Source organism: Schistocerca serialis, chromosome 12, assembly GCF_023864345.2.
Source record: "Schistocerca serialis cubense isolate TAMUIC-IGC-003099 chromosome 12, iqSchSeri2.2, whole genome shotgun sequence".
In the NCBI taxonomy this organism is placed as follows: domain Eukaryota; kingdom Metazoa; phylum Arthropoda; class Insecta; order Orthoptera; family Acrididae; genus Schistocerca; species Schistocerca serialis.
This window is the reverse complement of record NC_064649.1, coordinates 161,377,108-161,449,196: the sequence shown is the minus strand read 5'-3', so window position 1 is coordinate 161,449,196 and position 72,089 is coordinate 161,377,108. Positions and strand designations below refer to the sequence as shown.

General features: G+C 42.8%; 1 protein-coding gene across 1 annotated transcript; it reads left to right on the top strand.

Annotated features, from left to right (window-relative positions):
• The first annotated feature begins 23,711 nt into the window (after positions 1-23,711).
• LOC126428276 (LDLR chaperone boca) lies at positions 23,712-70,784 on the top strand. The gene is made up of 5 exons (XM_050090188.1): positions 23,712-23,936; positions 24,346-24,420; positions 39,592-39,752; positions 52,387-52,531; positions 69,842-70,784. The coding sequence occupies exons 1-5, from the start codon at positions 23,781-23,783 to the stop codon at positions 69,890-69,892; spliced, it is 588 nt and encodes a 195-aa protein (XP_049946145.1). The 5' UTR covers positions 23,712-23,780; the 3' UTR covers positions 69,893-70,784.
• The last annotated feature ends 1,305 nt before the right edge of the window (positions 70,785-72,089 follow it).

Genomic DNA, 72,089 nt, shown 5'->3' with positions numbered 1-72,089 from the left:
TTAGGATTACCTACTGGTACATCTTTGTTTTTAATATGTGAATTGAGGTCCTTTTTAGCAGAGTTAGATGCTTCCTCTTTGATGATGTTCCAGGCTGCTTTGCTCTTGTTTTCTGCTTGAAGTAATATTTTGTTGTTTGAAATTTTTTTTGCCTCTAGCAGCACCTTTCTGTATATTTTCCTGTACTTTTTGTAGAACTGCAGAACTTATGGGTTAGATTGATTATTTTTTATGGAGTTGAGATATCTAAGAGTTTCTGAGGATTTTTTGATACCTGTAGTCACCGATTGATTTCTCTTTGTAGTTTTAATTTGATAAAGAGTTTTGGGAAACAGCTCTTGAAATCTGAGTTTAAAAATTGACATGAACTTGATAAAGTTCTGATTTGCATTAGTTTCCGCATAGACTTCCCCCCAATCTTCATATTCTAGCTGGGATTTAAACTCAAACAAGGCTGATTTGGAAAACATTCTTTTGTATGTACACAGTTTAGGAGGAGTTTCTACATGAATGTTAGTTTTTAAGATCTGGCAGAAGTGGTCTGATAGGCCCAGGTTTTGGACAACAATATGACATTTTTTACTATCAATATCTGTAGCTACATGATCTATAGATGAGGATGATCCTTTCATTATTCTAGTTGGACAATTAACAAGGGAGGATATTCCATAACAGTTTAGAATATTCACATATATCAGGCTTCATCATATTAATGTTTAAGTCACACAGATAATTACATTTGCTTTTGATGCAGAAACCTTGTCTAAGCTTTGATTCAGTTTTGAGAAGAATATATCAATGTCTCCAATGGGAGAGCGGTTCACACAAAATATGACAAATTTTTTTGCTATGCCAGGTCCTATTATTTCAACAGTGGAAAGTTCAAAATGTTTGTCCTCACCTAGCTCTAAAAGATCATATCTAATTTTAAATGACATACCTTTTTTTACATAGATACATGAACCTCCACCATTCATTGAGATTCTGCTATATTGGCAGTGTGATGCTTAGAGGGAGCGCTAAAGGTCACACGATCACTGTGAGTCCCGATCAAAGCACTGTTAACCTTTTGCAACTGATGTAATGACTGAATACTTATGCAACTGGAGGACACTGGCCTCAACAGTACATTATTATTTCATAAGATTTCTCTATTTATGGACTGACTGACCTGTCCCAGAGTATTGCATATTCGGATAATTCATCATCAGAGTTTATACGTTTGATTCCGAGATGCTATTACCTGTCCTGGAGCACGTTGAAGATGTGCTCACGGATACTTAAGTAGAGGGCCACGCAACCCTTTTAGGTTGCATTTTACTGATGCACGTAGGCAGTTCAAGGTACAGTGTTGGTTCAGATCCAGAAAGTTATTTTCCCTCTATGTGAAGATATGTATTTTGTGTCTGTTAGCACACAGTCTGTTAGCGACCATACTACAGTCATGAACTACTGCTGTTCAAGTGGCTGCAGCAAACTGCAAATGTGACAAACATAGCACTGTGGGCATCCAAATAGCTGTTGATGGCATTCATCTGTGGCCACTGGCATCAGTGAACCAGCCTCAAAAGCATTGTAGCTGTACAGACAGGCACGTGAGACTGGTGTGTTTCATAGTGAATGAATAGGCAGAAGTCACTTAATACTGTGGATGGCATTAAGGTGCTATGCAGAAGTCTATGTCTAATTTAGAAAGAAGATAGTGTCCATGCATTTGAGTGGACTATGTGACAGAGGTATCAGTGATATAGGCATCACAATGCAATAGAACTGTGACAGCTTGACGTGTGTTGATGTTGACACTGAAGAAAGGAGCAGTGGGAGTGAGGAAACAGCACACCGGTATGGGAGTTCCAACATCTCCAAAATTTTATATCCTGCAACAAAATGAACTACATGTCATTCGAATTTTTGAAGTATATTGGTGGGTAGGTCATCACAGAGCAGCACCTTATGCCTGTTGTTACCCTCGGCCAGGTCCTGGCAATAGAAACTCACATCGGCCACCTCCTTGCTCCTGCTTACACACCGGTCAATGACCTGGCGATAGACACACGCATCGGCAACCACGCGACCTCCTTGTCCCTGCTGCCACCCTGGCGAATTTCCTGGAAGTAAATGCTGACTACGGCCACCGTGCCACCTCTTCACACCTGCTGCCACCACGGCCCGGGACCTGGCGACAGACGCTCACATCGGCACCTGCTACACTTCCTCACATCTACTGCTACCCTGGCCCACGTCCTGGCAATAAATGCTCACACTGACCACAGTCCACCTCCCACGCCCAGGCCGTGGCAATTGTCGCTCACATCTGCCATCGTGCCACCTCCCCACACCGGCTGCCATCCTGGCCCAGGTCGTGGCAATAAACACTAACATCGACCACCGCTCCACCTCGTTGCCAATGTTGCCACATTGGCCCAGGTCCTGGCAATAGACACTCACATCGGGCACCGTGCCACTTCCAAACAACTTGAAACATACCCTTTGAAATACTAATGAATTATTCGATTTTCAAACAGACAAGTAGAACTGAACATACTCAGTCATTACTCTCTTTACTTATTCTGATCAACACTAAACTGACACACAATATTATTAGCGCAACACAATCTCACTTTCAAAAATCCCTACGGAAGAATGGCCCTGACTAAAAATAACCCATACCTTTCATCAATCACTTACCTCACAAAAATCTTCGTTACTCGAACTACTGCAATACAACGAGCGCCACTGCTGCCAGCTAAATAAAACGTTCTAGCTACTGAAGGCACTAACTACTGATAGGCATAGTCAGAAAAAGAAATATTTTAACAGAGAACAATCAATGTATTTACCTAAATAATGTTCAAAAGTAATTTTATATATATATATATATATATATATATATATATATATATATATATATATATATATATATATATATATATATATATATATATATATCACTTCATGATATCCAGTACTACAAATTTACTCATTCTGGCGGACACACGTCCAGATCATCCGCTCTTAAAATTCTGCCATCTCTCTCCTCACATCCACCACTGCTGGCGGCTCACCTCCACCTGTGCAATGCTATGCACTATTCACATTCTGCTGCCGAACATTACAATAGCAAATATTCCAATAATACAAACCAGCCACAGGCTGCACGCAGCACAATCAATGATTTTCATACAGAGTGCTACATGGCATTACCAACAAAAAAACCTAAACAGCCTATTTACATAGCCCCCATGCTCACCACAAAAAATTTCACAAAATGTTTTGGGCAGTGGCGAATAATGATTGGATAAAATTTTTCATAATTACCATAACAAAGATATCAAATGCATACACTTATTGATGCAATGTTGGTCAAAAGCAAAAATTGTTCTCATAAAGACAGTCCTGATCAATCATCACAATAGTCATTACAGTTTTTTTTTTTTTCTCAAAGTCTGAGCAGTAAAAGGAAATGCACATGGAAGTAGTGGATTTCCATGCAGTCTTGAAGAAGTAGTGTTGTCCTTCCAATGGAAAGACAGTGCTGACTCTTGACATGCAGACAGGTAATGGGCCACAACAGGGCAAACCCGCAACAGAGTCATTCCAAATTTTGAAGAATATTGGTAGGTAGGTCATCACAGAGCAGACCTGCTGTTGTGACTTGGCAAGACAGCCAAGCCACTACGAGGTGAAGCCGAAAGGCACACGTTTAAGCTCACACAGGCTGGCGTGAGGTCTGGAACAGGTAAAGTAATTGAGACTAGCAAATAAAGTACGAAGCTGCTGGAATACTTAACTTTAATCCATAAGTGGTGAACATTGGTCTGATGGTACATGCATCACAAGATAAATAGCAAATGATAATGGTGCCTTGCTAGGTCGTAGCAAATGACGTAGCTGAAGGCTATGCTAACTATCGTCTCGGCAAATGAGAGCGTAATTTGTCAGTGAACCATCGCTAGCAAAGTTGGCTGTACAACTGGGGCAAGAGCTAGGACGTCTCTCTAGACCTGCCGTGTGGCGGCGCTCGGTCTGCAATCACTGACAGTGGCGACACGCGGGTCCGACGTATACTACCCGACCGCGGCCGATTTAAAGGCTACCACCTAGCAAGTGTGGTGTCTGGCGGTGACACCACACCCGCTGTAGTCCTGGTAGAGAGTATGGTATTGGTGGGCCATCAAAGGTGCAGACCCACTGCCCTCCTTGTAGAGATGACCAGCAGCCATCTGTGCAGCTGGACAGGTACACAATCACCATCGGAGAGTCTTGTAGACAATATAGCAAGTCCATAAACCACTACTTACGCACTCACAAATGATTTGGAATTGTCCTTAGAACCAGCAATGCTGTTAACCAGTCCCTAGCTGAATTATTAACACATGTGCCAACACTAACAGACCCAACTTCTCACATAATGTGCATATACTATGACCAACAGAAATGTGTGCACTGAAATGAATGCTCACAAGTTACTTAATTTTATGAACTGGAGTCAATTACAATTTTATAACATGAGAATACAATTACAAAGGTACAGAAAATATCATTAAAAACATAATAATACATATAACTTTTGTAGTAATACAGGCTTTACAGAAGAATAGAAATAAACAAAAACATCAGTGTTACAGGAATTATGACATACATAAAAGATCAGAATAGCTTTTGAAAACAATGTCTAACCATCTTTACAAAGTAAACAACACATTATTAATGCAAATTATATTTGAGGATAACAGTATTCCTCATCACAGTGAATGTAGCTTAGTATTAGAACAATTCTACAACATAAATCTTGTTAGCTAAACACAAAAAGACAGGAAAAACACAAATACACAAGGGTACACAGACACATATCAGAATACCACAAAAGGAAAGTACAGGGTTTGTTTTCAGTGTAACATTTGGTACTGCAGTCCAAACCAAAACTTCATTACATAGATCTTTCCCCTTATTTCAACACTTGTTCACACACAAAAAATCCTCTTAAAGCCTGCTTTCTGTATTTATACAGGGTGTTACAAAAAGGTATGGCAAAACTTTCAGGAAACATTTCTCACACACAAATAAAGAAAAGATGTTATGTGGACATGTGTCCGGAAATGCTTAATTTCCATGTTAGAGCTCATTTTAGTTTCGTCCACCTACGCTCAATGGAGCACGTTATCATGATTTCATACGGGATACTCTGCCTGTGCTGCTAGAACATGTGCCTTTACAAGTACGACACAACATGTGGTTCATGCACGATGGAGCTCCTGCACATTTCAGTCGAAGTGTTCGTACGCTTCTCAACAACAGATTCGGTGACTGATGGATTGGTAGAGGCGGACCAATTCCGTGGCCTCCACACTTTCCTGACCTCAACCCTCTTGACTTTCATTTATGGGAGCATTTGAAAGCTCTCGTCTACGCAACCCCGGTACCAAATGTAGAGACTCTTCGTGCTCGTATTGTGGACGGCTGTGATACAATACGCCATTCTCCAGGGCTGCATCGGCGTATCAGGGATTCCATGCGATGGAGGGTGGATGCACGTATCCTCGCTAACGGAGGACATTTTGAACATTTCCTGTAACAAAGTGTTTGAAGTCACGCTGGTACGTTTTGTTGCTGTGTGTTTCCATTCCATGATTAATGTGATTTGAAGAGAAGTAATAAAATGAGCTCTAACATGGAAAGTAAGTGTTTTTGGACACATGTCCACATAACATAGTTTCTTTCTTTGTGAGTGAGGAATGTTTCCTGAAAGTTTGGCTGCACCTTTTTGCAACACCGTGTATATTCACATATTTCTTACTTCATATTTTATATTCCATTATCTTACCTCATAATTTATTTCCAAGATCGCAAGGTCCTGGGCCTCCTGCCACCCTGTCCCACGTCCAGGAGATAATCAATATCATCAGCCACCGCTCCACCTCCCCACACCTGCTTCCACACAGACCCAGGTCCAGGCAATAGACACTCACATCAGACACTGTTACACCTCCATGCACCTGTTGCTACCCTGGCCTCTAGTCCTGGCAATAGAGGTTTACATCGATCTCCACTCAACCTCCTTGAGCCTGCTGACTGCCTGGCTGTAGACTCTCACATCAGCCACTGCTCAACATCCTTGTGCCTGCTGCCAAACTGGCACCGAGTCCTAGCAATAGACGCTGACGTTGGCCCTGCTACACCTCCCCACAACTGCTGCCAAACTGGCCAGGCCCTGGCAACTGACGCTCACATCAGCCACATCACTACCTCCACACACGTGCTTCCACCCAGGCCCAGGTCCTGGCTATAGAATCTCACATCGGCCACAGATCCACCGCGTCGCCCCTGCTGCCACACTATTGCAGGGCCTGGCAATAGATGCCCAAATCGGTCTCCACAATACGTTCTTTCACTTGTCACCCCGGCCTAGATCCTGGCAATTGGCACTCACATCAGCCACCGCTCCAGCACCTCGCGCCTGTTGCTACCCTGGACCAGGTGTTCGCAATAGATGCTCACATTGGCCACTGCTCCACCTCCCCACAACAGTTGGCACCCTGGATCAGGCCCAGCCAATAGAAGCTCACAAATTACACCAAGCAACCACCCCACACCTGCTGCCTCCCTCGCCCAGGTCTGGGCAATAGGTGCTCACATTGGCCAACACAAAACCTACTTGGGCCTGTTGCCACCCTGGCACAGGTCCTGGGAATAGAGGCTCACATCAGCCACCATTCCATCTAATCACGACTGCTACCACCCTGGCCCAGGTAATGGCAAGAGTGGGCGACTTCTGACACAGGGCCACCTCACACATGCTGTCGCCATAGCCCAGGTCTTGGCAGTAGACACCTCCTCTCACCTGGTGATGCCCTCCCCCTCATCCTGGCAATAGACGCTCAAACTGGCCTTCACTCCAATTCTTCGTGCCTGCTTCCACTGTGGCCCAGATCCTCACAATAGATGTTCACATCATCCACTGCTCAACCTCTTTGAGCCTGCTGCTACCGTGGCCAAGGTTCTGGCAATAGACGATCAAATCAGCTACCGTGCCATCGGCTCGCAAATGTTGCCACCCTGGCCCGTGCCCTGGCAATCGACACTCACATCTGCACATCACCACCTCCACACACGTGCTTCCACCCAGTCCCAGGTCCTGACAGTGAACACTTACATAGGCAACCACGCAACCTCCTCGCGCCTGCTGCCACCCTGGCCCAGGTCCTGGTAATAAATGCTCACATCGGACACCGCGCCACCTCTTCACACCTACTGCCAACCTGGCAATAGACACTCTCATCAGCCACTGCTACACCTCCCCACACCTGCCGCCACCTTGGCCAGCTCCTGGAAATAATCACTCACATCGGCCACCGCTCCAATGTGTCGCCCCTACTTCCGCACTGGCCCAGGTCCTGGTAACAGATACTCACATCACCCTCCACTCTACCTCCTCGCGCCTGCTGCCGCCCTGTTCCATATCCTGGCAGTAGAGGCTCACATCAGCCACCACTCTATCTTGTTGTGCCTGCTGCCGTCTTGGCCCCGAGTCCTCACAATAGATGCTCACTTCGGAGACTGTGCAACCTCCACACAACTTGAAACATACCATTTGAAAAATTAATGAATTACTGTGCTGCTAAACCCGTTACGTTATTTGATTTTCAAACAACTGAGCAAAACTGAACGTACTCAGACATTTCTCTCCTTACTTATTCTGATTAACACTAAACTGACACACAATGTTTTATCACAACTCAATCTGACTTTCTAAATCCCTACAAGGAATGGCCCTGACTAACTATAACCTATACCTTTCATGATTTACTTACATCCAAAAATCTTCGTTACTCGAACTACTGCAATACTATTGCCAGCTAAATAAAAGTTTTTGACACAAAATTCTAGCTTTCGCAACAAACGGTTGCTTCGTCAGGAAAGAGGGAAGGAGAGGGAAAGACGAAAGGAACTGGGTTTTAAGGGAGAGGGTAAGGAGTCATTCCAATTCCGGGAGCAGAAAGACTTACCTTAGGGGGAAAAAAGGACGGGTATACACTCGCACACACACACACACACACACACACACTCACACACATATCCATCCACACATTTACACACACAAGCAGACATATTTAAAGACCATATGTCATCTTTGTTTTTAGATATATTTTTCCCACGTGGAATGTTTCCCTCTATTATATATATATATATATACACTCCTGGAAATGGAAAAAAGAACACATTGACACCGGTGTGTCAGACCCACCATACTTGCTCCGGACACTGCGAGAGGGCTGTACAAGCAATGATCACACGCACGGCACAGCGGACACACCAGGAACCGCGGTGTTGGCCGTCGAATGGCGCTAGCTGCGCAGCATTTGTGCACCGCCGCCGTCAGTGTCAGCCAGTTTGCCGTGGCATACGGAGCTCCATCGCAGTCTTTAACTCTGGTAGCATGCCGCGACAGCGTGGACGTGAACCGTATGTGCAGTTGACGGACTTTGAGCGAGGGCGTATAGTGGGCATGCGGGAGGCCGGGTGGACGTACCGCCGAATTGCTCAACACGTGGGGCGTGAGGTCTCCACAGTACATCGATGTTGTCGCCAGTGGTCGGCGGAAGGTGCACGTGCCCGTCGACCTGGGAGCGGACCGCAGCGACGCACGGATGCACGCCAAGACCGTAGGATTCTACGCAGTGCCGTACGGGACCGCACCGCCACTTCCCAGCAAATTAGGGACACTGTTGCTCCTGGGGTATTGGCGAGGACCATTCGCAACCGTCTCCATGAAGCTGGGCTACGGTCCCGCACACCGTTAGGCCGTCTTCCGCTCACGCCCCAACATCGTGCAGCCCGCCTCCAGTGGTGTCGCGACAGGCGTGAATGGAGGGACGAATGGAGACGTGTCGTCTTCAGCGATGAGAGTCGCTTCTGCCTTGGTGCCAATGATGGTCGTATGCGTGTTTGGCGCCGTGCAGGTGAGCGCCACAATCAGGACTGCATACGACCGAGGCACACAGGGCCAACACCCGGCATCATGGTGTGGGGAGCGATCTCCTACACTGGCCGTACACCACTGGTGATCGTCGAGGGGACACTGAATAGTGCACGGTACATCCAAACCGTCATCGAACCCATCGTTCTACCATTCCTAGACCGGCAGGGAACTTGCTGTTCCAACAGGACAATGCACGTCCGCATGTATCCCGTGCCACCCAACGTGCTCTAGAAGGTGTAAGTCAACTACCCTGGCCTGCAAGATCTCCGGATCTGTCCCCCATTGAGCATGTTTGGGACTGGATGAAGCGTCGTCTCACGCGGTCTGCACGTCAAGCACGAACGCTGGTCCAACTGAGGCGCCAGGTGGAAATGGCATGGCAAGCCGTTCCACAGGACTACATCCAGCATCTCTACGATCGTCTCCATGGGAGAATAGCAGCCTGCATTGCTGCGAAAGGTGGATATACACTGTACTAGTGCCGACATTGTGCATGCTCTGTTGCCTGTGTCTATGTGCCTGTGGTTCTGTCAGTATGATCATGTGATGTATCTGACCCCAGGAATGTGTCAATAAAGTTTCCCCTTCCTGGGACAATGTATTCACGGTGTTCTTATTTCAATTTCCAGGAGTGTATATATATATATATATATATATATATATATATATATATATATATATATATATATATATATATATATATATATACACTCCTGGAAATGAAAAAAAGAACACATTGACACCGGTGTGTCAGACTCACCATACTTGCTCCGGACACTGCGAGAGGGCTGTACAAGCAATGATCACACGCACGGCACAGCGGACACACCAGGAACCGCGGTGTTGGCCGTCGAATGGCGCTAGCTGCGCAGCATTTGTGCACCGCCGCCGTCAGTGTCAGCCAGTTTGCCGTGGCATACGGAGCTCCATCGCAGTCTTTAACACTGGTAGCATGCCGCGACAGCGTGGACGTGAACCGTGTGTGCAGTTGACGGACTTTGAGCGAGGGCGTATAGTGGGCATGCGGGAGGCCGGGTGGACGTACCGCCGAATTGCTCAACACGTGGGGCGTGAGGTCTCCACAGTACATCGATGTTGTCGCCAGTGGTCGGCGGAAGGTGCACGTGCCCGTCGACCTGGGACCGGACCGCAGTGACGCACGGATGCACGCCAAGACCGTAGGATCCTACGCAGTGCCGTAGGGGACCGCACCGCCACTTCCCAGCAAATTAGGGACACTGTTGCTCCTGGGGTATCGGCGAGGACCATTCGCAACCGTCTCCATGAAGCTGGGCTACATCCAGCATCTCTACGATCGTCTCCATGGGAGAATAGCAGCCTGCATTGCTGCGAAAGGTGGATATACACTGTACTAGTGCCGACATTGTGCATGCTCTGTTGCCTGTGTCTATGTGCCTGTGGTTCTGTCAGTGTGATCATGTGATGTATCTGACCCCAGGAATGTGTCAATAAAGTTTCCCCTTCCTGGGACAATGAATTCACGGTGTTCTTATTTCAATTTCCAGGAGTGTATATATATATATATATATATATATATATATATATATATATATATATATTACTTCATGATATCCAGTAATACAAATTTACTATTTCTGGTGAATACACGTCCGATCGTCGTCTCTTAAAATTCTGCCATCTCTCTCCCCACATAACCACTGCTGGTGAATCATCTCCAACTGCCGACTTTTGTCCAGGGGGAGTAATGCCTCAAACAGTCTGTGCTTTGAACCTTTCCTGGGAGTCCAGTAGTAGATTCCGGTGCACCACTGCAGGTTTACTGTAACCCTTGTACCATCACATTGACGATGAAACACAGAAATTCTATCGGGATTAAATACAAACAGCACAATGCCGACTTCTGTCCAGTCGGACTAACGGTCCAAACAATCTGTGCTTTGAACCTTTCCTTGGTGTCCCGTAGTAGATACCAATGCACCACTGCAGGTTTACTGTAAACCTTGGACGTTCACATTGACGATGAAACACACAAACTGCATCGGGCTTGAATACAAGAGACACAATGCCGACTTCTGTCCAGGGGGAGTAACGCATCAGACTGTCTGTGCTTTGAACCTTTCCTGGGAGACCTGTATTAAATTCGGATGCACCACGGCAGGTTTACTGTAACCCTTTGACCTTCACATTGACCATGAAACACAGAAATTGTATCGGGATTGAATACAAAATGCACAATGCCGACTTCTGTCCAGGGGGAGTAATGCATCAGACTGTCTGTGCTTTGAACCTTTCCTGGGAGACCCGTATTAAATTCCGATACACCACGGCAGGTTTACTGTAACCCTTGGACCATCACATTGAGATTAAACGCAGAAATTGCATCGGGATTGAATACAAAAGGCACAATGCCCACTTCCGTCCAGAGGGAGTAACGCATCAAACAGTCTGTGCTTTGAACTTTTCCTGGGAAACCAGTATTAGATTCCGATGCACCACTGCAGGTTTACTGTATCCCTTGGACTTTCACATTGAGATTAAACACAGAAATTGCATCGCAATTGAATACAAAAGGCACAATGCCGACTTCAGCCCAGGGAGAGTAACACTTCAAACAGTTTGTGCTTTGTACCTTTCCTGGGAGTCCAGTAGTAGATTCCGATGCTACAATGCAGCTTTACTGTAACCCTTGGACCTTCACATTGACGATGTAGCACAGAAATTACTTTAGAATTGAATGCAAAGGTCACAAAGCCGACTTCTGTCCAGGGGGAGTAACGCTTCAAACACTCTGTGCTTTGTAGCATTCCTGGGAGTCATATAATAGATGCCGATGCACCACTGCAGGTTTACTGTATCCATTGGACTTTCACATTGAGATTAAACACAGAAATTGCATCGCGATTGAATACAAAAGGCACAATGCCGACTTCAGCCCAGGGAAAGTAACACTTCAAACAGTTTGTGCTTTGTACCTTTCCTGGGAGTCCAGTAGTAGATTCCGATGCACCAATGGAGGTTTACTGTAACTATAAGGTCCTTCTCATTGACGATGAAACATAGATATTGCATCCAGACTGAATACAACAGCACAATGCCGATTTCTGTCCAGGGGGAGTAACGCTTCAAACAGTCTGTGCTTTGAACTTTTCCAGGGATTCCAGTAGTAGATTCCAATACACCACTGCAGGTTTAATGTAACCCTTGGATCTTCACGTCTACGATGAAACACAGAAATTGCATCGGGGTTGAATACAGATGACACAATGCCGACTTCTGTCCAGGGTAGAAACGCTTCAAACAGTCTCTGCTTTGAACATTACCTGGGAGACTTTATTTGTGTTTTTTTGTTGTAATGTAAGCTCTGAATATTTCGCCTGAAGGGCGGAAACTTGTCCAGTCAGTCTATGATTTGTTTCCTCAACATGGCTACACAAAGTGTCGTTAGACGTTTTAAGTGCAGCTAACTCTAATTTAATTTCATCTTGTCGTGTTTTCATCTCGTCATGAGCTGTTTTCAAAGTGGCGCGTATAGGCGCCATGTGTTGGTCGATACGTGCATCAATGTCTTGTTTATGTTGTGTCGTTTGATTCTGAATGGATTCCATCTGATGTTTGTTGACAGTCATCATGTGGTTTTGTTCGTCAATCTGTTTCATAATAGCATCGAACATACTGGGAATACAAGTGATGTGCAACAGTTCCGCCCCCACCACGTCGTTAGACATGGCGTCAGACACAAAAATGGGTTCAGAACTAGATTTAGGCATATTACTGGTAGACGGTCTATTTTCTAAATTTACGTCACCAGAATAGTCAATAATATATCGCTCTTTAGTATTCAAGTCAACCGTAGCGTCGCTTTCATTATTTAATGGCATGTCAGAGTCGGATTGCGTCAGTGTTTGCAGTCTCTGGTTATCGACCTTTGCTAATTATTTTCTGATCAGTACGACGCTACAAGTAATGTATGATACAATAAAAATTTAAATTCGTATGTGTAGTCAGAATAAATGTATAAATTAATCTCGCTGTGCGACAATGTCTGAACAAAAAATAATTGTCATCAGTAATGGTGGAATTTTGAACACTCACGCCATATTACGTCGCACAGAACTAAAGTCGGTCATACAGTGAACAAATAAAACTGTATTGTCGCACTGTGTGAATAATGAAAATAATTTTGGAATCCGCGATGTAGCTTAAAATCACTGCTACAGAAACGTAAAACTGTGGTAGATCTACCAAGCAAGCTACGATAATACAAAGCACTTGCGCAAGATTACAGATGTAAAGATGTGGTGCCTTACCTTGTATCCACGACTGTAATGTCGACATACAATTCGTCTTACTTCAATGTATTCCAATAGGGTCTCGTATCTACTTTGTACTATCCAAAAACATGTAACAAAAGGAATACAATATAGTACATATGACAATGCGTCCAGACACGAAGTCATCAATTTAATTTTAAGCTTGTTCGTATCTGGATCGAGACAATACAGTGAATTATAGTAATGAATACTAAATAAAATACAAACTCTCGCCGCTTGAGCATGGCTTTTTGTTAAAGGTCCATTCATGTATGTTAACTGTGATTCTTCCCTCTGTGTTTTCATTAAAATCGGACTTCGTAATAAGACAGCACCCGAAGACGACGGTAGATCGAGCTGGATGACTTTTTGCTTAGAAGTACGGAACCTTTTGCCATGCTAAGTCATCCAACAATCTTACAGCGACTAAAGATACAAAATAAAACGTACATAGGTTAGTAGTAACACTATATTCTGAAATAAAATAATTACATTGCGACACTTACATTGAGAGGAACCAGGTTTTAAATTGTGAGACATTTCCAGGGGCAGATGTGGTCCCTGACCACAATCTATTGGTTATGAACTGTAGATTAAAACTGAAGAAACTGCAAAAAGGTGGGAATTTAAGGAGATGGGAACTAGATAAACTGAAAGAACCAGAAGTTGTAGAGTGTTTCAGAGAGATCATTGGGGAACGATTGACAAGAACGGGTGAAAGAAATATAGTAGGAGAAGAATAGGTAGCTTTGAGAGATGAAGTAGTGAAGGCAGAAGAGGATCAAGTAGGTAAAAAGACGAGGGCTAGTAGAAATTCTTGGGTTACAGAAGAAATATTGAATTTAATTGATGAAAGGAGAAAATATAAAAATGCAGTAAATGAAGCAGGCAAAAAGGAATACAAATATCTCATAAATGAAATAAACAGGAAGTGCAAAATGGCTAAGCAGTGATGGCTAGAGAACAAATGTAACGATGTAGGGGTAAGATAGATACTGCCTACAGGAAAATTATACATCTTTGGAAAAAAGACAACCACTTGTATGAATATCAACAGCTCAGATGGAAACCCAGTTCTAACCAAAGAAGGGAAAGCTGATATGTGGAAGGAGTATATAGAGTGTCTATACAAGGGCGATGTACTTGAGGACAATATTATGGAAATGGAAGAGAATGGAGATGAAGATGAAATGGGGGATATGATACTGCATGATGAGTTTGACAGAGCACTGTAAGACCTAAGTCGAAACAAGGCCCCGGGAGTAGACAACATTCCATTAGCGATACTGATAGCCTTGGGATAGCCAGCCCCGAGAAAACTCTACCATCTGGTGAGCAAGATGTATGAGAAAGGCGAAATACTCTCAGAATTCAAGAAGAACATAAAATTCCAATCCCAAAGCAAGCAAATTTTGACAGATGTGAAAGTTACCGAACTATCAGGTTAATAAGTCACAGCTCCAAAATACTAACACGAATTTTTTACAGACGAATGCAAAAGCTGGTAGAAGCCGACCTCAGGGAAGATCAGTTCGGATTCTGTAGAAACGTTGTAACACATGAGGCAATACTGACCCTACGACTTATCTTAGAAGATAGATTAAGGAAAGCAAACCTACGTTTCTAGCATTTGTAGACTTGGAGAAAGCTTTTGACAATGACTGGAATACTCTCTCTCAAATGCTGAAGGTTGCAGGGGTCAAATACGAGGAGCAAAAGGCTATTTGTACAGTCGTGGGGCATTAAAGGGAAGCAGTAGTTGGGAAGGGAGTGAGACAGAGTTGTAGCCTATCCCCGATGTTATTCAATCTGTATATTGAGCAAACAGTAAAGGAATCAAAAGAAAAATTTGGAGTAGGAATTAAAATCCATGGAGAAGAAATAAAAACTTTGAGGTTTGCCGATGACATTGTAGTTCTGTCAGAGACAGCAAAGGACTTGGAAGAGCAGTTGAACGGAATAGACAGTGTCTTGAAAGGAGGATATAACATGAACATCAACAAAAGCAAAACGAGGATAATGGAACGTAGTCGAATTAAATCGGGTGATGCTGAGGGAAATACATTAGGAAATGAGATACTTAAAGTAGTAGATGAGTTTTGCTATTTGGGGAGCAAAATAACTGATGCTGGTAGAAGTAGAGAGGATATAAAATGTAGAGTGGCAATGGCAAGGAAAACGTTTCTGAGGAAGAGAAATTTGTTAACATCGAGTATAGATTTAAGTGTCAGGAAGTCGTTTCTGAAAGTATTTGTATGGCGTGTTGCCATGTCTGGAAGTGAAACATGTACGATAAATAGTTTAGACAAGAAGAGAATAGAAGCTTTTGAAATGTGATGGTACAGAAAAATGCTGAAAATTAGATGGGTAGATCATATAACTAATGAGAAGGCACTGAATAGAACTGGGGAGAAGAGAAATTTGTGGCAAAACTTGACTACAAGAAGGGATTGGTTAGTAGGCATCAAGGGCTCACCAATTTAGTATCGGAGCGCAGGGAAAAAATGATAGAGGGAGACCAAGAGATGAATTTACTAAGCAGATTCAGAAAGATGTAGGTTGCAGTAGGTACTGTGAGATGGAAAGCTTGCACAGGATAGAGTAGTAGCATGGAGAGCTGCATCAAACCTATCTCTGGACTGAAGACCACAACAACAACAACAACTTTTAGACTTGCATTATGCAATTACGAGTGCCGTTTGGCTGCAAATCGCGAACGTATTACTAAAGTAATGTAGTATTAATGGCAGTGTGCCAGAACATGCCCAATCTGGACAAGACCTACAAAACAAAAGGTGCCTCTTGTTGTTTGTTGTGGTCTTCAGTCCTGAGACTGGTTTGATGCAGCTCTCCATGCTACTCTATCCTGTGCATGCTTTTTCATCTCCCAGTACCTACTGCAACCTACATCCTTCTGAATCTGCTTAGTGTATTCATCTCTTGGTCTCCCTCTACGATTTTTACCCTCCACGCTGCCCTCCAATACTAAATTGGTGATCCCTTGATGCCTCAGAACATGTCCTACCAACCGATCCCTTCTTCTGGTCAAGTTGTGCCACAAACTTCTCTCCTCCCCAATCCTATTCAATACCTCCTCATTAGTTATGTGATCTACCCATCTAATCTTCAGCATTCTTCTGTAGCACCACATTTCGAAAGCTTCTATTCCCTTCTTGTCCAAACTATTTATCGTCCATGTTTCACTTCCATACATGGCTACACTCCATACGAATACTTTCAGAAATGACTTCCTGACACTTAAATCAATACTGGATGTTAACAAATTTCTCTTCTTCAGAAACGCTTTCCTTGCCATTGCCAGCCTACATTTTATATCCTCTCTACTTCGACCATCATCAGTTATTTTGCTCCCCAAATAGCAAAACTCCTTTACTACTTTAAGTGCCTCATTTCCTAATCTAATTCCCTCAGCATCACCCGACTTAATTAGACTACATTCCATTATCCTTGTTTTGCTTTTGTTGATGTTCATCTTATATCCTCCTTTCAAGACACTGTCCATTCCATTCAACTGCTCTTCCAAGTCCTTTGCTGTCTCTGACAGAATTACAATGTCATCGGCGAACCTCAAAGTTTTTATTTCTTCTCCATGAATTTTAATACCTACTCCGAATTTTTCTTTTGTTTCCTTTACTGCTTGCTCAATATACAGATTGAACAACATCGGGGAGAGGCTACAACCCTGTCTTACTCCCTTCCCAACCACTGCTTCCCTTTCATGTCCCTCGACTCTTATAACTGCCATCTGGTTTCTGTACAAATTGTAAATAGCCTTTCGCTCCCTGTATTTTACACCTGCCACCTTTAGAATTTGAAAGAGAGTATTCCAGTCAACATTGTCAAAAGCTTTCTCTAAATCTACAAATGCTAGAAACGTAGGTTTGCCTTTCCTTAATCTTTCTTCTAAGATAAGTCGTAAGGTCAGTATTGCCTCACGTGTTCCAGTGTTTCTACGGAATCCAAACTGATCTTCCCCGAGGTTGGCTTCTACTAGTTTTTCCATTCGTGTGTAAAGAATTCGTGTTAGTATTTTGCAGCTGTGACTTATTAAGCTGATAGTTCGGTAATTTTCACATCTGTCAACACCTGCTTTCTTTGGGATTGGAATTATTATATTCTTCTTGAAGTCTGAGGGTATTTCACCTGTTTCATACATCTTGCTCACCAGATGGTAGAGTTTTGTCAGGACTGGCTCTCCCACGGCCGTCAGTAGTTCCAATGGAATATTGTCTACTCCGGGGGCCTTGTTTCGACTCAGGTCTTTCAGTGCTCTGTCAAACTCTTCACGCAGTATCGTATCTCCCATTTCATCTTCATCTACATCCTCTTCCATTTCCATAATATTGTCCTCAAGTACATCGCCCTTGTATAGGCCCTCTATATACTCCTTCCACCTTTCTGCTTTCCCTTCTTTGCTTAGAACTGGGTTTCCATCTGAGCTCTTGATATTTATACAAGTCGTTCTCTTATCTCCAAAGGTCTCTTTAATTTTCCTGTAGGCGGTATCTATCTTACCCCTAGTGAGATAGGCCTCTACATCCTTACATTTGTCCTCTAGCCATCCCTGCTTAGCCATTTTGCACTTCCTGTCGATCTCATTTTTGAGACGTTTGTATTCCTTTTTGCCTGTTTCACTTACTGCATTTTTATATTTTCTCCTTTCATCAATTAAATTCAATATTTCTTCTGTTACCCAAGGATTTCTACTAGCCCTCGTCTTTTTACCTACTTGATCCTCTGCTGCCTTCACTACTTCATCCCTCAAAGCTACCCATTCTTCTTCTACTGTATTTATTTCCCTCATTCCTGTCAATTGCTCCCTTATGCTCTCCCTGAATCTCTGTACAACCTCTGGTTCTTTTAGTTTATCCAGGTCCCATCTCCTTAAATTCCCACCTTTTTGCAGTTTCTTCAGTTTTAATCTACAGGTCATAACCAATAGATTGTGGTCAGAATCCACATCTGCCCCTGGAAATGTCTTACAATTTAAAACCTGGCTCCTAAATCTCTGTCTTACCATTATATAATCTATCTGATACCTTTTAGTATCTCCAGGGTTCTTCCATGTATACAACCTTCTTTCATGATTCTTAAACCAAGTGTTAGTTATGATTATGTTGTGCTCTGTGCAAAATTCTACCAGGCGGCTTCCTCTTTCATTTCTGTCCCCCAATCCATATTCACCTACTATGTTTCCTTCTCTCCCTTTTCCTACACTCGAATTCCAGTCACCCATGACTATTAAATTTTCGTCTCCCTTCACAATCTGAATAATTTCTTTTATTTCATCATACATTTCTTCAATTTCTTCGTCATCTGCAGAGCTAGTTGGCATATAAACTTGTACTACTGTAGTAGGTGTGGGCTTCGTGTCTATCTTGGCCACAATAATGCGTTCACTATGCTGTTTGTAGTAGCTTACCCGCATTCCTATTTTCCTATTCATTATTAAACCTACTCCTGCATTACCCCTATTTGATTTTGTGTTTATAACCCTGTAGTCACCTGACCAAAAGTCTTGTTCCTCCTGCCACCGAACTTCACTAATTCCCACTATATCTAACTTCAACCTATCCATTTCCCTTTTTAAATTTTCTAACCTACCTGCCCGATTAAGGGATCTGACATTCCACGCTCCGATCCGTAGAACGCCAGTTTTCTTTCTCCTGATAACGACATCCTCTTGAGTAGTCCCCGCCCGGAGATCCGAATGGGGGACTATTTTACCTCCAGAATATTTTACCCGAGAGGACGCCATCATCATGTAATCATACAGTAAAGCTGCATGCCCTCGGGAAAAATTACGGCTGTAGTTTCCCCTTGCTTTCAGCCGTTCGCAGTACCAGCACAGCAAGGCCGTTTTGGTTATTGTTACAAGGCCAGATCAGTCAATCATCCAGACTGTTGCCGTTGCAACTACTGAAAAGGCTGCTGCCCCTCTTCAGGAACCACACGTTTGTCTGGCCTCTCAACAGATACCCCTCCGTTGTGGTTGCACCTACGGTACGGCTATCTGTATCGCTCAGGCACGCAAGCCTCCCCACCAACGGCAAGGTCCATGGTTCATGGGGGGGGGGGGAGGTGCCTCTTATTCCACCAATAATCTGACATCAAAAATCTTCAAATATTTCCATCGGCTGCATACAACATTTATACAGCTTCGGACTATATCTATGGTTCAAATTATTTCTTTACTTCATTAGTTACAATTAAGTTTTCGCTTTAAAGGCTCAGCGTTCAAATGTGATTTTAAAGTATCTTGCTGGGTAGCGTTCCTCATACAACTGTCGAGCTTCATATACATTACTGTCGGCTAGCCCATAAACAAAATCCACATATCGTTGTTCTTCAAACGAATACTGCTTACTGTATGACTAAATGGCAGGTGACGCATCTGTGTTCTGAAGCATACATGTGAATGACTGATGTGAGGTGGAGACAAACAGCAAGATCTATTCGACACGAATGCATATCATGGTGGAGCAGTGACGAGCCAAAGGACGTTTGTATGTGTGAACCATCAACCATAGTGCTGTCCATCAAGAGACGAATGGAAACAGGGCAATCCCACCGCCAATCGGAGTGCGTGGTGCCAAGTTTCTATAGTTTAAAAATGGTGCGTTGTTGACCTACACAACATTAGTAATTTTTTTTCCTAGCCTCAGCTATCCAGCGTTAAAATTTGTGGCACAATTTCTCTCCACCCTGTATAGTTTTACAGTTCACGTGATAATATCCTTTCAGTATCAAACTCGTTGTCATTAATTGAGTTGCACCACAGAATGAGTGCAGTGCACGACATAAAATGGATACAACTTTATGCACTATAGGTTAACGAACAATTTCACATTTTTGTTTTGTTTTAATAGATAGATAATTAACTCTAAACATGAAATAACATTTCAAAACAATGACATTTATTTGCTAGCCGAAATGTACACATTTAAACATGCCACACAATATTCATAAGGTAATATATAGAGTCTGTTCACTACATCCATCATGTTTTTTCTCCTACATAACAAACAGTCTCACAAATAACTGTTTTTGTCTCCTTCAGTACAGCTGAGTTTTTCATTTAATATAAGGTTATTTGATGAAAACTGTTCATCAATTTACATTCTTATTCATATACTGGGTAGGCATCAACTCTATTCAGTCATTGTAAACATTTTTCGCTTTCGGATATCTGTCTCCTCTTATGGAAGAATACGCGATAAAAAATATCCAAGTCGTCATGGTATATTTGCAATTTGTCACGAAAACAAAGCAAAATAATAAAATAAAGACTAACAAGATGTAAAAGCTGGACGTTCACTACTATGGCATGAGCTGGCATGGAGAAAATCTTCAGAGGTTAGCAGACAACGACACCGTATCCGATATATCCAGTAACCTTGTAAAAGTGATCTACGCATGAGTAAAAGAACAACTGCTACTGCTGTTACCAATGTCGGCTCAAAAACTATGCTTCAGAAAAACCTTCCTGGTGATGTCCCACACTGTTCCATTCATCCTGTTGATGGACTGTGCGAATTCTGCTTCCTGAATTGCATTGTAGAATGTTTTGACGTGACGTTCTGTCAAGTGTGAATTAGCTTTAATATGAGTCACAGTAATGTTAGTAGACGATGACACCATCACCTTTTCCATAACATTAATGTCAAGACTATATCCTTAGTAAACCTTGACGTTTGTGTCATGTTTCGTTTCACTGACGACTTGTGTGAATGGCGCCATTCAAAATGAATTGTGGAATGTCTTTAACTTTGTGCTACGTCAACTGAACACGACTGCAGATTGCACTGACCGGCTGCAGTTGGCACCACTGGTTCCCATAGTTTGCAACGTGAGGCGTGCAGCATCATCTGCCGCTGTGCACCTGCTTCAGCGACAGACCACACAGCCAGTCAGGAACCAGTGGTGCTGCTGTCATCGAACCACCTTAACGATTGGAGACTGCTTTTACTGAACAGACATATCAAATTAAATGAAAATTAGTTTCTCAGTCTCCGATGAGAAAAGTTAATTAACAGTGGGAGGAAATTGTCTGTAATTTATGATGCAGGACATGAAGAATACAGAAATATTTTAGTGAAAGATAACGTCTGGAAAGATGTAGCACAGGAGTTAAAAAAAACATGTAAGTACATTCAGTTAACTATTTATTAACAAATGGATCAGTGTAGGCACTAACAATTATATGAGTATATTAAAAATGCAAAAGTATATATTTTTAATCTTATATAAATTGTTTATTCACAACCCATTGTTTACAGCTACCTCTTGTCACTCCACAGAACTGTATTCGCTGCAGGAAAAATCTTTAAGCTTGTCTCTAATTTCAAAACCACTGCTGTTCAAAAATCCTCCAAAACGGGAGAAGCTATGCATGTTGTTTTGGCTAGTTGCTTCGTTAACATTATAGCTATAAAATAGAATACCATTTTCTTCAAGTTAACCATCTCATAGAAAACTGTGTAAACAACATGCCAATAAAACGAGGTCGTCAGCCATGTCAGGCGCCACAGCAATAAAACTATAAAATACTTTTAATTATTTGGCTTCATAGCTCAGAGGCGTTTTCTGACACCCGACGAAGTCTTTGGTTACAGACCTGTTTGTCTCGATGTGACGTAGCAACTCTTCTGGAATAAGGTTTCATCATACTATCACTGAGAGCAATCGATTCATCTCCCATCAGGAAAGGTGGTAACATCACAGTCGCACCCAGCAAACATTTTGGTGGAGGTTCATTACACTCCTTTGTGACTATTTTCTTGCCCCTAGCCAGTTTCTGAAATATCCCACCATCAGACAGTTCACCGTAAGCGCCGATACCAGCGCCAATGAATTTACAGTTTGCGTCCACAATAGCCAACAAGATAACTGAAAAAACTACTTGTAATAGAAAAACAGCGATCCACTCTTCTCTGATGCATGCAAACATGTTTTCCATCTATAGCGTCTATAACATTAGGTATATTATAATTAGGACAAAATTCTTCTTCTATACACCTGAAATCTGATTCAGTAGAAGGTGGCATCAACCTGGCAGCAGCCTTATTCTTAAGAACTTCAAAACATTTCTCACAATACTTGATAAGTAAGGTGGTGATATACGATATGCAAATAACTGAGAGCAATTACTGTAGCATGTAGCCAAGAATCTGAAACAAACGAAAACATGTAGCTAATATAATTTCCATTTACAAGTGGTGATTGTGAGAAGAGGTGGAAGTTGTTAAGGGATGGTTACCAGAGGTTCAAGAATAAAGGAAATTAGGAATGGGCTCTGCTTCCTCAGAAAAATCAAAAACGAAGAGGCATGAACAGCTTTTGTTCCTTGGTATTGTTCCACAATACAGATCTGGAGGAACAAATATTACATTGACATAATTACAGCCAACAAAACAAGACAGCCAAGAAGACAATGGACATCAAACTCGTCAATTGGACGTCCCAGTATCACAGGAAGAAGATATGGCAGAAACACATACAATAGAAAATAGTGGTGAAAGATCTGAGGGTAGCAAACAGTGAACGTTGTGTGCTAGCATAGAAAAAAAAAGTACTAAAGTTCGTAGGAATGATGATACTACATTAAAAATGTGGAAAGAAAGGGAAGGAATTAGGCAAAATATACTAAAAACGTTTATGGAACACAGAGACTTTCTTTCCGTCACATCAGCGCAGTTGTAAGGCTTTTAATTCTAGTTTGTAAGGCAAAATCCAAAAGAAAAATTAGTAATATCGTTTCCGATTATGAAATAATGGTTTCACAGTGCAATATACATCAGCCAAGTGATAAGAGCAGCCTTCAACCTCCAAACCCCTCTCACCAAGTTTTGGAATTGCAATACAACATAATAACGTATAAAATTCTGTGGATTTACGTCACGTGATATATAATCATTCTTCTGCACTTATTAGATTCCTTAGGCACTGTAGTTTTATGTCATCTTTTAATAAAACTCAGCGTGAAATTGTACTGTCTTTTATTTAGACAACAGCAGATACTGAATATATGTTCGTCACATAACAAATATTTGTCATCAATGTAGTGTAACTACCTTCTGTAGTTCTACTTTCATATAAAGGTATTACCAGCTTTTGTCTTTTCATGGAATGTAACAATGAAATGTTGTAATCTTCCTTCTCCAATAACCGCTGTGGAGTTACCAAACATCACGCCTCGCGAAGTTCTTACAAGCGACTGCATTGCTTGTCTGTCGTTGTGGTCCACAAGACAGCTACTGCAAACGACAGCGTTGCTGTTTACCTTCTGCTGTTGCGATCGGTCGCCGTCGCCGCGTTCGTAGTCGCACCTTAAATCGATCTTAGCTGTTTTTAAAGATCGATTATAGACATTGACTGACGCTTGTAGGGAACTGTGATATCTTTAAGGAGTGAATGTCTATGATCTTATACCGCTGCATGTTATATGATGTGCTTCTTACAGTTTGATAACATAACCTGTTTCAGTCATGTTGACAGGACGCATCGTTGTCTGCTTGGCATTTTTATGTTTTTGGGAAACGTCTGCGAAAAAATTCGATAGCAAGGATAAGCCAAAATGGGCACAGAAAGATATACGTGATTATAATGACGCTGATCTCGAAAGGCTATTTGAGCAGTGGGAAGTAAGTGCACATTCGTGGTGTAATATATGTTGCGGGGACTAGTGCAGCTGGGGATACAAGCCGTCGGCTTTGGACAATGACGTCACAAGTGGCCAATCGAGAAGCGATTCTTCTTAGTGTTGTAGCTCCCTTCAGTGGCTGATAAGTGTTTTTTGACTTTAAAAAAAAAATCTCACGAGATAGAATAAACAGATCCACTTTATTAAGCAATCAGTAAAAAAACTAAACTGAAACATAACAGCAAAAGCGAAAATGGTAAACTGCTCTCTGGCGGCTTGTGACGTCCTTGTCCAAAGCCGACGGGTTGTATCCCCTGCTGCACTAGACCCATGTTGCGCATAATGTGTGTTACATTAAAGAGTACTTTAACATCAGTCACACAATATTTAGCATAATGTTCTATTTGCAGGAAGATGAAGAACCTTTACCTGAGGACGAACTACCAGAATATCTTCGACCACCACCGCCCATTGATTTTAGCAAGGTATTGAATTTTGTACACTTACGTAACTAAGACTTTTGTAATGTACCACAGTCATTGTATATCCCTATCTACATTTCAAAGCATTTACCGAACCTTCAGCTCGACATTTGACGCCGATTAACCGGTTATGTCCACTTACTTTGTTATGCCATCCGAATTGCACATTTTATGGCCGTTTGTATTTGGCAGGAGCTCCAAACTTGGATTATTTCGGTGAACGCACTACACACGTCAGCAGAAATGCGAAACTCATACCATTCAAATTTTGTAGTGACAATTAACAGTGACGATAATGTGATATGGGTATTTGTGAAAGTTACAGGACTTAGCAAAATTTACAACCTCGCTTGATATTTAAAGGAAAAAAAGACAGCCGTAAGACGTACAACGTAGCGCCGTAATTGAGAACGTGTATGTAGATGTGTAGCACTGCTAGTCTGGCTAGCTCAAGCAGAAGTAGGCCTAAACAATTAAACACCTGTTCGTTTTGTTTACTTAGTAAGATACTGTTCGTGATGGTTCACAGTGGGAAAGACTTTTTAAGCTGAAACTGAGGCCTTATTAAATATTACAGCATATGTGGAAAAATGTCACCTTCATTGAACAAATTATACCTGCGGGCTCCTGTATGTGTGTGTGTGTGTGTGTGTGTGTCCTGCAATATAATGTTGTGTTTGTTTGTCCCCCCCGCCCCCCCCCCTCTCCATGGAGTCGTCAGTATTATGGCTTTTGCCAAGACTTTCGTCATACAGGTAGTATTCAAACAGTAAATTGATGCTTGTCAGATACATGACATCTTACACATTTTAATTCTTACAGCTCTTAAACTTGTTGTTGTTGTGGTCTTCAGTCCTGAGACTGGTTTGATGCAGCTCTCCATGCTACTCTATCCTGTGCAAGCTTTTTCATCTCCCAGTACCTACTGCAACCTACATCCTTCTGAATCTGCTTAGTGTATTCATCTCTTGGTCTCCCTCTACGATTTTTACCCTCCACGCTGCCCTCCAATACTAAATTGGTGATCCCTTGATGCCTCAGAACTTGTCCTCCCAACCGATCCCTTCTTCTGGTCAAGTTGTGCCACAAACTCGTCTTCTCCCCAATTCTATTCAATACTTCCTCATTAGTTATGTGATCTACCCATCTAATCTTCAGCATTCTTCTGTAGCACCACATTTCGAAAGCTTCTATTCTCTTCTTGTCCAAACTATTTATCGTCCATGTTTCACTTCCATGCATGGCTACACTCCATACAAATACTTTCAGAAAAGACTTCCTGACACTTACATCAATACTCAACGTTAACACATTTCTCTTCTTCAGAAACGCTTTCCTTGCCATTGCCAGCCTACATTTTGTATCCTCTCTACTTCAACCATCATCAGTTATTTTGCTCCCCAAATAGCAAAACTCCTTTACTACTTTAAGTGCCTCATTCCCTAATTTAATTCCCTCAGCATCACCCGACTTAATTAGACTACATTCCATTATCCTTGTTTTGCTTTTGTTGATGTTCATCTTGCATCCTCCTTTCAAGACCTCTGTCCATTCCATTCAACCGCTCTTCCAAGTCCTTTGCTGTCTCTGACAGAATTACAATGTCATCGGCGAACCTCAAAGTTTTTATTTCTTCTCCATGAATTTTAATACCTACTCCAAATTTTTCTTTCGTTTCCTTTACTGCTTGCTCAATATACAGATTGAACAACATCGGGGAGAGGCTACAACCCTGTCTTACTCCCTTCCCAACCACTGCTTCCCTTTCATGTCCCTCGACTCTAACTGCCATCTGGTTTCTGTACAAATTGTAAATAGCCTTTCGCTCCCTGTATTTTACCCCTACCACCTTTAGAATTTGAAAGAGAGTATTCCAATCAACATTGTCAAAAGCTTTCTCTAAGTCTACAAATGCTAGAAACGTAGGTTTGCCTTTCCTTAATCTTTCTTCTAAGGTAAGTCATAAGGTCAGTATTGCCTCACGTGTTCCAACATTTCTACGGAATCCAAACTGATCTTCCCCGAGGTTGGCTTCTACTAGTTTTTCCATTCGTCTGTAAAGAATTCGTGTTAGTATTTTGCAGCTGTGACTTATTAAACTGATAGTTCGGTAATTTTCACATCTGTCAACACCTTCTTTCTTTGGGATTGGAATTATTATATTCTTCTTGAAGTCTGAGGGTATTTCGCCTGTTTCATACATCTTGCTCACCAGATGGTAGAGTTTTGTCAGGACTGGCTCATCCAAGGCCGTCAGTTGTTCCAGTGGAATGTTATCTACTTCTGGGGCCTTGTTTCGACTCAGGTCTTTCAGTGCTCTGTCACTCTCTTCACGCAGTATCATATCTCCCATTTCACCTTCATCTACATCCTCTTCCATTTCCATAATATTGTCCTCAAGTACATCGCCCTTGTATATACCCTCTATATACTCCTTCCACCTTTCTTTTTTTCCTTCTTTGCTTAGAACTGGGTTTCCATCTGAGCTCTTGATATTCATATAAGTCGTTCTCTTATCTCCAAAGGTCTCTTTAATTTTCCTGTAGGCAGTATCTATCTTACCCCTAGTGAGATAGGCCTCTACATCCTTACATTTGTCCTCTAGCCATCCCTGCTTAGCCATTTTGCACTTCCTGTCGATCTCATTTTTGAGACGTTTGTATTCCTTTTTGCCTGCTTCATTTACTGCATTTTTATATTTTCTCCTTTCATCAATTAAATTCAATATTTCTTCTGTTACCCAAGGATTTCTACTAGCCCTCGTCTTTTTACCTACTTGATCCTCTGCTGCCTTCGCTACTTCATCCCTCAAAGCTACCCATTCTTCTTCTACTGTATTTCTTTCCCCCATTCCTGTCAATTGTTCCCTTATCCTCTCCCTGAAACTCTGTAGAACCTCTGGTTCTTTCAGTTTATCCAGGTCCCATCTCCTTAAATTCCCACCTTTTTGCAGTTTCTTCAGTTTTAATCCACAGGTCATAACCAATAGATTGTGGTCAGAGTCCACATCTGCCCCTGGAAATGTCTTACAATTTAAAATCTGGTTCCTAAATCTCCGTCTTACCATTATATAATCTGATATCTTTTAGTATCTCCAGGGTTCTTCCATGTATACAACCTTCTTTCATGATTCTTAAACCAAGTGTTAGTTACGATTATGTTGTGCTCTGTGCAAAATTCTACCAGGCGGCTTCCTCTTTCATTTCTTAGCCCCAGTCCATATTCACCTACTATGTTTCCTTCTCTCCCTTTTCCTACACTCGAATTCCAGTCACCCATGACTATTAAATTTTCGTCTCCCTTCACAATCTGAATAATTTCTTTTATTTCATCATACATTTCTTCAATTTCATCGTCATCTGCAGAGCCAGTTGGCATATAAACTTGTACTACTGTAGTAGGTGTGAGCTTCGTATCTATCTTGACCACAATAATGTGTTCACTATGCTGTTTGTAGTAGCTTACCCGCATTCCTATTTTCCTATTCATTATTAAACCTACTCCTTCATTACCCCTATTTGATTTTGTGTTTATAACCTTGTATTCACCTGACCAGAAGTCTTGTTCCTCCTGCCACCTAACTTCACTAATTCCCACTATATCTAACTTCAACCTATCCATTTCCCTTTTTATATTTTCTAACCTACCTGCCCGATTAAGGGATCTGACATTCCACGCTCCGATCTGTAGAACGCCAGTTTTCTTTCTCCTGATAACGACATCCTCTTGAGTAGTCCCCGCCCGGAGATCCGGATAGGGGACTATTTTACCTCCGGAATATTTTACCCAAGAGGACGCCATCATCATTTAATCATACAGTAAAGCTGCATGCCCTCGGGAAAAATTACGGCTATGGTTTCCCCTTGCTTTCAGCCGTTCGCAGTACCAGCACAGCAAGGCCGTTTTAGTTATTGTTACAAGGCCAAATCAGTCAATCATCCAGACTGTTGCCGTTGCAACTACTGAAAAGGCTTCTGCCCCTCTTCAGGAACCACACGTTTGTCTGGCCTCTCAACAGATACTCCTCCGTTGTGGTTGCAGCTACGGTACGGCTATCTGTATCGCTGAGGCACGCAAGCCTCCCCACCAACGGCAAGGTCCATGGTTAATGGGGGGGGTATTAAGCTTAGCTATTTAAAAATCGTTGAGTGAGTAGACACGCTTTTCAATTAAGAGTTCTGATTAGTTTTGATTGAAATTGCTTTTTATTACTGTTTTTCATAGACTCTGGCAGTTTATTATACCATATCAGTCCATTAGTATGTGGGCTCTGGTCCGTCATTTTTAATCTTGTTCTTATCCAGTAGTAATTCTCTTTGGACCTGGTATTGTGGTCATGTATATCACTACATTCAGTTACTTCAGTTTTCCGTGAGACAAGAAAAGCGATTTGTCAAGATATGAGTGGAAAATGGAAATGGAAATGAAGTCCCATGCTTCTTTACAGAGCGTAGGGGAACGATGCGGGAGACCCGCACCGCCTTACTAGGCAAGGTCCTAATGGAGGTGGCTTGCCATTGCCTTCCTCCGACCGTAATGGGAATGAATGATGATGAAGACGACACAACAACACCCAGTCATCTCGAGGCAGGAAAAATTCCTGACCCCACCGGGAATCGAACCCGGGACCCCGTGCTCGGGAAGCGAGAGCGCTACCGCGAGACCAAGATATGAGTATATGGTTAAATACTTGTGCTGTCTGAAAACATCACAGCAAGAGTCTTTATAGCCAACCGATATTGTGACTTTTACGAGTTAGTAACCAGGAGCGAATTTGATAAACTTGTAATATCATCTGTGTGCTTTAATAGTTTAGCTTCTGCATGTTAATTTAATATTCAATAGCCACAGTTCTCGCGTTTTCGTTTGCGTCAGAAAGTAAACTGATTTTGTGACATAGCACCAGTTACGTATCAGGGGCAAATTATTAAGTTTCACCTGAGTGCTTCAGTAGTTAGGTTTTTGAATTTCTGCGTATTAATCTAATTTAATAGCCACAGTTCCTGTGTTTCCGTCACGGTCTGCAGTAGAGTTGCGCAGCACGTGCCGATAGTCGGTTTATCTGCACAGTTTAGTTTTCCACGGTCTTTAGTACAGACAAAGACTGCGATTGTTGTGTGTGGATGCGGGTCGAGTTGGTGACACTTTGCTCTCAGCTTCAGGTAGTGATGGTTTCGGTTACACATCTTGATGCTGCAGTGGGTGGGCGCCACTGTCGCTGGCCAGCCATCGGGATTCGATGGACATCCAGCACGTCAGAGTTCTCTGATCGGTCCTCACTGATGGCCAGCCCAGTTGCTGCTCACACCGAGGTCGACACGTCACCCGCGGCCGAGTGGGAGGTCGCCCCGGGGCGTAGCAGGTGGTGAAAGGCTTCCCAGGTGGCCTCCCCAGTTTGTCTGATAAACAGGTTCCAGGTACTGTCTGTGGCTGACACTGTTGCTGAGCCAGATGCTGTCACCTCTCCTGTTTCAGAGGAAATCTCTCAGCCTGCAAGATCCGAACAATCACAGAGGGTGGGATTATTGATAGTTGGGAGCTCTAACGTTAGGCGAATTATGGGGCCCGCTAGGGATATGGCTGTCAAGAAGGGAAAGAAAACCAATGTGCATACCTGGTGGAGTCATTCCAAATGTGGAACGGATCCTGCCGGAGGCCACAAAGAGCACAGGGTGCAGCCAACTGCAGGTGGTGGCTCACATCGGTACCAGTGATGTGTGTCACTTTGGATCACAAGAGATTCTCTCTGGTTTCGAATGGCTAACAGAAGTGGTAAAGGCTGCCAGTCATACTTGCAAGATGAAAGCAGAGCTGACCATTTGCAGCATTGTCGACGGGACCGATTGCAGACTTCTGGTACAGAGTGGAGGGTCTGGATAAGAGGCTCAGACAGTTCTGCAACTGTGTAGGCTGCAGATTCCTAGACTTTCGCCAAAGGGTGGTTGGGTTTCGGGTTCCGCTGAATAGGCCAGGTGTCCACTATATGCAGGAGGCGGCTACACGGGTAGCAGGGGCTGTGTGGCGTGGAATGGTTTTTTTTTTAGAGTGTCTCAGGAAAACACAAGAAGGGCTTCAGTCACAAAGGGTGCAGGTTGAACGCAGGAAGAACGTAGATACAGGAACCGTCAGTATAGCAGTTGTAAATTGTCGTAGCTGTGTTGGTAAAATACCAGAGCTCCAAGCACTAATAGAAAGCACTGATGCTCAAATTGTTATAAGCACTGAAAGCTGGTTAAAGCCAGAGATAAGCTGAGCCGAAATTTTTGCGAAGAATCTAATGGTATGATAATTAAATGGACACCTTTATATATTTCATTGGGGACATGTTGAAAATGTGTGCCCCGACCGGGGCAAAGCTGCATGGTCATTAACGGTAACTGTTCTTTCGGGAACAGATACTACCCTCATATATAGAATCTAACGGTGTTCCGAAAGGATGGGCTAAACACGGTTGGCGGTGGCGTGTTTGTTGCTGTCAGAGGTAGCTGATCTTTTTGCGAAATTGAAGTAGGTATTTCCTGTGAGTTAGTATGGGCAGAGGTCATTGTTGGCAACCCGAATAAAATAATAATTGGATCCTTTTATCGACATCCCAATTCAGATGATACAGTTGCTGAAAGGTTCAAAGAAAACTTGAGCTTGATTTCAAACACTTACCTGACTTACACGATTATAGTCGGTGGTTACTTTAATTTACCCTCGACATGTTGGCGAAAATACATGTTTAATTCTGGAGGTACACATAAAACATCACCCGAATTGTGCTAATTGCATTCCCTGGAAATTGTTTTGAGCAGTTAGTTCATGAGCTCACACGAATAATAAACGGATGTGAAAACACACTTGACCTCTTAGCAACAAATAATCCTGAGTTAATAATGAGCATCAAAACTGATACAGGATTAGTGAACAGGGTTGTCGTAATGAGATTGAATATTGTAACCCCCAGATTCTCCAAAGCTAAACGAAAATTATACTTATTCACAAAAGCAGATAAAAATTCACTTGATGCCTTCCTGAGAGACGATCTCCACTCCTTCCAGATTAATAATATAAGTGTAGACCAGATGTGGCTGGAATTCAAAATAATTGTATCAGCAGCATTTGAGATATTTATACCTGATTAACAAACGACGGAGCTGATCCTCTTCGGTACACAAACGGTTCAGAACACTGTTGCAGAAACAGTGAAACAAACATGCGAAATTTAAAAAGATGCAAAATTTGCAAGATTGGGGATCTTTTACATAAGCTCAAAATTTAGTGCAGACTTCAATGTGGGATGCTTATAACAGTTTCCACAATGAAACTCTGTCTCGAAACATGGCAGAAAATTCTAAGAGATTCTGGTCATATATGAAGTATGTTAGCGGCAAGAAACAATCAATGCCTTTCCAGCGTCAGAACAATGGAGATACTATCAAAGACTGCTGCCAAAACAGAGTTACTAAACATGACTTTCCGAAATGCCTTCACAAAAGAAGACTAAGTAAATATTCCAGAACTCGTGTCAAGAACAGCTGCCAACATGAGTAACGTAGTAGTAAATATTCTTGGAGTAGTGAAGCAACTTACATCACTTCATAAAAGCAAGTCTTCTGGTCCAGACTGTATACCAATTAGGTTCCTCTCAGAGTATACTGATGCATTAGCCCAATACTTAACAATCATAAACAACCGTTCCCTCGATGAGGGAAAGGTAGCAGGAGTAACCCACTTAATTACAGGCCCATATCATTAGCATAGATATGCAGCAGGATTTTGGAACATGTATTGTGTTTGAACATTATGAAAGAAAACAGTCTATTGACACACAGTCAACCTGCGTTTAGAAAACATCGTTCTTGTGAAACACAACTAGCTCTTCATTCTCATGAAGTGTTGAGTGCTATTGACAAGGGATTTCAAATCGATTCCATATTTCTCGATTTCTGGAAGGCTTTTGACACTGTACCACACAAGCGGTTTGTAGTGAAATTGCGTGCTTATGGGCTGTCATCTCAGTTATGTGACTGGATTTTTGTTCCCTGTCGGAGAGGTCACAGTTCGTAGTAATTGATGGAAAGTGATAGAGTAAAACAGAAGTGATTTCTGTCGTTCCCCAAGGTGGTGTTATAGGCCCTTTGGTGTTAAAATGATTTGGGAGACAGTCTGAGCAGCCCTCTTAGGTATGTTTGCAGGTGACGCTGTCGTTTATCGACTAATAAAGTCATCAGAAGATCAAAACAAATTGCAAAACGATTTAGAAGAGATATCTGAATGGTGTGAAAATTGGCAGTTGACCCTAAATAACAAAAAGTGTTAGGTCATCCACATGAGTGCTAAAAGGAATTAGTTAAACTTTGATTACATGATAAATCAGTCAAATCTAAAGGCCATAAATTTGACTAAATACCTAGGAATTACAATTACGAACAACTTAAATTGGAAGGAACACACAGAAAATGTAAGGGGGAAGGCTAATCAAAGACAGCGTTTCATTGGTAGGACACTAGAAAATGGAACAGATCTGCTAAGGAGACTGCCTACACTAAGCTTGTCAGTCCTCTTTTAGAATACTGCTGCGCAGTGTGGGATCCTTACCAGGTAGGATTGACACGAGTACATCAAAAATTTTCAGAGAAGGGCAGCACATTTTGTATTATCGTGAAATATGGGAGAGAGTGTCACTGAAATGATGCAGGATTTGGGCTGGACATCATTAAAAGAACGACGTTTTTTGTTGCAATGGAATCTTCTCATGAAATTCCAATTACCAACTTTCTCCTCAGAGCGCAAAAATATTTTGTTGACACTGGCCTACATAGGGAGAAACGATCACCACAATAAAATAAGGGAAATCAGAGCTCATATGGAAAGATATAGGTGTTTGTTCTTTCCGCGTGCTATACGAGACTGGAATTTAGAATTATGAAGATGGTTTGATGAACCTTCTGCCAGGCACTTAAATGTGATTTGCAAAGTATCCATGTAGATGTAGATAATCCGTAACGCTCTTTTATGTAGCAACAGTATTGTGTTAAGGTGACTGGGCACAACCCCATATTACTATACAGTAGCTAAGATGGAGATATATTGTCCCATAATACACAATTTTAAGCGTGTGGGTGGGCACCATTTTGGAAAGTTGTCTAAGAAGATACAGCCCATTGCTGACTTTTTTACATACAGCATTAACGTGGCTAATCCACTGGAGGTTTGAGTCCAGATGGCCCCTAGAAATTTACACCCGTTTGCTTCCTCTGGCACCATTATGCCGCGTACCTCATTTACGCACGAGTGGTGTGAGCTGCCAGTTGTAAATATTAGCATGTGGAATTTGTTTGCATTGACCTTTAATTCATGTGCATGAAAATATGGACTTAATTCTAGTATTTCATTACTTGCTGAAAATTTCAGTTCCTCGCAAACTTTACCATGAAATAAAACTGAGGTGTCGTCAGCATAACTTAAAATGTGTGAGTTAAAGGGGTGTACAACGTCATTAATATTTGCTAAAAATAGGAAAGGTCCAAGAATTGAGCCTTGAGGGACTCCCTGTGTCACTGTTTCACTTGGAGCTTTAAAGGTTAAGATCTTATTGTCAATTTGATGTGTAAGGTTGGTACACTGTTTCCAATTCACCAGATATGTGGATAGAAGTTTGATCGATACATCGCCGATATTGTGCGCCCGCAGTTTTTTAAGAGAAGCTCGTGATATACTGAGTCGAAAGCTTTGCTCAGGTCAAGGAATATTCCGGCTGTGCGCATACCCTGTTTTATATTGCTATATACTTCATGGAAGAGACTGGTAACAGCAGTGGCCTGCTTAGGTCTTTCCTAAACCCATGCTGTGATTTGGTAAGCATTTTGTGTCTCGAGAAAAATGTTGTGAGTTGTGATAGCATGTTGTTGTTGTTGTTGTTGTTGTTGTTGTTGTTGTTGTTGTCTTCAGTCCTGAGACTGGTTTGATGCAGCTCTCCATGCTACTCTATCCTGTGCAAGCTTCTTCATCTCCCAGTACTTACTGCAACCTACATCCTTCTGAATCTGCTTAGTGTATTCATCTCTTGGTCTCCCTCTACGATTTTTACCCTCCACGCTGCCCTCCAGTGCTAAATTTGTGGTCCCTTGATGCCTCAGAACGTGTCCTACCAACCGGTCCCTTCTTCTTGTCAAGTTGTGCCACAGACTCCTCTTCTACCCAATTCTGTTCAATACCTCCTCATTAGTTATGTGTTCTACCCATCTAATCTTCAGCATTCTTCTGTAGCACCACATTTTGAAAGCTTCTATTCTTTTCTTGTCTAAACTATTTATCGTTCATGTTTCACTTTCATACATGGCTACACTCCATACAAATACTTTCAGAAACGACTTCCTGACACTTTCATCTATACTCGATGTTAACAAATTTCTCTTCTTCAGAAATGCTTTCCTTGCCATTGCCAGTCTACATTTTATATCCTCTCTACTTCGACCATCATCAGTTATTTTGCTCCCAAAATAGCAAAACTCCTTTACCACTTTAAGTGTCTCATTTCCTAATCTAATTCCCTCAGCATCACCCGACTTAATTCGACTACATTCCATTATCCTCGTTTTGCTTTTGTTGATGTTCATCTTATATCCTCCTTTCAAGACACTGTCCATTCCGTTCAACTGCTCTTGCAGGTGCTTTGCTGTCTCTGACAGAACTACAATGTCATCGGCGAACCTCAGCGTTTTTATTTCTTCTCCGTGGACTTTAATACCTTCTCAGAATTTTTGTTTTGTTTCCTTTACTGCTTGGTCAATATACAGATTGAATAACATCGGGGAGAGGCTACAACCCTGTCTCACTCCCTTCCCAACCGCTGTTTTCCTTTCATGCCCCTCGACTCTTATAACTGCCATCTGGTTTCTGTACAAACTGTAAATAGCCTTTCGCTCCCTGTATTTTACCCCTGCCACCTTGCGAATTTGAAAGAGAGTATTCCAGTCAACATTGTCAAAAGCTTTCTCTAAGTTTACAAATGCTAGAAATGTAGGTTTGCCTTTCCTTAATCTATTTTCTAAGATAGCATAACTGTTTCAAATATTTTACTGAAGGTGGGGATTAGTGATATCAGCCTGTAATTTGAAACTACTTCTTTACTTCCCTTCTTATGGATTGGCTGAATTACGCTTATTTTTAACGCATTTGGGTATATGTTTTGATGAATACTACAGTTGATAAGATAGGTAAGGGTTTTAATGATTTCATTGTCGTTGGCCAGGTGCAGCTGAGTACGGGTGGCAGTTCCCTGACCTCTCATTCCCACTGCTTCTCCCCTTCCTATCACTCCCCTCATCTTGCAGTCACTGCTGCCACCACGTTTTACAGCTACCCTAGCAGCTGCCGGCAAGAAGCAGGGAGGCATGAGGAGCGTTTAGTTTGGATTTGATTCTCAGACTGTAGATGCAGCGGCCGGAGATGGCGGTCATGTGTGCATCAGTTGTGTCTGAGTGATTGTGTGTTTGTGTGTGTGTGTGTGTGTGTGTGTGTGTGTGTGTGTGTGTGTGTTCACTCTTGTTTTCTGACCAAAGCTATGGCTGATAATTTAGTTGTGAGTGTGTGATTCTTTTCTACGGGCCGGTCTGTGGTTCAGCAATAACCTTAACGGTGAGTAGCTACCTATCCTCATTATTATTCTTCAGGGTGTATACGACCTGGGACAACCGGGAGATCCGGGAAAAACCCGGGAATTTTTTCATCCAGGAGAAAACCGGGAAATACCCGGGAATTTTTAGAATTCCGGGATTTTTTTTGTTTTAGTTTTCAGTTAAATTTTTGTCATTTTGACTGGTAAGAAATAATATTCAAACAAAGGATATTACTGTATCCCACTACTGCAGAATAATACTGCAGCAATAAACCATGAACGAGAGAAAAAAACTGAAATAAAACTTAAGTTGCAAAGGACATGTGTCGTGTACAACAACAAAACACAGTGCTCATACAAGCATCTGCCAGCAGCAAAATGTGTCAGAAGCTTTAGGAAGACTATGCAATGCTTCATATTTCATAACAACAAATGAGCGTGACGATGCAACTGTTTCCATTAGATTCGTGTGGGCAGTTGCGTGCAGGCGCATGCGCAGTTGCGTTGCGTGTGTGTGTAGTACCTTCTCCCGCTTCTGGCTACTTAAGTGTGTCTGTTACCTATATATCAATAGCAGCAAGATGCTATTCGGAAAAATTTTACTGTCGCGCAAACTGCCATACTCACTAGGAGCGAACGGGGGTATCTGCCCCGGGCGGCAATTTCCGTCAAGCCTTAATCGCCTTGCAGAACAATGAAGTTATTTTTGTCTGTTTGCTAAAGAAAAGTGGTTTTTATTAATCTTTTCCACTGAGGCAGTCAATTTATTTGTAACGAAATGCTTAATTCCACACTATTGGCTGGTTTCAACTGTTCTCTGCATTTCAAAAGAGCATGTTTGTCTTCTTGCAAGTATGGCATTATGCCATAATGAACCAAAACTGAAATACTACAGTACTGGTATGCCAAGAAAATTTACAACCGAATCTGGACATACGAATGTGCACTTTAAACCGAATTATGCCCGTTATTATGGTTCACGAAATTCCGATGCTCTTGGAATATTCTCTGATGTCTTGTTTCTTTTATGACGTAACGTAAGATCTTTTAATGTTTTACACGTACGAACATATGGGCTTCTTGCGTCATCGTAGCTGCGCAAGCGGTGTGACACCTGTAATTGGCGCTCTGTGGCAACTGCTGAAACGAACCTCTTTCTAACAGGTCACAGGAAAATATTGCGAATGATTGAGAAAAGCATTACTTTCAAAGTAAATTTCCTTTTACCCAATATGAACTATGTGCGATGAATTTCTTTAATCACAGAGTGTTTGACTCTCATTTAAAAATCAGCTCTTTTTGAGGATGACCATTGAGAAAAATTTCGAGCCCAGAAGATCATACATTTATGTCTTTACCAAAAATTTTACTGGCACATTTGTGTGATGTATCTTAAAGTGTAATACGCGCAAAGAAGATCAACGTTATTACGTGAAAGTTAAGCTTCTCTTGCAGCTTATTAATCGTTGATACCAATATTGTATGTGAAAGCTTTGCTTTTCTTGTAGCAGCACTATGAATATTAATTTAAACCATTAACTTTTCCTATTTGTGTGTATGCGCTACTTAACAGTGATAATGCTATTGGCTGACGACATGACGTGTCCTTTGCTTTGAATATCCGCTGTATCTGCTGGCGAGATCACGTGACTTGAACTACGACTGGCTTACAAAAGCGCGTTGCAATCTCTATAAATTGATAAGTTTTACAGTTCCGAGGAAAAGTATACTGTCACTTAACACGGAAAAAGTGTATTTTCATTCGGGAGAAAGTGTATTTTTAACCGGGAAATCCGGGAGAAATCCAGGAATTTTTTTTCCTTGTCCACGTATACACCCTGTTCTTGATTCTCAAGAGTATTTGAACAAGTTATTTGTTGCATGGATTGATCACTGTGGTCTCATTTCATCAAAATGCTGTCTGTGGCTCGTGAATTGCTGGCCGCATGAGTGGATTTCCACAACGGGCCAAAAGCGGAGGCCACTTCTGTGGGTATCAATAATGGATCGGGCCTGCCTGTCTGAAGCACATTCGGTTCCCACTAATTTGCAGGCCCTGTCCATTGGATGTAGTCCCACTGATCTGCCCGCAGGTACAGGTCTGTTTGTGTGTGGCATAATGCAGTGGATTTTCACGATTTATCCGTGGACCCAGGACTGCGGTTCTCCTCAGCAGACCAGAGACGATAGGTGATAGATTTTTGGAATTGACTGTCTTGCTGCAAGTACATTGTACAGTGTGGCGTTTTATAGATGTTTTATTTGTTCTAGTTCACTTTAGCACTTCAAATGTAGTTTATATGCTAGAAAATATGGATGATACGAAGAAGAAAATTGTAGCAGTTTGTATGCTATGTACTCATGTTTCTCTAAAGAAATCTCTCACAGTAGCTGTAAAATAATAGATATAACACAGTTGGTAATGACCACCAATAATGAACATAGTGGAACAAACATTTTATTGGCGGTCACCTACAGTGTTGGTTTACACGATTCTTCCTCACTTTATAAACTTCTTTCAAGAGGCCTGCTTTTTTTGTGGTTATTTCTGAAATCAATTAAGATATTTTAGATCCATTTTTTTGTCATCAAATGTGTTTTGTTTTATTGAAATAAAATAACATCAGTGGTCTTAATGAAACAGATATACCATTTGGCTTGTTTTCTCCCTCTATAAAGAGTTCCTTATGTTGATATTAGTACTTAATTCCTTAGGAAACACCACCTGCTTGCAAGTTCTTTTTTGGACATTTCCTCTTTTGCACTGTTGTTGCACATACCTTAGCTGCAAAGACAGTGTCAGCTTACAGCTTAATTTACCCTTGAGAGCTCGAAATTCATCAGGAAAAAATGCTCAAACTTGTCTGGAATATCAGGGAATTTCACTTGGGGAAACTTCTGGCAATCCTTAAGACAGTCAGCCTATAATTAACTTTTGGTTAGCAACTGGTAAGTTCGGTTCATACTTGATGGAACGGAACAGTAAAATCGGTCCACAGTGCATTTTAAATCAGCACTTGCACACAAGCTGTTAGTGAAACCGTAATCTCTCCAGGGAGTGGATTTCTCCACTATTAGCCGCGTGGTCTGAGAGGTGCCTTGCCAAGGTTCACGTGCGGAGGTTTGAGTCCTCCCTCGGGCACAGGTGTGTGCGTTGTCCTTAGTGTAAATTAGTTTAAGTTGGATTAAGTAGTGTGTAAGCATAGGGACCGATGACTTAAGCAGTTTGCTCCCATAGGAACTTACCACAAATTTTCTCTGCTATTAAAGCTATGGTATGGTTGATACAGTTTGATAACATAATCTGTTTGTCATATTGAAAGGATGCATCACTGCTTGGTGTGTGTATGCTATTGGAAAAGTGAATGATCTGTAACAAAATTACTCTGAATATTTACTTTTGTCACACAGTTCATCTCCCCCTATAGTCTCTCAAATTTGTGTGTTTTCCAGTGAACCCAATTTTTCTGAAAAGTCCTGTATTTCCACACAATTTGCCAGTGCTTTGTAAATAAATAATGGCTGTAAGGGGATCCAGTGACAGTTACATTGTTTCATTATGATTTCAGATTGATACTAGTGATCCGGAGAACTTGCTAAAGGTGTCGAAGAAGGGAAAGACTCTCATGTCCTTTGTGAGTGTCGACGGAAATCCCACTCGGGAGGAAACTGAGGAGCTGACGAAACTGTGGCAGACGGGGCTGTGGAACAGCCACATTCAGGCCGAGAGGTGAACTGATACATCGTAGCAATGCTGTCACAATATTACAATATTTTAGTATTCTCATAAGTTTAGTTCAGCTGGTGATTAACTTGCCAAAATTACTGAAACACTTCACCACATCCAAGCGATGAAGTGGACACAATTAGATAAATAATACAAGATGAGCTAGGTTGTGGTTCTTTTGTAATAACTGTACACACTTCGGTCTCAATAGTTAATTACAAAGATAGTTACAAACATCAATACAGCCATTGTTACAGTGCGAACAGACTCGGACTATTCACAGTCACCACTACTACTACTATTGCTACTCCTACTCAGCGGCTCCTCTGATTTTAGATTAAATACAGTCACTTTTTCTAGTTTACAGTATTTACTCTGCCATGGGACATTTAGCTTCATGCTTATGTTTTACTATTAATGTTTTTCCATGACATGACAGTGTACAAGGCAAAGGTCCCGAGTTCGAGTCTCGGTCCAGCACACAGTTTTAATCTGCCAGGAAGGTTCAGTGTACACATTGCTAAATTTTAAATTACATCAGTTTTCATTTTCGGAATGTAGGAGTTGTTCATGTGTTTCCAATGATTAACATTGATTGGAATACGTAATAGTGTTTGCTTCGAAATTAATGTTGAATTTGAAATATAATTGACTTAATCTTTGAGTAGGCACGCAGTTTCTCGTAATGTGGGCAGGTGTGCAGTGCACTTTGTACACATGTAAAGAATAGTAGTCTTTGTTACCCTGGTAAATGTGTATAATCTTAGTTTAATTAAGCAGTGATAAAATAAACTTACATAATATGAAGTAAACCCTGTTTTGCTTAACAGTAACAAAATAAGCTGCATACTAGTGTTATTGCAAGGTAATAGCCCTCTCAAAATATTAAACAGTGCAGTTGCATCAGATCTCGGCCAGAAGCTTATTTGATTACCAATTATTTCGTAGACAGCTGTCTCATTGTGGGATTGTGCTGCTAGTTCAAAATCTGGGTCATTTTCTTACATGGTGTACAGATTTTTTTCCTGCCTAGCTCATTTTATGTTTTGTATTACTGCTGCTCAGTTTGACATATCACAACACAGTTTCACTGTGTTAGCTGAAGCACTAATGGAGAAATAGGTGTGGGCTTGCAATTGTGAAACAACAATGGAATCGTCCAGAACCATTTTATTTGCTGTCAGAGCACTTAGTACACAGGTGTGCCCACTCGAGGATTAAACAGTGGATTACCCTATATATTTGTATATATTGAGGTAGTATTAATTTAGCTAGTTATTATGTTCAATTTTTAAATTAAGGTGAAATTGAGAATTACCAGTGCAAAACTAAAAGGAAAAACCAAAAGATTGTAGAGAAGAATTACGAATATGAAATATGAGGTGCTTCACAATTTCTGTTGCAGGCTTCTGTGGGTTGTAGAGAGGACTTACAAGGTTACAGTCCAATAAGACATGTTGAAACATACCCTTAAATTTTTTATGGAGGAAGAAGACAACGAAAGAAATGCACTGCCAGAATTTTAGTTGTTAAGAGGCACTTCAAGTATTTTATTAAAAAAGTTGAAGTTACACATTTTTTCTGCACTAAGAACAGCTTATAACAGCAGTTTGTACAGCCCGGCCTGTCTAGCACGCGACTCGGCAAATCACTCACTCAGCGGAATTATCCAGACTTCACAGACACAAGTTTTAAGCACTTAATGCCTGGTTTACAGTGGAGCGAATGGAAGCAAACACAGTGCATGAGCCCCCCCAGGGGGGTCCACAACTCTTTTGTGGATACGTGTGTAGCGAGCACGGGACCCCGAGCTAATGTGGCCCTCCTTCCTTTACGGGCTGCATACCTTCCCTTTCTGTATCCTTCTCCATCCCCCATCTTGCCCCCCCCCCACCTCTGGCTCTTTCCTTCCTTTTCTCCCTCTCTGGGAGTATGGTTTGTGCCTACGTCCGGAGATGGACGCTTGAAACTGTAACAAATTCTTTGCTTTCCCCGCTTGCAAGTCTTCGTCCTTCCTCTGTCCTTCTCTTTTCCTTACCTCTTCGCTTTGCCCTTTTCTCCGCTGTGGTGTTTGAGACCCCTCTTCTTTCCTTTCCCTTTCTCTTTTTTCCTCCCTGTGCGTGTCTGAAGGCCGACCCACGCACTTCCATGCGTAGCCGGTGACGGGGTAACGCGTAATTCCCCGCCCCGGGTAGACAGGTAGGACACGTACGTACCCCCTGGTAACGGCCAGGCCCAGGGAGGGGTGATTACCCGAGCTGATACCTTCCGAAAGTGCCGATTGGTCCCTCCGTCCGTTTGTCGGGAGGTGTGACCTGAGGTGTGAACAATCACCTAAGGCGGGTGTGCCCTCGGTGAGGGCCCCCACAAGGGAGGAGCGCGCCATCGGAGACGCCGGTAATCATGGGGGATTCTTCCGCAATGGTTTCCTCACCTTCCACTATGTCTGCTCACAAGCGTAAGTTCACTGAGTCTCAGCCACAGACAGTTCTTCCATCGTTGCCACAGTTCCTTGTTGTTTCTCGGTCTGACGAAGGTCATGACTTCTCCACGGTCAACCCTTTGATTATTCAGAAAGGTGTCGACGCAATTGCAGTTCCTGTAAAGTCTTGTTCCAGATTACGGAATGGCACCTTGTTGTTAGAAACAGTCAGTGCCCTCCAGGCACAAAAATTGCTGCGTACTTCACTGCTCCACACCTTCCCTGTCCGGGTTGAAGTGCACCGCACTTTAAATTCCTCGCGTGGGGTCGTTTATACACGCTCCCTCGACGGATTGTCTGACAACGAAATTCAGCACTACCTGTCTGACCAGGGCATAACGGCTGTTCATAGAGTTATGAAAAGGGTTGACACGAACATCATTCCAACCCGCACTGTCTTCTTGACATTTGACAAAGTTCAACTCCCATCGAAAATCAAAGCAGGCTGTGAGATAATTTCCGTTCGCCCTTACGTCCCAAACCCTACGCGTTGCTATCGGTGTCAGCGGTTCAATCACACCAGCCAGTCCTGTTCCAATCCGGCCAAATGTGTTACGTGTGGCAAGGTTGCCCATGAGGGTGCTTGTCCACCTCCATCCCCTCGCTGCATCAACTGTATGGGTGACCACGCTGCTTCCTCTAGAGATTGCCCTGTTTTTAAAGACGAAAAGCTCATCCAGGAAATCAGAGTGAAGGAAAAGGTGTTGACCTTTGCTGCTCGAAAATTATTCGCCAGTCGACAGCCCACCGTGCCTCAGACAGGAAAATACAGCACTGTCCTTGCTTCTCCTCGGCCAACAAAGGAGGTGGCCACGCAGACTTGCGACCTCGCCTTTAGTGGCACGGTCGTCAGATCGGCCAGCGCAAAGATCGCCTGTTCAATCTCACCACTTTGGCCTGCCCACTCTATGACCCACCCTTCATTGGGTTCTGCTAAATCTCGAGCCCAAAAGTCAGACACCAAGACTTCAAAAAAAGAACATACTCGTGAAGATTTTTTACGAACCCCAACTTCACAACCATCGGTTCCTCCTTCATCTAAACATCATACTTCCAAGAAGGCTACAAAGAAACCCAGTTCCTCTCCTCCGCCAAGGCGTGTCCCATCTACAGCACCACCTGGCGGAAATCGCCCTCGGCCGTCTTCTGTGTCGCCGAGGCGCACTGCTGGCAGCCGATCGACCGGCCGATCGCTGGTGGCAGGAGCTGCTCCTGAACACCCTATGGATCAGGATCTTCTGCCTTCGGCTGAATGCCATTCCATGCTGTCGGTCGCAAGCTCTGAGCAGTCGTTGAGTTGACGGCAACCTTGGTCACATTCCTCCATTTTCTGTTCACCCTATGTCCGTTATCCACTGGAATATCCGCGGCATTCGAGCCAATCGGGATGAATTGTCGATCCTCTTACGATCCTACTCGCCGGTCATCTTCTGTCTTCAGGAAACAAAGCTGCGTCCCCATGACCGCTTTGTTCTCCCTCATTTTCAGTCCGTCCGATTTGATCTCCCCTCTGTTGAAGGCACTCCAGCCCATGGAGGACTCATGATTCTTCTCCATGATACTCTCCATTATCACCCAATCCCCTTAAACACTTCCTTCCAAGCTGTCGCTGTCCGTCTTTCCCTTTCTAGATGTACCTTTTCTCTTTGTACTGTATACATTCCATCGTCCACACCAGTGGCACGAGCTGATCTCCTTCATCTTCTTGGTCAGCTTCCACCCCCTGTTTGCTGGTTGGGGACTTCAATGCCCACCACCCGCTTTGGGGATCTCCACATCCTTGTCCACGTGGCTCACTATTGCTAGACGTCTTCCACCAAGCGGATCTAGTTTGCCTCAGCACTGGGGTCCCTACATTTTTGTCTGCCTCCATGACAAATTTCTCTCATTTGGACCTTTCGGTCGGTACTGTTCCGCTAGCTCGGTGCTTAGAATGGTTCGCCCTTGATGATACACACTCGAGTGACCACTTTCCATGTGTCCTTAGACTGCAGCCTCAACTGCCACATATGCGCCCGCGACGCTGGAAGTTTGCTCAAGCCGATAGGACACTTTTTTCGTCTCTAGCGACGTTCGATGACCATCACTTTCCTAGCGTCGACGGTGAGGTCACACATCTTACCGACGTTATTCTCACAGCTGCGGAACGTTCAATACCACGCACCTCCGAATTGCCCCGGCGCCCCCCAGTTCCTTGGTGGAACGAGGCGTGCCGTGACCCAATCGATTGGGTTAATCAAGAGTAAATCGAGCAAACGTATAGGTGTGACGACCACGGCGGACAGAGCCATCACACAGACGTCACCTCAGACGCCGTCGCAATCTGTTCCACCACGCGACCGTGGCGCGGGGCGCGGACGGCGGAGGGAGCGCGCCGCAGGCGGAGGGTATTTAAATCGGCCACTGCCGCAACCGAACCCAGTTCCCTCTGAGCAGCCGTAGCGTACGGATCTCCGTGCCGGCACGTTCACAGGAGCTCAGTCCGTCAGTTCACCTGATGATGGCGACACGTATGATCGCCGAAATATTGTGCCCGTTGGACACTATAGACCGGCAGCACACCCGTGGATATTTTGATTATCATATACGCTGGGAGGAACTTGAGAATCACATCTCCCCTCTAGCTATCGCCCCATTTCTCTCACGAGTAGTGTATGTAAGGTTTTGGAGCGTATGGTGAATTGCCGTTTAGCTTGGTGGCTGGAGTCCTGCAGTCTTTTAACACCTGCCCAATGCGGTTTCTGAAAGAATCGTTCTGCAGTTGACCATCTTGTTTCTCTCTCCACTTATATCATGATCAATTTTCTCCGGAAACACCAAACAGTAGCAATATTTTTTGATCTGGAGAGAGCATACGATACCTGTTGGAGGACAGGCATCCTCCGCACACTGTTCTCTTGGGGCTTTCGAGGCCGGCTGCCCCTTTTTCTTCGCAAATTTATGGCAGAGCACACATTTAGAGTGCGGGTGGACACTACTCTCTCCCGTACTTTCTCCCAAGAAAACGGGGTACCCCAGGGCTCCGTGCTATGTGTTGTACTGTTTGCCATTGCCATAAATCCAATTATGGACTGTCTCCTTCCCGATGTCTCGGGCTCCATCTTTGTGGACGATTTTTCGATCTACTACAGCTCTCAACGGACCAGCCTTCATGAACGACGTCATCAAGGATGTCTCGATCGCCTCTACTCTTGGAGCATCGAAACCGGCTTCCGTTTTTCTCCCAGTAAGACCGTTTGTGTTAATTTTTGGCTACGTAAGGAGTTTCTTCCACCCTCCTTACATCTAGGACCTGTCAACCTTTCGTTTTCGGACGTCGCTAAATTCTTGGGTCTTATGTTTGACAGAAAACTGTGCTGGTCCTCCCACGTTTCCTATCTTTCGGCTCGCTGTCTGCGATCCCTCAACACCCTCCGTGTCCTGAATGGTACCTCCTGGGGAGCGGACAGAGTGGTCCTTCTCCGTCTCTATCGCGCCTTGGTGCACTCGAAATTGGACTATGGAAGCATAGTTTACTCCTCTGCTCGGCCGTCTATTCTTCGGTGTCTCGACTCGATCCACCACCGTGGATTATGTTTAGTGTCTGGAGCTTTTACACCAGGCCTGTGGAAAGCCTTTATGCTGAGACTGCTGAACCTCCGCTGTCCAATCGGCGAGCAGTCCTTCTGAGTCGTTATGCTAGCGATCTGTCTTCCATGCCTGCTAATCCGGCCCATGACATTTTTTTCGACGCCTCCTTTGATGTAGGGTACGCAGGCCGCCCCTCCTCCCTACTACCACCGGGAGTCCGCTTCCGTCAACCGCTCCACTCTCTTTCCTTTCGCTTTCCTAAAACCTTCTTGACAACTTGGGGTACAGCACCGCCTTGGCTCTGTCCCCGGATCTGCCTGCTCCATGACCTTTGTCGATTTCCCAAGGATGGTACCCCTTCACTTGTTTATCGTCGGGCATTTGCTGCTCTATGTGCACAAATGAAGGAAGCCGCATTTATTTACACTGATGGCTCGAAAACATCGTTAGGTGTAGGGAGTGCCTATATTGTTGGCGACACCCCAAATCAATTTCGGATTCCCGACCAGTGTTCGGTTTATACTGCGGAGCTTTACGCTGTTCTCCAGGCTGTCCACTACATCCGCCGCCATCAGCGGATACAGTATGTTATCTGCTCAGATTCTCTCAGCTCTCTCCTCAGTCTCCAAGCTCTTTACTCTGTCCACCCTCTGGTCCACCGGATTCAGGACTGTCTGCGCTTGCTCCACCTGGGGGGGCGTCTCGGTGGCGTTCCTCTGGCTCCCGGGACACGTTGGTATCTGTGGAAATGAGGCGGCTGATATAGTGGCCAAGGCTCCAGTCTCTCTTCTTTGGCCAGCTATTCAATCGATTCCCTTCACCGATCTACGGAATGTTTTATGTCGTCGAGTTGTTCTTTTATGGCACGCACATTGGTAGACACTTCCCATAATAAATTGCGGGACGTGAAAGCTCTTCCTTGTGCTTGGACCTCTTCCTCCCGAACGCGTCATCGGGAGGAGGTAATTTTAACTAGACTCCGGATAGGGCACTGTCTTTCTAGCCATCGACATCTTTTAATCGGCGATCCTCCCCCACTCTGTTCCCATTGCTCTCAGCTGTGGACGGTGAGACACCTTTTAATTGAGTGCCCCTATTTTACTCCGTTACGCGCCCGTCTACAGCTGTCGCATGATACATCGTCCATTTTAGCAGATGACACGTGCTCGGCCGATCGCGTTCTTGAGTTTATTAGTGCCAGTGAAATGACGTCAGTCATTTGAAGCTTTTTTTTTGGGGACAACCAATCCCTTTCTGTAGTGGATTTTTAAGCCTTCCTTCTGCTTTGTTTCTCCAATTTTTTTTGAGTTTCGTTCCCATTTCTGCTGGTTTCAATTTTCGGTTTTTACTGTTTCCTAAGTCACGGACCGGGTGCTAATGACCATAGCAGTTTTGGCCCTTAAAAAAAAACAGTGCATGAGCATTTGCAGAAAATTCACTACCGTTCGCTTGTATATGGGTAGAATCCTTAATACTAGAGAGCGGAAGAGAACACGAGGTAGTGAACATTGCCTATGAACGCTGTTTTATTAGGTTTTAGTTTATGGAGCTAATACTGGGCATACAGGGTACAACACTTATCTCGTTAGAGCCACAACGCACAACTTTGCTATTCAGTGAGGATTATTTTGCGAGGCAAGCACACTGTTCTTGACGGAGTATGCATAATGGCACGGCGAAGGAAGAATTCGAGTGTCTCAATTTGTATGGAAGCGTGACGTGCATGGAGGTCGTGCGCTTTACACGAAATTGCATCTCCATCTCTCCTTAGCACTGGTCCAAAGTTTTCCTTGTATGTCGGCTGCCATTTTTCCCTGGCTTTCTCATTACCATTGAGGGGAAATTTATAAACAGGACACCAATCACTGACGTAGAGCATAATCTCAACACACGACACATCTAGTTAGTGTTCTGATAAAAGTGGCAAGCAGAGAAAATAAAATCGTGGCAGTGTTTGACGCCGCAGACGACTTCCATCAATGAGGACTTGTAATTTGTTGAAATGAAATGTCTTGCAGTACTACATTTTATAACAATTCCTGTAGGCCACTCCTCATAATAATAAAGTTTGAAACACGGCTGTGTTGTCAGCAACCATTTACAAAGTAAAATGAAGCAATAACAGCCCTCAGTCACAAAAGAGGTCTTTTGACCCAGGTTTCGGCACTACTATGAGAGTTTATCAGAAGTAAACCACTCAAACGGGCCTATAACATAAGTACAAAAATTATAGGAAATTTTTTTTTATGTAAGTGTAAGACTGGCGAACAGCATAAGAAAGAAGCAGTACTTACATGTCACGTATAAAATAAGTACTGAGCGATACAGCTTTAGCCACAAAATTTTGAAAAAGGATACATGGAAGGAAAGCCACTATGGGCTGCTCACACATGTCGAGCCACTTTTGCTTTACCTAAAAATTTGCTTGATAGCCTAATTTCATAAATGGCAGCTATTACATACCCTTCCATATCCTGACTCCAGGTCGGACTACAGTTTATCAAACACTGTTGACAATAGGCGATTGGTAGGGCCGTGGCCTTTTCAGGTTTCAGGCCACCCTTCTGGGCAAAGCCTCCACTGGAAACTGTGGAAAAGCATGCCTGCAATTGCTAATGCGGGCGCCTCAGTCTGTTGCTACCTGTGTCTCAACATGTGTAAACAGCCCGTAGTCACTTGTCTTCCATGTATTTTTTTTTTCCAAAAGTTTGTGGCTAAAGCTTTATCGCTTGATACTTTTTCATATGTGACGTGTAAGTACTGCTCCTTTCGTACACTGTTGGTCAGTACTTGCACTTATATGAAACAACTTTTTTTCCTTTAAATTTTGTACTTATGTCATAGGCCTGTTTGAGTGTTTTACTTCTGATGAAGGCACTCATAGTAGTGCCGAAACCTTTGTCAAAAGACTCTTTTTTTTGCGACCGAGGGCTTATTATTACTGTAATTTTACCTTATAATAATGTTTGAATGTTGTACGTGTGACTATCAGTTAAACATTTATTTGTTTATTCCCTGCAGTCATCACAAAAATGTGAAGTGTCTATTGAATGACAAAAACAAACATTTTACTTGCACCAGGCACACCAGAGAGAGGAAAAATTGATGCAGTCAGCCACTTCTCAGTAACCACTAGTTTTATTTAGACAGAACTGGGATGGAGTCAGAGATGGTCCCAACCATTGTTCTGGATATTGCACTGCATAGCAGGTATACTTGATCAAATTAGTAAAGCATGACGAAGAAAACTGGTAATGCACAAATGACTGGAGCTTGAGGATACTGTTCCGCTGGTAAACCTGAAATGAGAGAGAGGTATCGGAAATTATGTTGTCTGATAATTTCCTGAAAAATGCTTTCCACTGTCGAAAACACTCTTTATCGAGAGTTTGAATTGTGTTAGTAGTTCCAGATGGAACCCACACTAAATTTACAGATTTTGCGTCCTCCTCCACAGCAACAGAGGCATTGTAAATAGTTTTCATGGGTTTGCCACCAGATCACGTACAAATTCCACAAAATTTCTTTGGAGCAACTGTTAGACATCTTCAGGTGTTTCAACCTCACTGGTGGCTAGGTACCTGAATTTGCACAATGTGATCCAGTGGCAAACCCGTGAAGACTATTTACAACATATCCGGTGGGAAAGCTTGAGAAGTCACAACAGAGGCATCGATATGTCCAAACCGTGAATCAAACAAAAGCAATGAATTAGTTTCTGCAGCTGGTAGGAAAACATTTCGAACATTTTGTTGAAAATCATTCGTTCCCATTTTTCGAGATTTTTATACGTCGATTACAAGATTTTTTGCAACTAAACAGTCCATTTTTTATTTTTGGTCCTGATTTGCCTTGTGGTTTTTGAAGACAGATATACAGCTGTGAAAACAGTAAACCACTCATACTTATCACTGGCATTATTGCCTATGGATGTGTCATTGCATTCATCGATTGGGCAACTGTCTCCATCTATTTTTCACCCTGAAATGATAAAGTGCAGTGTGCATGCAGTTCTTTCACGAAACCTGACTGATCAGCATTATAAACAGCAGTTGCGGGGATTAGAGCAAGTTTCATCTTTACATCGGGTGTGAATTTCTCTATAGCATTGTCTATCACTGGCAGCTGCTCTACACGTTTACGTGACATAAACTCGGTAATTTTGCGACTTACCATTCTGTGCAATATCTCGAACCTGTATAGCCACATCAATGAAGCCTGGAAGTTAGCAGTGTTCATGTCAGATGCAATTCAGAGGGCGCAGTCTCGTAGATCTCTATTGGTAACGGTGCATAGCTTCTCACGAGCAGTTCTAAACCTTTCAAACATTTTGCTGATCAGATGGTTTCGGGTTTCTGTTTGGCGCTTACTTCTTACTTCATGTAATTCATTCTACGATTTGTACAGTTCACTTCAAGCGTTTTTCCCTCATTCGTGTAACCAATATTTCTCTGCCTTTTCTTTGATGCTGAAAGCTGTTATAGTACGTGTCGTATTTAGCTTGGAAGGTACTCTTCTTCAGAACTTTTACTGGCTCAACTGACGTCATCCGAACCACAATTCCTGGAATCGTAACAGTTATTTCCTATTTCTTCTAACGTATCCACGATTTCAAACGAAATGTCAGTATCATTCAAATGAATGTCAAGGTAATCGACTAACAAATGTCATGCTTATGACCTAAGGAGGAGTAGGTGATTTCGGCTGGAAACCACATTCTTCATATTTCATCATTGCTGGATTGAGAACGTTAATTGGATTCCACATTACTGTGAAACTGGAAGAAAAAACGGAACTATCAGCAGGCGTGCTTTACGAAAGCACAATAAATATTAATTCAGCTTTATCTGTGTTGTCGATACCTACCAACACTGCAAAAAGCAACAGATAATTTGTAATAGATGTTACTCAAGTGCTTAATTTGAGAGAATAGTAACTGTGTACTGTAGTGTCAGAGAAACTATCAACAAAGGGTTACCTGAAACACTCTTGACAAATTACAATTGGGTTGTGTCATGTTTCTTGTTTATAAATGTATCACTGACCGTGTGTGTGTGTGTGTGTGTGTGTGTGTGTGTGTGTGTGTGGAAGCGCGCGCGCAACCGCTCGTGCCTCCACCTGGGGTGCTACGAATTTGGCAATTTTCAGCTGTTTTTTTAATATTTGCAGTGCTTCATAGCAGCTAAAATTTTGAGACTGCAATTTTTTTTTATTAAAAAATTTTTTTTTTTTTTGGTCTTCTTCCTGTGTAAAAAATTTCAGAGTAGGTTCTGACACGTCTTATTGGACCATTCCTTTATTAGAAGATACGTGTGTAATTCTGATAAGGATTCTGTATCTGATAATATATCATTTGGATGTAGAATAAGTTTGAAGATTGAGTCAGTTTCAGAACTCCCGCTTCACGGTGCGCACACAGCAGAGGCGGTGAGATGCTTTGCAGGCGCTGCTTGGTGTGGTGGCCCTGGTGTTCACTGCACAAGGCGTACCTGCAACACAGTCTTTCCTACGCTCTGACCGTGAATACTGGTGCTCGTCCATCGCGCACCGCGTTATACCCTCCTTGTGAACTTACCGATGTGCACCTCTACTGTGCAACATACTGTGAAGTGGGAGATTCGAAAGTTATAAGTTTCCTCTACGACCCCTATAAACCTTTAACCCTTTTGCTACTATGCACAAGTGTACAGGCCCCGTTATGCCTTTTCCCAGGGGTTGTGGACGTGTATACGCACGCCACTCGGGTTTTCCTAGAGTGCTGTGAGTGTCCGGAAAGTGCCCAAAGGCACCGACAACTCTGGACGAGCTACTTATGTATCTCAGTGAATAAAATTGTTTAGAGTGTTTGTTGTACAGTGTATGTGCTTCATTGTGTGACATCATTTGCAGGAAACCACTAGAATTGTGTGAGATGTGACAATTTTCACGACTACACAATTCGCGATGCACTAAGATACGAATGAGCGCATCCCGTGGAACTGTTCTTCAGATATAAGACCCTATAACTTGAGAATGAAATGAGATGTCCTTCTGGTCTCAGTTTTAAATTTTGGTATCTTATCTACATTTCATTCACTGCAATGTATGAATGTAAATCGACCGTACACAAATTTTATGCAATCCGTTTTATGTCTGCAAAATCTTTACGATATCTTGCACTGTTTTACTTAATTTTATGCAGCACAGTAACTGTGGCATATAGAAAGAAGAAATTTGGTCCTTCCTCGAGAGATGATGTCGGACTGTAAGATGTGCAAAAATAAATTTTTTTCACACGATAGTTTCCTTAAAAATGGACAATAAGTACTTAATATCGGCCAGAATGCCATCTCTCAGCATAGGCACCAGTATTCGGTAAGCAGTACAGCCGTAACAAAAGCAGCCCTCGGCAAGGAATGCAAAGAATATGCCTGTAGCAGTGGAAGGGTTAATAGTAATTGTGAAACACCTGGTATGTGTGTACCTGGTCGTATATTAGTTTCACATATTGTAATGTGCAGTACTGCTCGAACTGGCTGTTATGTAGAAACACTAGTGCCTGCCACATATTGTTATTTTTTGTCAGTAATTTTATTTGTCGCACAGGTATATTGTGGATGATGACAGAGCAATCTTCATGTTCAAAGACGGATCTCAAGCGTGGGATGCAAAGGAATTCCTAACAGATCAAGAACGATGTAAATCAGTTGTAATTGAGAGTAAGACTTACTACGGAAAGCATTCGGCTGAGGTGAGTGTGTCTTCAGCATGTTTTGGAAACAGCTGTCTCTATATTACCTGCATTTACTAACAAAAGTACGATTGTAAGGGGGTGTCGAGCAAAATTTGTGACTGTATTGAGGATTTCTTGGTAGGGGGGCACGTGTGTTATCTCGACAGGAGAACTGTTAGACAGATGTGCCCGCTCTGGACTGTGACCCTTCTGGTTCATGACCTGAAAATTAATATTGGAAATAAATTGGGCTCTTAGCAGTTGATGCAATTATCTGTAATGAAGTACTGTTTGAAAAACGCTGCAGAAATGTTATGTCAAATCTTGATAAGATTTTAAGATGGTGCGAAGACTGACAAGTGGGTTTTAATAAGAAACATAAAATTTTGTACTTCACAAAACGAAATGCTGTATTCTATGCCTAACTGGGTCACGTTCATCACACATCACTGGTCAGAGCCGATGACTCGTATCGAATTTTCCTCTTTATCCAACTATCTTATCGGTGGATTGACAAACTGAAAAAAAAAGTACATGGGATTAACAATTTGTAAGGATATGAAATGGAGTGATAACATACGGGTAAGGCAGGTGCCACACTTTGTTCTTTAGTAGGGTACTGGGAAAATGCAATTGATTTACAACGGAGATTGCTTACAAATCACTTGTGCAACCCATCCTAGATGAAAGCTCTATTGTGTAGGGCCCATACCAAATAGAAATTACATCGGATAGTGAATGTGCAAGATGCGTTCAAAAAGTAATAATTATTTCGTAATTTAACATACCTTATTAGTCCTCTTTGTCTGATTTTGTTTTTATTGTGTTGGTAAACGTGTGTGTGAACAGTATCTGTTCAGTGTTAGCTATATTGGATATCTATTGTTGTCAGCTATCAAAAGGTTACACCTGTTTTGGTAGTATTGACAATTGTTTATTTTGTATAACTTTGGATGAGAGAATTTGTATTATATTTAAATGCAAAACACTAAATATTGATTTTGGTGAGTGTGCCACAAATAAAAAAGGTTCCTGAGTATTACAAGCATTTTTTAGGAAGGCTGTGAAGACATTTACAATGACAAACAACCTGGGCACCCCCCCCCCCCCCCCCATCCCCAGGGTATCCACAACTCTTTTGTGGATACGTGTGTAGCGAGCACGGGACCCCGAGCTAATGTGGCCTTCCTTCCTTTCTGGGCTGCATACCTTCCCTTTCCGTATCCTTCCCCATCCCCCATCTTCGCCCCCCCCCCCCCCCCCCCCCCACCTCTGGCTCTTTCCTTCCCTTTCTCCCCCTCTGGGAGTATGGTTTGTGCCTACGTCCGGAGACGGACGCTTGTAAATGTACCGCACTCTTCGCCTTCCTTGCTTGTATGTCTTCATCTTTCTTCGTCCTTCTCTTTTCCTTACCTCTTCTCCTTACCTCTTCTCCTTACCTCTTCTCCTTACCTCTTCTCTTTACCCTTTTCTCCGCTGCGGCGTTTGAGGCCTCTCTTCTTTCCTTTCCCTGTCTCTTTCTTCCTCCCTGTGCATGTCTGAAGGCCGACCCACGCACTTCCATGCGTAGCCGGTGACGGGGTAACGCGTAATTCCCCGCCCCGGGTAGACAGGTAGGACACGTACGTACCCCCTGGTAACGGCCAGGCCCAGGGAGGGGTGATTACCCGAGCTGATACCTTCCGAAAGTGCCGATTGGTCCCTCCGTCCGTTTGTCGGGAGGTGTGACCTGAGGTGTGAACAATCACCTAAGGCGGGTGTGCCCTCGGTGAGGGCCCCCACAAGGGAGGAGCGCGCCATCGGAGACGCCGGTAATCATGGGGGATTCTTCCGCAATGGTTTCCTCACCTTCCACTATGTCTGCTCACAAATGTAAGTTCACTGAGTCTCAGCCACAGACGGTTCTTCCATCGTTGCCACAGTTCCTTGTTGTTTCTCGGTCTGACGAAGGTCACGAATTTTCCAAGGGTCAACCCTTTCCTTATTCAGAAAGGTGTCGACGCAATTGCAGGTCCTGTAAAGTCTTGTTCCAGATTACGGAATGGCACCCTGTTGTTGTAAACACACAGTGCCCTCCAGGCTCAAAAATTGCTGCGTACTTCTCTGCTCCACACCTTCCCTGTCCGGGTGGAACCGCACCGTACCTTAAATTCCTCGCGTGGAGTCGTTTATACACGCTCCCTCGATGGATTGTCTGACGAAGAAATTCAGCACTACCTGTCTGACCAGGGCGTCACGGCTGTTCATCGGGTTATGAAAAGGGTTGACACGAACATCATTCCAACCCGCACTGTCTTCTTGACATTTGACAAAGTTCAACTCCCATCCAAAATCAAAGCAGGCTATGAGATAATTTCCGTTCGCCCTTATGTCCCAAACCCTACGCGTTGCAATCGATGTCAGCGGTTCAATCACACCAGCCAGTCCTGTTCCAATCCGGCCAAGTGTGTTACGTGTGGCAAGGATGCCCATGAGGGTGCTTGTCCACCTCCATCCCCTCGCTGCATCAACTGTATGGGTGACCACGCTGCTTCCTCTCGAGATTGCCCCATTTTTAAGAACGAAAAACTCATCCAGGAAATAAGAGTGAAGGAAAAGGTGTCGATCTTTGCTGCTCGAAAGTTACTCGTCAGTCGACAGCCCACTGTGCCTCAGAAAGGAAAATACAGCACTGTCCTTGCTTCTCCTCGGCCAACAAAGGAGGTGGCCACGCAGACTTGTGACGTCACCTTTAGTGCTACGGTCGTCAGATCGGCCAGCGCAAAGATCGCCCGTTCAACCTCACCACTTTCGCCTGCCCACTCTATGGCTCACCCTTCGTCGGGTTCTGCTAAATCTCGAGCCCAAAAGTCAGACGCCAAGTCTTCGAAAAAAGAGCATTCTCGTGAAGAGTTTTTACGTACCGCAACTTCACAACCATCGGTTCCTCCTTCATCTAAACATCATACTTCCAAGAAGGCTACGAAGAAACACAGTTCCTCTCCTTCTCCGCCAAGGCGTGTCCCATCTACAGCACCACCTGGCGGAAATCGCCCTCGGCCATCTTCTGTGTCGCCGAGGCGCACTGCTGGTGGCCGGTCATCTGGCCGATCGTTGGTGGCTGGAGCTGCTCCTGACCAACCTATGGATCAGGATCTTCTGCCTTCGGCTGACTGCCATTCCATGCTGTCGGTCGCAAGCTCTGAGCAGTCGTTGAGTTGACGGCAACCTAGGTCACATTCCTCCATTTTCTGTTCACCCTATGTCCGTTATCCACTGGAATATCCGCGGCATTCGAGCCAATCGGGATGAATTGTCAATCCTCTTACGATCCTACTCGCCGGTCATCTTCTGTCTTCAGGAAACAAAGCTGCGTCCCCATGACCGCTTTGTTCTCCCTCATTTTCAGTCCGTCCGATATGACCTCCCCTCTGTTGAAGGCACTCCAGCCCATGGAGGACTCATGATTCTGCTCCACGATACTCTCGATTATCACCAAATCCCCTTAAACAGTTCCTTCCAAGCTGTCGCCGTCCGTCTTTCCCTTTCTGGATACACGTTCTCTCTTTGTACGTTATACATTCCATCGTCCACACCAGTGGCACGAGCTGATCTCCTTCATCTTCTTGGTCAGCTTCCACCCCCTGTTTGCTGGTTGGGGACTTCAATGCCCACCACCCGCTTTGGGGATCTCCACATCCTTGTCCACGTGGCTCACTATTGCTAGACGTCTTCCACCAAGCGGATCTAGTTTGCCTCAGCACTGGGGTCCCTACATTTTTGTCTGCCTCCATGACAAATTTCTCTCATTTGGACCTTTCGGTCGGTACTGTTCCGCTAGCTCGGTGCTTAGAATGGTTCGCCCTTGATGATACACACTCGAGTGACCACTTTCCATGTGTCCTTAGACTGCAGCCTCAACTGCCACATATGCGCCCGCGACGCTGGAAGTTTGCTCAAGCCGATAGGACACTTTTTTCGTCTCTAGCGACGTTCGATGACCATCACTTTCCTAGCGTCGACGGTGAGGTCACACATCTTACCGACGTTATTCTCACAGCTGCGGAACGTTCAATACCACGCACCTCCGAATTGCCCCGGCGCCCCCCAGTTCCTTGGTGGAACGAGGCGTGCCGTGACGCAATACGTGAGCGACGACGTGCTCTTCGCATTTTCCGTCACCATCCAACTTTGGCAAACTGTATCTGATATAAGCAGCTCCGTGCGCGATGCCTTCGCGTCATCCGCGATAGCAAGAAGGCAAGCTGGAAATTCTTTATTAGCTCATTTAACACCTTCACTCCCTCCTCAGAAGTTTGGAGTCGGCTTCGACGGTTCTCAGGCGTGCCTAGTTTCTCCCCGGTCTCTGGGCTCACTGTCGCACATGATACCTTAGTGGACCCCGTCGCAATTTCTAACTCGTTGGGTCAGCACTTTGCTGAGATTTCGAGCTCTTCAAATTACCCGCCAGCGTTTCTCCCGAAGAAACGTGCAGCGGAAGTGCGACATCTTGCTTTCTCCTCTCAAAATCACAAAAGCTACAATACTGTTTTCTCCATGCGGGAATTCCAACATGCCCTCTCTTCTTCTCGCTCCTCCGCCCCAGGACCGGATGGTATCCATGTCCAAATGTTGCTGCATTTATCGACCCATAGCCTGCGTTACCTCCTTCGCCTTTACAATCGAATTTGGACCGACAGTACCTTTCCCAGGCGATGGCGGGAAGCTATTGTCGTTCCCGTTCCGAAACCTGGAAAGGACAAACATCTCCCCTCTAGCTATCGCCCCATTTCTCTCACGAGTAGTGTCTGTAAGGTTTTGGAGCGTATGGTGAATTACCATTTAGTTTGGTGGCTGGAATCCCGCAGTCTTTTAACACTAGCCCAATGCGGATTCCGAAAGCATCGTTCTGCCGTTGACCATCTTGTTGCTCTCTCCACTTATATCGTGAACAATTTTCTCCGGAAACGCCAAACGGTAGCAATATTTTTTGATCTGGAGAGAGCATACGATACCTGTTGGAGGACAGGCATCCTCTGCACACTGTTCTCTTGGGGCTTTCGAGTCCGGCTGCCCCTTTTTCTTCGCGAATTTATGGCAGAGCGCACATTTAGGGTGCGGGTGAACACTACTCTCTCCCGTACTTTCTCCCAAGAAAACGGGGTACCCCAGGGCTCCATGCTGAGTGTTGTACTGTTTGCCATCGCCATTAATCCAATTATGGATTGTCTCCTTCCTGATGTCTCGGGCTCCCTCTTTGTGGACGATTTTGCGATCTACTACAGCTCTCAACGGACCAGCCTGCTTGAAAGACGTCTTCAAGGATGTCTCGATCGCCTCCACTCGTGGAGCATCGAAACCGGCTTCCGTTTCTCACCCAGTAAGACCGTTTGTGTTAATTTTTGGCGATGTAAGGAGTTTCTTCCGCCCTCCTTACACCTAGGTCCTGTCAACCTTTCGTTTTCCGACGTCGCTAAATTCTTGGGTCTTATGTTTGACAGAAAACTGTGCTGGTCCTCCCACGTTTCCTATCTTTCGGCTCGCCGTCTGCGTTCCCTTAACACCCTCCGTGTCCTGAATGGTACCGAGTGGTCCTTCTCCGCCTCTATCGCGCCTTAGTGCGCTCGAAATTGGATTATGGAAGCATAGTCTACTCCTCTGCTCGACCGTCTATTCTTCGGCGTCTCGACTCTATCCACCACCGTGGATTACGTTTAGTGTCTGGAGCTTTTTACACCAGCCCTGTGGAAAGCCTTTATGCTGAGACTGCTGAACCTCCGCTGTCCAATCGGCGGGCAGTCCTTCTGAGTCGTTATGCTAGCCATCTGTCTTCCATGCCTGCTAATCCAGCCCATGACCTTTTTTTCGACACCTCCTTTGATGTCGGGTATGCAGGCCGCTCCTCCTCCCTACTACCCCCGGGAGTCCGCTTCCGTCAACTGCTCCATTCTCTCTCCTTCCGCTTTCCTAAAACCTTCTTGACAACTTGGGGTACAGCACCGCCATGGCTCCGTCCCCGGATCGACTTGCTCAGAGACCTATGTCAATTTCCCAAGGATGGTACCCCTACACTTGTCTACCGTCGGGCATTTGTTGCTCTATGTGCACAAATGACGGAAGCCACATTTATTTACACCGACGGCTCTAAAACATCGTTAGGTGTAGGGAGTGCCTATATTGTTGGCGACACCCTAAATCACTTTCGGCTTCCCGACCAGTGTTCGGTTTATACTGCGGAGCTTTACGCTGTTCTCCAGGCTGTCCACTACATCCGCCGCCATCAGCGGATACAGTACGTAATCTGCTCAGATTCTCTCAGCTCTCTCCTAAGTCTCCAAGCTCTTTACCCTGTGCACCCTCTGGTCCACCGGATTCAGGACTGTCTGCGCTTGCTCCACCTGGGGGGCGTCTCAGTGGCGTTCCTCTGGCTCCCGGGACACGCTGGTATCTGTGGGAATGAGGCGGCCGATATAGCGGCCAAGGCTGCATTCTCTCTTCCTCGGCCAGCTATTCAGTCTCTTCCGTTTACCGATCTACGGAGCGGTTTATGTCGCCAAGTTGCTCATTTATGGCATGCGCATTGGTCAACACTTCCCCATAATAAATTGCGGGAAGTGAAAGCCCTTCCTTGCGCTTGGACCTCTTCCTCCCGAACGCGTCGTCGGGAGGAGGTAATTTTAGCTAGACTCCGGATAGGGCACTGTCTTTTTAGCCATCGACATCTTTTAAGCAGTGATCCTCCCCCACTCTGTCCCCGCTGCTCTCAGCTGTGGACGGTCAGACACCTTTTAATTGACTGCCCCTATTTTAATCCGTTACGCTCCCGTCTACAGCTATCGCCTGATCTATCGATTTTAGCAGATGACACGCGCTCAGCTGACCGCGTTCTACAGTTTATTAGTGACAGTGAAATGACGTCAGTCATTTGATTTTTTTTTTTTTTTTTTTTTTTTTTTTTTTTTGGGACAATCAACCCTTTTCTATAGTGGATTTTTAAGCATTCCTTCTGCCTTTAGTTTCTCAAATTTTATGACTTTGTTCCCCTTGCTGCTGATTTTAAATTTCGTTTTTTTCCTGTTTCCTACGTCAAGGGCTGGGCGCTAATGACCATAGAAGTTTTGCGCCCTAAAAAAAAAAAAAAAAACACCTGGGCACCCCAGCATATCATAAACCGATGAAATCGTACTGAAACAAACAATTACGAACAATGGCTGAGTTACAGAGAAGTTGCTGATGGTGTTGGCATATTAATTGATCCGTTCCGTGAACTTTTTTTTGCCTCCTCTGGATGTGGAACCTGTGATAGCAAAATTTTCTAAAAAATAGTCAAATTTCAAGTTCCGGGTTCATCAGGAGTTGCTAGATGAAGTAGACAACAATGCTTAACTAGTGAAACGTGCCATAATAAATGTTGAAATGTGAGTTTGTTGATATGACATTGAAACTAAGGTTCAATTTCTCCAGTTGAAGTGATTTTGGATTGTTGGTGAGAAGGAAACTTGACAGATGCAGTCAAAAATTTGAAACATATGCTCACTGTATTCCTTGAGCATAATAGCATAGGGCACCAAGAGTTCTTGCCACAAGTCTGAAAAATGATCAATAAGCTGCCCTACTTCAAACTTAAATATAGTTTGAGAAATGGGTGCTACTGCCTTAGGATATTGATGTTGAGGCACTGATCTTCAAATCCAGTAAGTGTGAAGAAAATTGAAGGGTCTATTTTAAACATGGCTGACAGCAGCAACTGTAAATAAATTTTCAATATGTAAAGTTTACAGCCAACTGTAGATAAATTAATTTTTTCTTCTTCCCCCCTTTCCTTTATGGACTCTGTATATTCTTACTGTTTGTATGCGACAAGGCACTGCATACCACATTCTGTTTTGTAAAGTTTATATAAAGCATATTTCCCCCTTTCTACTCGTTGTAACATCTTGATAAAAAGATCCTGCTACAGTATGTTCCTTATTCTCAGCATGTATTTGTAATTAATCACTTTGCTACTTTTTATCATAATCATTTTTATAAAAATTATTTTATTCCTCTTGCCTCTTCCATTAAGCCTGTTTTTATACCACCTACAATTATTTTGTTCAAAACATCTAAACCTGTCTCATACTGATATATTTCTGTAGCAGTTACGTATTTCATACAGTGAGCATTTATCACGCTAGTAGCACCCAGTAAGTGGTGCACTCTACACTGTGTTTTCCTGCCATTGTAACTAGTTGCCAACCTTTCTGTGTAATGTCTGCTCTTTCAGCTTGCTGTACCTGTTGTAACAATTTTTGTGTTTCCATGGAGGATTTTATTGCATATTTTCTGATATTTGACTTGAGCTTCTTAGCTCATCATGTATGGCAACAATTTTAACATCATGTAATTTATGAAAGTACGAATTTTATTACGTGTTATTCTTTTCATATGTTCAAGTATTAAGTATTGTAGATGCTTCTTTTATGATATGTTTATAAACATTGTAGGTGACTTAAGGTTTTTACATTAAACTTGTGCAACTGGTTGGCTGTAAATGTTACGTATTGAAAACTGAAGAGTGTCATTCCAATAGGTTAGCTCATTGGTGGCACTCGCAAGCTACCTGTGACGGACTTTTGCAGCTCTGTATTCCGTTTATCCAATTAGAGTAAGGTTCCGGACTGACAAGCAGTATCGAGAGTTGAGCAAGAGTTTTGGTAGCAACCACTTTGGTGTGGGAATCATTCTTTTGTCGGATTCTTCCAAACTATCTGTCTGACATTTGGGGAATGGGCAGAAATATTGATTTATGGTACAATGAAAAGTACCTTCTGCCATGCACTTTCATGGCCTCATACTAGAGAAGTAGGTAGAGATTCTGGGCGGTAAGCTATATTTAAACGACGACTCAGTATTAGCGTATATATCTCGGTTCGTATATATTGACATTTGTTCCACTGCTTCTAATTACTCGAATGTATGTTACCTGGGAAAGCAAAGAGGTTACCTGGCCGAGATGGCAGCACAGTCGTGTTTACGCTCGACAAGTAGGGAGCGGAGGCAGTGACGGCGTACACTCGCTACCTTAACAGCGGTAGCACTGCCACAAATCTTTAAATGGCACTGAAAGAGATGCCCACCTGGAACAAGAACAGAAACAGAATGTACAGTATTTCTCACTTCAGCTGCTCACGAGAGTCGACTGCTAACTTTCCTCGGTGACGGTATCTCGAAGAGCTGTGTGTGACGATTTGTCATCTGCTATTTCATTCACGGATTGTAATCCGTACTTTCTGTCAGAGTCTCTGCCACCTGCTTTTTGTAATATTTTCAGTTTGTTCAACCGTCACGGTAACTTTCTTCCAGTAGTTGTCAGTAGAGGTTTGTGCAGATACAAAAAATGCTATCTACATCTACACGACTCTTACCCGTATCTGGATCCACTGATATTTGAAGGTAGCCATCACAGTAGAACCATCAATTTTGTCAGTAAAGTAATTTTAACTTTTAAATTTGTGTGTGGAAATGAATTTCTTGAAATAGTACGGGTGCTACGAGCGCGAGGTCTGCATTCTCGTAAGGTGTTGCCGACGGATCGTCAGGCTCCACTGTACTGGCCCATTTGATTGTTGACAGCGAGTGACAGTGGTCTTCTGTTTGATTGTTAACAGGGTGACAGTGGTCCACAAAATGTAAGAGCCTGTTCTACAAGAAGGTAGTTTTACAGATACTGGCATCAAAGTGTAGTGAGCAGCCGAGGTGAGAAACACTGCAAATGTCTAGCTATGCACTTAACAGATCACCATTATGTAGTTTTTAATACATCAGAAATCTTAATTTGTAGTTAAATGTTCTCGTTTGGAATAATAAAAGTACTAGACGTGTCTCTAGGAAGGCATTTTTTATTTGTGTCAAAGTGTATTACATCTTTCAACATATTTTTGTCAAAGAGTGAATTCGACTACCTAAACTTATGTATGACAGATATGATAGAATTTCAAACCACTGCAAGCTAATTTATTGAAACGTATAAGAATATTGTACTGATAGTGACACAAGCATGTCTAGTTTACTGTCCCATTCTGTGTCCGCATATTCTTTGAGTGACATCCGAGGCAGCTGTGAAGGCCAGACTTTTCGAGAAAGGTTGTGAAAGTTTGACAGGAATTTCTTATTGCTGTACGTCACTCTTCCTATTGTCGATTATCTCCTCGAGGTGTGTGTTCCGGCACAGTAATGACGATGTGCACTGAGCACAAAAGTCTCTAACATTGATTAAGTGCTGCTACGACATTTGGCGCTCCGTCGGCAACAGACGTGACATTTTACACGGTGCCGAATAGATTCCCCGAATGACTGTAATATTTTTTTGAGTTGAGGCTTGATCTTCTCCAGTTTTTTGTAATCCCACCTACAAAATCTCTGGTGCATAACACTTAGTTCTCGAGTTTTCAGTCTTTGCTGTTAATGAAATATACAGTCACACAGTGTAGTTTATTTTATGATATGAATCGCTCCACAGATAGACTGTTAATGCCTCTCTTACATATCTGAAAATACAATATTCCGTAACTCTCCAGAAACAGCTTCAGGCAGGTGATCAAAAGTTTCCTTTATATTTCTTGAAGTGGTAGTTGGATAAGGTACTAGTTCCTTGGCACTCACAGCAACTCACTTGTTCGCAGCTCGTGGTGTAGTGGCTAGCATTGCTGCCCCTGGGCCACAGAGTCCCGGGTTTGATTGCCGGCCGGGTTGGGGATTTTCTCTGCCCGGGGACTGGGTGTTTGTGCTGTCCTCATTATATCATCATCATCATCATCATCATCATGACAGTGGTTGTATTGGACTATGGAAAAAAATTGGACTGTGTAAAAATTGGAACTTTGTACAGGTGCTGACGACCGTGCAGTTGAGCACCCCACAAACCAATCATAATCATCAAACAGCAACTGACTTGGTCCCGTATCAGTAAGGAACAGCACCATGTCAAGAAATCCATTTCCACATGCTACTTTGGAAGGGGAAATGTCTTTGCTGACAACACAGGTGATGAAGTTGTGTTCTGCAGCTGCAGCTACATTCAAACTCAGTGTGACTTCAGGAACTTTTCTGTCTCTCTTACTGTGTAAGAAAGTAATTATATAATCTTGTCCTCCATGAGATGCCTGTTAAAAAAAGCTGAAGTCCCAGTTTTGTGTCCAGTATAAGAATACAGTTTTTTACTTACAAAACAAGCTGTCATATCTTTGATTTTCTCATTGCCATCAGATAAGTAAGCAAATTTCTTCGAAATAGATGATTTCAATTTGGCTTCTTGCATTAATATGAAATCACCTTGTTGCATTTATACAGGGTGTTACAAAAAGGTACGGCCAAACTTTCAGGAAACATTCCTCGCACACAAATAAAGAAAAGATGTTATGTGGACATGTGTCCGGAAACGCTTAATTTCCATGTTAGAGCTCATTTTAGTTTCGTCAGTACGTACTGTACTTCCTCGATTCACCGACAGTTGGCCCAATTGAAGGAAGGCAATATTGACTTCGGTGCTTGTGTTGACATGCGACTCATTGCTCTACAGTACTAGCATCAAGCACATCAGTACGTAGCATCAACAGGTTAGTGTTCATCACGAACGTGGTTTTGCACTCAGCCCAATGTTTACAAATGCGGAGTTGGCAGATGCCCATTTGATGTACGGATCAGCACGGGGCAATAGCCATGGCGTGGTACGTTTGTACCGAGACAGATTTTCAGAACGAAGGTGTCCCGACAGGAAGGCGTTCGAAGCAATTGATCGGCGTCTTAGGGAGCACGGAACATTCCAGCCTACGACTTGCGACTGGGGAAGACCTAGAACGACGAGGACACCTGCAATGGACGAGGCAATTCTTCGTGCAGTTGACGATAACCCTAATGTCAGCGTCAGAGAAGTTGCTGCTGTACAAGGTAACGTTGGCCACGTCACTGTATGGAGAGTGCTACGGGAGAACCAGTTGTTTCCGTACCGTGTACAGCGTGTGCAGGCACTATCAGCAGCTGATTGGGTACACTTCTGCGAATGGTTCATCCAACAATGTGTCAATCCTCATTTCAGTGCAAATGTTCTCTTTACAGATGAGGCTTCATTCCAACGTGATCAAATTGTAAATTTTCACAATCAACATGTGTGGGCTGACGAGAGTCTCACGCAAGTGTGCAATCACGCCATAAACACAGATTTTCTGTGAACGTTTGGGCAGGCATTGTTGGTGATGTCTCGATTGGGCCCCATGTTATTCCGGGATACTCTACCTGTGCTGCTAGAACATGTGCCTTTACAAGTACGACACAACATGTGGTTCGTGCACGATGGAGCTCCTGCACATTTCAGTCGAAGTGTTCGTACGCTTCTCAATAACAGATTCGGTGACCGATGGATTGGTAGAGGTGGACCAATTCCGTGGCCCCCACGCTCTCCTGACCTCAACCCTCTTGACTTTCATTTATGGGGGTATTTGAAAGCTCTTGTCTATGCAACCCCGGTACCAAATGTAGAGACTCTTCGTGCTCGTATTGTGGACGGCTGTGATACAATACGCCATTCTCCAGGGCTGCATCAGGGATTCCGGGCGATGGAGGGTGGATGCACGTATCCTCGCTAACGGAGGACGTTTTGAAGATTTCCTGTAACAAAGTGTTTGAAGTCACACTGGTACGTTCTGTTGCTGTGTGTTTCCATTCCATGATTAATGTGACTAGAAGAGAAGTAATAAAATGAGCTCCAACATGGAAAGTAAGCGTTTCCGGACACATGTCCACATAACATATTTTCTTTCTTTTGTGTGTGAGGAATGTTTCCTGAAAGTTTGGCCGTACCTTTTTGTAACACCCTGTATTAAATTATGTCCGTAGTATGCAATTTATTAAATTTACTCCAATGCATTCACTACGTGTTCACTCAAGTTACTGCAAAGCATTTCCTGTAGGCAGTACAAACTTGGCGACTCACACTTCTCGTAGCGAGTGGCCGGTGTTGTCGTCTCCCACGTACTTCGCACACTGTACAAAAGATAGTCGTGATGGCGCGTAGCCACCAGGTTACTGGGGTGCTGTCAAAGTGGCTGTAGCCAGAAGGTATGCACCGAAACAGACTTCAAATTTTCAGCTAACATTACAGCAGAAGTGTGATCCCGTTCACTGACCCCAGTTAGTAAAATGTGATGAAAAGATAAAGGAGTTATTATTGCAGATATCCACAACAGTGCACACTTTTATCCACAAGGTAGCAATTACTGTGGATATCCTCATCTGTGCAGACCCTTTTTTGGCTCGATACATGGCATTTTGAGACTTCTAATGTCAAAATAGCAAAATCTAATGTGACAACAGTGAATGCAAATTGATTGCATTGCCGAACAGTTGGTTAGTAGCGCCAAGGTTCCAGGTACAATTCCCAGTGACCGTCAAATTTTGTCTTTGGTGTCAAGGTCTGGGAGAAGGTCCTGTAAGCCTCAAGAGGCTGACTGAAAAGTTACCAGAGAATAAAACAGCGACAGTGACACGAAACTCGCTGAAATGTTACATCAAAAGGCTTACACTGGGCTAGCTGACACTTGCTGTATAATTATTAGCAGTGAAAGCATCAACCATAATATTTCAGGTTAGAAATGCTAGATGTATTATGACTGTGAATCTTATTATTTGCAAGAATCCAGGTTGATGATATTTGGTCTAGATAGTATGATGCAGTAGGAAGGTTTTTTTTGCCCCAACAGAATGAGGAGGAGACGACTGATACTCCTTAATTAATGCCAGAAGTTCAGTTTTCTTTGTCTCTACATACTTTTTTTACACAATAGTCCGGAGTTTTGGTGTATACCATATTTACTCAAATCTAAGCCGCACTTTTTTTCCGGTTTTTGTAATCCAAAAAACTGCCTGCGGCTTAGAATCGAGTGCAAAATAAGCGGAAGTTCTGGAAAATGTTGGTAGGTACTGCCAACTTCAGCCGTCAAATATATGTAGAGCTACACAGGCATGCTTTGCTGGCACAAAGATATATACTTGCGCCAAAACCTTTGAGTCAGTAAATAAATTAAAAAAAGGTAGAATACCAGCTTTTTTCCTCCGCCCCGAGTTTCGACCACTGCATTTTCATACATTATACAACGAAGTAAATACAAATTCTGTATTGTTCATCTTCGAATGTAGCGGCATTTCAATGTACTATGAAAATCAGACTGGCAAGACTGTTTGGGATGTTTGTCAATATGGCCAACTCTACGTTCTGAATTTTTTCCTACCTGTGAGAAGAGATGGTTGTTAATAGGAACTTTTATGAATTGTGAATCACATGCAGTATTCTCTTCACCATAAGAATAATACGAATATAAACATTTTGCCACGTATTCCTTCGTGTTTGCTGCTATCTCATTTAAATCCTGTCTGCCTAATAAACTACGAAACTAGAGTGAGACAACAGCAAATGCGAAAGAATATACATATTGTGTCATGTTTATATTCGTATTATTCTTATGCCTAATATTGATACAGTCAGAAATGAAGCATGGTAATTGACTAGATTTTTAAATGTAAGATGACTAATTTCTGCGCAGAATGTAATGTACAAAAGAGCGTCTGCAAAGATTTTCAAACGGCGAAAAATTTTTCCTAAACTCTCGTTCAGAACATGTTCAATTATACGCAGTATATTATTTGGTTCTTATTGATCATTATCAAAGAAAGCAGCAGTGTAAGTAACTACAAATAGTAGTCTCTTGCCATTGTTTCGCTAATGAGACAATTCCTCTCTCTCTTTTTTTTTTTTATCGTAAGCGGCGGTAGTGCGCACAAAAGCAAGCCGTGCCGCGAGCGGCGACAGGTCGTAAACACACACTATCAGACTAACGCATTTTCAGCTTAGAGTGACGTAAACACCTATAACAAAGAGAACGGCACTTATCAGATCAAAGACAAATAAGCAATCGATTCAAATCAGACGAAGCACGTGAAAAAGGAAGGGTACCCGTATAAATACGGACGGAGCGCCTGACGCATAGCAATGGCTACCTGGTAAAGCTTAACTGCTAAGCTTACGACTCGAACCAAACTACTGTAGCTGTATCGTCATTCATTCGACCTAAATTGTCTCATATTACAATGGACCAACTTTGTTTCGATTTGGAGGTGCAGTCTAAAACTTTTCTCTCCCTCGAATGTAGAGTTTCAAATTTCAGGTGCGTCTTAGATTCAGGAAAATTTTGTTTCCTTGATTTCGAGTCTCATTTTTCAGGTGCGGCTTAGATTCGAGTAAATACGGTAATTGTAGAGGAGAAGTGAACACAAAAGGAAACTCTGCATTCACAAGAATGAAACATTGCCTGGCACTGTCTGATGACAGACATGGCACGCCGTTGCTTTGTGACATGTTTTCACAGTGTAGCCTGTATGAATTCAGTTTGTCTGCACTGCAGGAAAGTACACCTTTTGGTAGGTGAAGCCAGCTGTCTTAAGCATACGACTGAGCCTCGATAGTATAACACACCGACATGGGATGTCCCGGGAAGAGTTTTGTATTTGACAGTTCATGTGTGCTGCTGGCTTTTACTTTTGTTGGTGCCTAATCACATAGAGGCTTTAAGGTATGTTATAAATATTTACACAGTTGTCAACATATGCAGTTACAAAGATGTTCTGTCATCTGTACATAACTACTTGTTCATTCCAGCACCTTTTAAAATCAAATTCCTTAGGTGGAACTGTTTTACACAGAGCTTCTTAGCTAGCCTGGAAGTCAAATTCCGTGTGACAATAGCTGTGAACTTATCACAGAAATTGGTGTCTAATAACATAATTATCTATATCATCAACTGAATATTGATTGCGTCTATTTTACTTACTACTTGAATTGTTATCCACTTAGCATTGTCTCTCTCCTTCCATAATTTGCACACTACCGACCTGCTTGATTTCGGCTTGTCAGTATTTACTTGCACATTCCATCACCTTCTTTATCAACACTATCACAGTTTTCTCATTATCATTTTCAGTAAAACTAATGACATGAACAGGAAGTTGTCTCCATTTCCCACAAAGGAATTTTCCGCAGGTTGATTTGGATTGGAACGTGACTGTATGTAGTCGCACGAACAATTCAGTTCCGGTTACAGCTGGGTAACCAGTTCAGCTGGTCTGTGTAGCGGTTCTGCCTGCTCTATTAATTTCTTCGTTTGTTGTCCTCAGTGTCAACACACTGGCTGAAAAACTGGTTGTGGAAGTACAACTACTGTCGACTGTAAATGATGTAGCAACAGATGCACAATAGCGTTTCACAGTCTTTTACTTTCACTTTTCACAACACTCCATATACACATTTATATGGCCAGTGCACTATTGTTAAACTTTCAATAAGCCTCAGTAGTAGGTTGCAGGCGAACATCCACGTACTGCTACAATAGTTTCGTGTTGAACATCTGCAAACAGTAAAACCTAACCACAAAGTTCACAGTTCTTGAAGAATAATCACGTACATATGGAGCAGACACTGTCATCGGTTTAACACACAGCCTACTGGTGTAATACTTATTTCACTGTTAAGTTGATACATTGTTGTCGTTCTAACCGACACAGGTTCCTCATCTGAAACTAAGCCGTAGACTGACTGTCGCGTGGCTATAATATTTTGGCCCTTATATGTCATCACAATAATAGGTACTGAAACTTCACATTGTTCGATGTTTAATTTACAGAAATAACAGTTGAAACTTAACTCATTAAATTAAGTGAATACATCGAAAAATTCGTTCCTTTTAACAGTTTCTTCTACTACAAGGGTTAGGCCAAATTATTTCTTTAAAACATGAAATTAACAAATATAGTTATGCGTACAATACTTTCGACAAAACTGTGTATTACTTTGGAACTAATAAAGGGCTGGCTTTGCTAACATGTTTTCGAATAGAGCCAAATAGATACTTTAAGATTACTAACATTTCATCTTTCAAATGTTTACAATTAGTACAGAATTTATATTTATTTATGTCAACAATAGAATTTAAATTATGAAACAATTACTGATTTCACCCTATAACAAAAGATACTAACTAGGACTAGTCAAAATAAATTAGAAAATCTCTTACATACATAAAAAATAAGCTCGAAACTACATCCGGTATTATATTCCTTCAAACTGAGGGCCAACCTTTTCCTTTCATGAAAATGCAGATTATATTCATGTATGTCAATAGTAATAAGTTAAAAAACGAATTTAAGGAGGCAGAAGGCAAAACAAGAGGGTAAGTAAAAATATCGCAGCTTGCATCGTCACAGGCTGAGTAATATGTGTGCCTTATCATAATAAATAATCCTGTATTTGTTTGTTATTTACAGGGGAAAGCAGAAGCAGTCAAGGAGAATAAAAAATCATCAGATGAATTATAAATGCCCTAGCAGCAAGTCGATGAAAGTTTGTCGAGCTATTGAAGCAGTGAAGATCAATCTTCAAAAACTCAGAACTTCAAGTGTATTTTTTTCTTTTTTATATTAGTTTTTATGATTCCTCACTGTATTGTGTATTAAGCTTGGAATCTAACCAAAGATAGGACACAATTTAAGTTTGTACATTTGAATCTTTTTACAGAGTAATTTGAATATTGTGACAGCTGTTTAAAAGCTGAATGGACACACATTCCACAGTTCTCAAGAGAGTGTGTAGCTCAAGATGTGGGATACACAGACCACAGCAATTAAAAGCTACTCTGAGAATCTCATATTTTAGGGTTAAGTAAGCAAAAGTATAAGGGGTTTGGTTTATATGTATTTTGTTATTGTACATTTTGTGTCAGATAAAATTTCATTAATATTAAATAAATAGTGAATCATTTTGTTAAGAGATGCAAAAAGCTGATAGTCTATCTGGAATCTGCATGTAAATTGGCATGTTGGCAGGTGACAAAGATTTAAAAAAGAATAGATTTTTACATTTTAAAAATGGCAAATGCTATTTTTGAAAATTCTTTTATTACACCACTGCCTAAAACAATATTGGCAATCACAAATGCAGATAACCAAAAATTTTGTCTTCTACTGTTGCTTTTATGAAAGAAATAATAAACAGTGGATCATTTGCAAAATGGAAGGTCTTTTTAAACCTCTTGATTATGGTTTCAGTGCTATGATTGCCTTCTTCAGAAGGAAAATGATTATGACCTAAACAGAGGAACAGTTATATCTTGTTAAGGATACAAAAATTATTCGGGCTTGCTAGATTGTGTGTTGTAAAGGAGATACATTGAAATGTAACCGAACAGTGTCAATAAAATATAAAATGTCACCTCCATAATATTAACATACACAACATGGCCATTGAGCAGTACTTCACTGTTGTACAGATAACGCATTTGCCTTCCGTACGTGACACTTGGGCTACAGAAATTTGCTGGTGAAAGAGAGCACTGGTAATATGCAGGAGAAGTGTGCAATACTGAATGAACATTCTCATGCTAATTTAGCTCAAAACACTAAAATTAAGCCGGCCCTAGTGGCCGAGCTGTTCTAGGCGCTACAGTCTGGAACCGTGCGACCGCTGCGGTCTCAGGTTCGAATCCTGCCTCGGGCATGGGTGTTTGTGATGTCCTTAGGTTAGTTAGGTTTAAGTAGTTCTAAGTTCTAGGGGACTAATGACTACAGCAGTTAAGTCCCATAGTGCTCAGAGCCATTTTGAACTAAAATTAAAATTGTGGCATTAAAAACCAGATCATATTTGGCTACGTACTTCCATGGAATTTACAAAATAGCAAAAATTGGTAGGTTAACATAAAGAACAGCTTAGTGTGTAAAATGAGCATCAAAATGTCAATAAACACACTGTTGTTGTTATGGTCTTCAGTCCAGAGACTGGTTTGATGATGCAACTCTCCACGCTACTCTATCCTGTGCAAGCTTCTTCACCTCCCAGTACTTACTGCAAGCTACATCCTTCTGTATCTGCTTAGTGTATTCATCTCTTTGTCTCCCTCTACAATTTTTACCATCCACGCTGCCCTCCAATACTAAATTGGTGATCCCTTGATGCCTCAGAACATGTCCTACCTACCGGTCCCTTCTTCTAGTCAAGTTGTGCCACAAACTCCTCTTCTCCCCAATTCTATTCAATACCTCCTCATTAGTTATGTGGTCTACCGATCTAATCTTCAGCATTCTTCTGTAGCACGACATTTCAAAAGCTTCTATTCTCTTCTTGTCTAAACTACTTGTTGCCCTCGTTTCACTTCCATACATGGCTACACTCCATACAAATACTTTCAGAAACGACTTCCTTCTATGCAGGTTGAACGGCACAAAAACAAGAGCCAGTGTGGAAACCTTCCAAAATATGAAATCTTGTAAATGACTTGCACTAGAATGCTGCAGTTAACACCACTGACATTTTAATTTAACCTACTTTTGTTTGTGTCAACAGGCACTGGTCATTTGGAAAAAAGAGTATGTTTGCCAAAAAATACACTTTCTAAGGATTTTTACAGTCTGTCTGTTGGCTAGCAGCATAAGCTCCTGACAGCCAATCCATTCTGTGGAAACTGCACATTGATAACACTTTTGATTTCTGCAATATTTGCAGTGCAAGTTTTAAATTCAG

Coding starts and splice junctions, on each gene's coding strand:
- LOC126428276 (XM_050090188.1), top strand. CDS start 23,781: ATGTTGACAGGACGCATCGTTGTCTGCTTGGCATTTTTATGTTTTTGG. Junction 24,421..39,591: donor CGCCCATTGATTTTAGCAAG/GTATTGAATTTT, acceptor TTATGATTTCAG/ATTGATACTAGTGATCCGGA. Junction 39,753..52,386: donor AGCCACATTCAGGCCGAGAG/GTGAACTGATAC, acceptor TTTGTCGCACAG/GTATATTGTGGATGATGACA.